The 72,089-nt window shown below is 32.0% G+C and overlaps 1 protein-coding gene across 1 annotated transcript; it reads right to left on the bottom strand.

Moving 5' to 3' along the window:
* Positions 1–18,140: 18,140 nt before the first annotated feature.
* Positions 18,141–63,997, bottom strand: LOC129226511 (ribosomal protein S6 kinase 2 beta-like). The gene is made up of 20 exons (XM_054861123.1): positions 63,822–63,997; positions 62,272–62,332; positions 48,778–48,831; positions 47,850–47,992; positions 47,013–47,092; positions 45,443–45,523; positions 45,261–45,340; positions 42,304–42,410; positions 40,116–40,293; positions 29,912–29,982; positions 29,672–29,760; positions 28,053–28,220; positions 27,683–27,801; positions 26,147–26,281; positions 24,065–24,154; positions 21,137–21,295; positions 20,077–20,315; positions 19,867–19,984; positions 19,222–19,362; positions 18,141–18,266 (listed from the first exon to the last, which is right to left on the bottom strand). The coding sequence occupies exons 1-20, from the start codon at positions 63,995–63,997 to the stop codon at positions 18,141–18,143; spliced, it is 2,415 nt and encodes an 804-aa protein (XP_054717098.1).
* Positions 63,998–72,089: the final 8,092 nt, after the last annotated feature.

The following is a 72,089-nucleotide window of genomic DNA, read 5'->3' as shown; positions in this document are numbered from 1 at the left end:
CTCGTCTGTGAACAAACAGGAAACATGTTCTCTTGCCCAGCATAAGCGGATCCTTTGCTGCGGTCCGTTGAGGGGAACAAACACAACTGGTCGTCTTGCACAGTGACCTGCATTGTGAACACGATTTCACACCATAGTAACAGAGTCTTCCTGATGCTCATGGGGGCAAGACCTTCCGTCTCAGGACGGATTTCCGTCTTGGACAAAATTTCCAAGACGGAAAGAAATTCGATGACTTTCCTTCAGTTTTTACTTAAAAAAGAAAAATTGAGTGTTTGAAAAATATGCTTTAATTACTGGATAGTTCCATAACCATGAATTTACATCTACATTCTCTCAATTTTCCGCCATGGGTATGTTTTGTTTGCAACGTGCTTTTGCAGGAGTGGCTTTTAGACTCGTGCCGGTCTGACTTTTTTTTAGGTTGCTCTGTTATTTCCAACTCACTGCATTGCAGACCGCGGAGTTGCTCCCTATTCTCCCTGATTTATCGAATTAATCGTCTCTATTTGAAAATTTAGCCTTTACTCTTTCTGTTTTCGATCATACTTTGTTTCCCCCCCCCCCCCATTTGCGTTTTTTTTTTTTTTTTTTTTTGCAAACTTTATTTACAAGCGTTAATGAAAATTATGTGCGCTTTTAAAATGTCTTAGAGTTGAATTTGAATCACCGATTGTGAGAGGGATAGCTGACGGGATGAAATGTTTACGCCACAGCAAAGGGCGTCCACAGGCGGCACCAGGCAAAACGAGAACTATCAGGGGGACTTGAAAATTTTTAGGAAAAATGGGAATTTTGGGAAAAATCGGGGGAAATTTTCAAGTTGGTTTGAAACATCGATGGGCAACTGTTAATGCATTCTTGACATGTTTCTGGTAAAATATTCTAAGATTTGAGGAATCACTATAGTATTTCAATGTCTTTCAATCACTCGCCATAATGGAAATATGGGAGGGGGGAGAACGAGAAAAACAACGGCAGCACGAATTTGCGAAAAAACGCTGCTCTTGCAAAGAGGGAAAGTCCGCAAATTACCCCACGATACTGAGGTCTTAAAACGTTTGTATCTTGGACAATATAAGGGGGGGGGGGCTACTCAAGGGTTCCAGAATAAAATATTGAAAAACTGAACTGAAAGTCATTTTTGAAGCTAGGAGTGGTTTGGGATGTTTCCTCTGAAACCTATGTAAAATTTAGAAGTCAAAATTTTTAGGTTGTCTCTAATGATGTAAAAGTAGGGAAGGGAGGTTTTGAAAAAAAAAAAAAAGTTGGAAACTGGAGTCTTAAAAACACTAATTTTGGCAATCTTTGGTGAATGGATGAGAGCTGGTTTTGGTTTTCTAACCTGAAAATGTTTTGTAGCTGATGTATTAAAAACTATTTGAGGCTATACTTAAATTTCTTAAGAGAAAGGGAATTTGGGACCCTCTCCCGAAAAGTGTTTGAAATTGAAGTCTTAAAACCTTTAGGCTGTCTTTGGCAATATGAAGAGGGGGGAGGGGGCTTTCTTTAGGCAAAATTTTGAAAGTGGAGTGTTAAAAGCGCAACTTTAAAACGTCTTGGGGTTCGGGGTCCCCCTTCCCCGAAAAATATTCAAAGCTGAAGTATTCAGAACTCAGTTTTAGGTAATCTTTGAGGGATTTAAGAAGAGGAAATTAGAGGGAGAGAGGGATTTCTCTCAATAAATTTTAGAACTTAAATTCTTAAAACTTCGGTGATGAAAAGGGGGAACCGCAAATTTAAGTCAAATTGAGTGAACTTAGGAGAAAGGGTTCGGTGGGGGAGGGGGGTCTCTCCCTCGAAAATTTCTCCATGTCGAAGTACTGAAATGCTACTTAGGCTATCTTTGAGTCAGTTAAGAGTTGGGAATTCGGGGGTCTTTCTCGGAACATTTTCGAAACTGAAGTCTTAAAACTTTGGGTTGTCTTTGGCGATGTGGGGAGGGGAGTTGCTCTTTCAATAGAAAAATTAATTCGCAACACAAACTTACACTGCTATTATTAAACACGAAGAGAATGGGGGGGGGGGGTGTATTCCGCCGCCCAGCCCGAAATATTTCCGTTTCTGAATTTTTAAGAGCTCTGTTTTGGGATATCTTTGGATGACTTAAGGGGGAAGGGAGTTGGAAGATTCTTTCAAAAAGTTTCCGAAATTAAAGTATTAAAACTTTTAAGCGGTCATAAATCATGTATATAGGTAAGGGGAGAACTGTTCCTAGAAAAAAAATTAGAAACTGAATCCTAAAAACTCAAATTTAGGATATTTGTAGTGAACTCAGAGGAAGGGGTTCAGGAGTTCTCTTCCAAAAATTTTTCGATGCTGAAATATTTAAAACGCCACTTTAGGCTGTATTTGAGTGCTTTAAGATCCCCTTCTGTTTTTTTTTTTTTTTTTTTTTTTTTTTAATTAATGAATATTGGAAAGTGTACCTCGTTTAAAAAATGTATCCACTTCACTGAATTTTTTTTAATTTTATTTATTTTTTATGACTAATTTTACCACCTGCATTTTCTAAACTATATTGACTATTGTCACCGAAACTGACAACAACAGTTGAAAATCAACACAACTTACACACAAAAGTACAAAAACTTGATATATGCATATTTTTTTCTCACTCATAAAGTTATGTTCTTTTCTATAAAATAAAAGTAGTAACTATTGTTTTTTCATAAATGGTATTAATGTTCGTTATGCAAATTATGCATTTCATTGTTACAGCCATTTTTTATGGTGAGCTTCGAAAAATATGTTATACCTCAGCTTTTTGAGGTCAGTGTATTTTGACTTACATAGAGATGAATATTTTTTCGCAAAACAAGTTAAACAAAACAGAAAAAAAAGAAGAAAAATGAAATAGTTAAAAAAACTAAAAAAAACACCCTTTTGCAGCAAAATGAACTAAAAATTAAAAAAATAATCTTTGGATGATAATTACATAAAGTAATTGACCAAACACTTAATTTTAATGTAATACAAAAAAGCATAGGGGGGTTTCTTATCAGTTGTATTGAATTTCTTCCATTTGTTGTCCATGCAAAAATGTAAATAAACAGAACCCCACTGTTTTTTTTTATTACATTAAAATTAAGTGTTTGGACAATTACTTTATACTTATCATCCAAAGATTACACTAGTCAACACCAAAAATGCATCCGTCTAAAAAAATTCCGAAGTATTTTGCCTCGCTAAACACAAAAATAACCATAAAAGGTTGAAATTAGCTCAATTTTTCAAGAAACAGCCAACCAGGGTAGTGAAATCTCACTAATGCTCTTTTTTCCTTGCAGATAGAAGCCCCCCCCCCCCCATGGGACTGATTGCTTACTAAATTCAACCCCAGGTCGGGATAAAAATTTCATTTCATGAAAACCGAAATGCACTTCAAGAAATTTAATTTCTTGGAAGAGATATGTCCAAACTCAGCTTCAATTAGCCCCACCCATTTCTGCTTCCACTCATGCTCATTCTGCTGCGAATAATGAAGGACTTCGTGAAAGCTGTGACCAAAGATGGTTTTCTAATATCTTAGAGAAAAATTTCCACAATATTTTGTTTTAAAACTAAAGCTATGAGCAGTGAGCATGAGGAAAGGTTTCACTAAGATATCTTTACAATGGAACTCAGTTATCAGGGTCATTAGGCTGAGTTAATGCTCACCAAATGCTGCAGAACAATTACAAGAGATGGTCCTTCTTTGACATACAAGAAGCAATCGAAAATGAGGCGTTTACAGCAATAAGCCAAAAGCAACCACTGCCATGGGTGCAAGTTTGGTGATGTGTTCAAGGCGGAAAATATTTTCAGCCGCCCCCCCCCCCCCCAGCCCGCATGCGGTTTTAAGGAAAAATTTGTATGTATAAATGTTGCAGATCTTAACAATGCCAGTTTTGGAATCTGTTTTATTTAAATTTTAAGCCTTAAAATTGTAATATTTAAGTGTTTTGACATCATAATTCTAAAAAATCTAAAATCCGGCAATAAAGGGGGGGGGGTCTGGGGGCTCTCCCCCATAAATTTTTTCAAATTGAAGTCCAAAAAACGCTGTGGTAGGCCATTTTGGTAAAGTTCAGGGAAAGGAGGGGTTCAGGGACTCTTACATCAATTATTTCAAACTGATAGTCCCAAAATAAGAATATTGGGCAACCTTCGAAAAATATTAAAGAAAGAGGGGGGGGGGAGACGCTATGGGCTTTCCCGAAATCGAAGATTTAAAAACGAAATTGTAATTTAAATTTCATAACGTTTATACTCTTTTTGAATGCACTATTGAAGGGATGGAGTTCAGCAACCCTCCTTCGGCAATATTTCGAAATTGAAGTTTCAAAAACGCAATTTTAGACGATGTTGGATAATGTAAGGGATAAAAGCGTTTGCAGCACCCCACCATTAGTTTTTTGGCGAGCCTAACCTTTTTTGTTGTAACAATAAAATCGCTTAGCACATAAGATTTTCACTTTTGCATCATAAATCAGTTCTGATTCGAAAGTCTACCCAAGGTAGCGCCAACAAACTAGAAAAGAAGGAAAGGTGAGGGAAGGGTAAGACCGACTAATGATAATAAACTGTCATTATTCCCCCACAGTCTTCATTTGAAAAAAATTCTTTTATAGGATAACAGGTGGTGAAATTAGCAATAAAAAATCGCTTCAGTGAAGTAGATGTATTTTTTAAACAAGGTACCCTTTCCAACATTCATTAATTAAAAAAAGAAATAGGGGAACTGAATCCTAACTCCAGGCAGGGTTCCCGAATCACATCCCTCTTAAGGCACTCAAATATAGCCTAAAGTGACGCTTTAAATATTTCAGCATCAAAGAATTTTCGGAAGAGAACTCCCGAACCCCTTCCTCTGAGTTCAACACAAATGTCCTAAATTTCAATTTTTAAGGCTTCAGTTTCTAAATTGTTTTGTAGGAATAGTACCCCTCTTACCTATAAACATGATTTATGACCGCCTAAATATTTTAATACTTTAATTTTGGAAACTTTTTGAAAAAATCTTCCTGCACCCTTCCCCCTTAAGTCATCCAAAGATAGCCCAAACCAAAGCTCTTAAAATTTCAGAAACTAAAATATTTCGGGCTGGGGATGCGGAATAACCCCCCCCCTCTCATTGTGTTTACTAAAAAACGCAGTGTAAGTTTTTGTTTAAGATTTATTTTTCTATTGAGAGAGCAACTCCCTTCCACACATCGCCAAAGACAACCCAAAGTTTTAAGACTTCAATTTCGGAAATGTTTCGAGAAAGACCCCTGAATTCCCTAACTCTTAACTCACTCAAAAATAGCCAAAATAGCATTTCAATACTTCGGGGAGACAGACCCCCCCCCCCCCCCGAACTCTTTCCTCTAAGTTCACTAAATTTTACTTAAATTTGCGGTTTCCCCTTTTCATCACCGAAGATTTTAGAATTTAAATTCTAAAACGTATTGAGAGAAAGCCTTCGAATTCCCTCTTCTTAAGTCTTCCAAAGATTACCTAAAGCCGAGTTCTGAATACTTAAGCTTTGAATATTTTTTGGGAAAGGAGAACCCCGAACCCCAAGACGGTCCAAAGTTGCGCTTTTAAGACTCCAGCTTCGGAATTCCGCCTAAAGAGAGGCCTCCCTCTTAACATTGCCAAAGACAGCCTAAAAGATTTAAGACTTCAATTACAAACTTTTCGGGAGAGGGTCGCAAATGCCCTTTAACTTAAGTCATTTAAGTATAGCCTCAAATAGTTTTTAATACATCAGCTACAAAACATTTTCATGTTAAAACACCAAAACCATCTCTCATAAATTCAAAAAAGATTGCCTAAATTAGTGTTTTTAAAACTCCAATCTTCGATTCTTTTTTAAAAAAACCCACTTTTACATCATCAGAGACAGCCTAAAACTTTTTGACTTTTAAATTTTTAAGAGTTTGCAGTGGAGAAATATCGAACCACTCCTAGCTTCAAAAATATTTTCAATTCAGTTTTTCGATATTTTATACTGTAACCCGTGAGTTACCCCCCCCCCCCCCCTTAGATTGTCCAAGATATCAACGTTTTAAGACCTCAGTATCGTGGGTTAATTTGCGGACAGATTACCCTCTTTGCAAGAGCAGCGTTTTTTCGCAAACTCGTGCTGCCGTTATTTTTCTCCTTTCCTTTCTCTCTCCCCCCCTTCCCCCACCCGTATTTCCATTCTAGAGAGTGTTCGATTCAATGACATTAGAATTTAGTGATTCCTCAAGTCTGTCAAAAATGCAGGAACGGTTTGCCCATCGGTGTTTCCAACCAGCTTGAAATCCCCCCCCCCCCCGATTATTTCCAAAATTCCCATTTTCATTAAAATCTTCAAAATCCTTGATTGTGGACGCCCTTTGCTGTGGCGAAAATATTTCATCTTGTCAGCAATCACTTTCAATCGGTGATGCAGATTCAACTTTTAAGACATTTTAAGAGCGTACATAATTTTCCTTTATGCGTGTAAAGTTTGCAAAAAAAAAAAAAAAAAACACAAATGAAAAGAAAAAAAAAACGAAAGGATGATCGAAAATAGCATGAGAAAAGGCTAAATTTTCAATTAGAGCCGATTGCTTCGAAAAATCAGGGAGAATAGCGAGCAACTCCTCGGTTTGCAATGCAGTGAGTTGGAAATAACAAAGCTATACCTAAAAAAAGTCAAACGGCGCGAGCCGAAAAGCCACTCCTTCAAAAGCACGTTGCAAACAAAACAAACACATGGCGGAAAACCGAGAGAATGTCGATGTAAATTCGTGGTTATGGAACGGTCCAGTAATATTAAAGCATATTTTTCAAACACTCAATTTTTATTTTTTCATTAAAAATTAAAAGAAAGTCATTGAATTTCTTTCCGTCCCGACCTCCGTCTCGGAAATTTTGTCAAGACGGAAATCCGTCCTGAGACGGAAGGTCTTGCACCCATGACCACTGCTTTCCGAAAGATAAGCATTGATTAATAAAACAGGACATATTTAATAACATTTATTGTACAGGATGTTTTTTTCCTTTATAACATTACCTTTAAATCAATGTGTGGTTGCTGTGCATCCCTCTCCAGTAGGCTTTTATTTATCTTGAAAATACGAGCTAATAAAAAAAATTCACCACCATATTCGTTTTTCTCGCCCCAAAATTAATAGGAATTGACTATTTAAAACCAGGATGCAGACAAAAAGTTCTTTTTTGTTGACTGGTGTTATTTTTCACTTTCTAGTTCATTTTGCTACAAAAGCATGTTTTGTTTAGATTTTTAAACTATTATGTAAAAATTCCCCCTATTGATTATTTTTTGGCGTTTTATCCTTTTTTATTTTATTTTATTTTATTTATTTATTTATTTATTTTTTTTTTTTTTTTGTACTGGCAGCAGAAGATAATCAAAGATTTTAGTTGCATCAATAGAGAAGTGTATTTAATTTATTTGGAACTTTCCGATTTGCCGTTAACGAAAGTTAAGAATCATTAGACAGGAAATTTTAGTTTTTTTTTTTTCAATTTTTTTTTTTTTCAATTTTTTTTTAAAGCCTAATTGTTGAACACACTTCACTTGATATCCCTTTTATTTTTGAGTTAGACTGTGGAAAGATATTCAACGCTGTTAATACTAGAACAAAACAAGCAAGAAGTTCAAACTGATATTTTATTTATATATTTTAATATCACTAAAATTTTCATAATATTGTATACCTTCATTGATAGCATAAATATACAGATTCAAAAGATAAGGATGAAGTATGAACACATATTACATAATTCATTATGGCCTAAATTGTTCTTATAGATACAAATCACAAAAAAGGAACAAACATCCATTTATAACACAGTTTAATGAAAATAAGAAGTTTTCAATAAGCACATTTGTTTCAACCTAACTTACATTTGCTTCACTTAAGAACTATTCTATTTTTTAAAGATTTTAGAAGTAGTTAAAGACATGAAATGTTCCTGTTTTATTTTATTATTGCTAAGACGTAAATTATTTTCCAAAATTATTATTTTTTTTATCTCCATTCACAAGTTTTATGCATAATTTCAGATGAGATGTTTTAGAAAATATTTACAGCTTTTTAAAATTTATACTTCATTGAAAAATGGCTGGTGGAATTCTTTCAATTTCATTGTTACAAAAAAACATCAATTTTTTTGAAAAAAAAATTTCAATATCCTTGAAGCCTTGTAAAGTGATTTTCAAAGCTGGAAACATTTTCTAGCATGAAAAATAATTTAGTGATAAAAATGAACGCATTATTTACAGAATTGTTTGAAGATATTTTTCCAAAATATAAAAATTAGTAGAATTAAGGAATTTTATTTGATTAAGATATTTGCAGGTGCGTATAAAAATAAAATAAATTCAATTGAAACATTTACAGCATTGCAAATGCAGAATTCAAAAAGTGGTTGCAAATAAAAGTTGTCAACTAAATTTGAATTGAATAATTATAAATAAATGCAGCGATCTAAATGAAAAACAAGATACGTATAAATAAGCAAATTTAATTAAACTTTTCAAGTGGTAAAAATAAAAACACAAAATCACAAAAGAAAAAAGCAGTTCAAAGCGAAAAATCTTTTTTTATCTGAATTATCGCACCCTCTGAAATTTATGTCTTAAAGCACAACAATCCGCACTACACATAAATAAATAAATAAAATCAAGCCACGCATAGGGTTCTTCATACTCTACAAAGACAGACATTTAAAAGCTTAGTTGACGTCAGAGAGCGAATTTGCTGAATAAAAGACCACTGAAAAATTCAGTACATATTCATATTAGAATATTCAAATGGATTTGCAGTAAATGCGAGTAAATGCAGTATATACATCATGAAGTCTTTGTGGTATGTTAATGGTGGATAGTTGATGCACAGAAGAAAAATATTTTTTAAAATTATCACATCGAGATACTGAAAGTTCAGTTTGGCTTTCTACTGCATCATAACAGTCATGAAAAATAACTACTTAACCTACAGTGAATAGAATATATTTGCAAACCTGGGTCCAGATTGATTTCAAAAATTATGTACATTATTTATACATAATGCAATTCTTTCAAAGAAGTTTAGGCACTGCAGACCATGCTTTTTTGCTTACTATTGAATCAAGGTTGTTTGGATAAAACAATGCAGCCTACTCTAGTCTGTTGCAAGTTGGGGAAAGACAGTTAGGGGAAAAATAATTGCACATTCAACAGATACGCAAACTGTAAAACCAATATCAGTACCAGTTTTCAAGAATAAATTTGTTCAAAAGTAATAAAAATAACAGCAAGTGTTAATGTATAGCCAAACATTCCAGCTATACATAGTTTTAGAGCAAAAACAATTCATGCTAATTTTCAACTATTTCTATTGAGCTTTGTAAGTTCTCTGCCTTGAAAAAAAATGCAAGAATATATTATACATCAGCCACATAAAAGATAAAAGAAGGCAGTTGAACTATGGTTTAGGATATTCAAGACACTGAGGAAGCAAAGCAGTTCTCGCCTACAAAATGTTTCAAGCAGCCAAAACCAGTCATATTAGTTACATTCTTTTTTTTAAAATTTGCACTAAGCCCTCCCTATACAAAAAAAATCTCAAAGATAAAACAAATCAGATAAAGCCAAGATTTTGGACTCTAACACAACTATGATTTAAAATAATGTGATAACAACAGAAATGCCTAAGGGAAGAATCCTGATAATAGAAACTAACTCTGTGACATGTGTCACAGATTATAGAGAAAGTCTGCCGACTATATTTAATTTAGGGGAGAAAAACCTTTAAATTTTTAACAAAAAAAAACTTGAATATCGGTGAACAAGATAGTATTTTCTGGGATATAATTTACAGGTAGCCCTGTTAGCAGAAACAGCAAGACACTGCAACAAGAATCACAGATTCTTGAGAAAGTTTAAGGAATATTTCTTAGTTCAAAAAGGAAAAAAAACCTAAAATTTTCAAAGAAAAAAATTTTTTAATTTCAACAAATGAAGATTTGTATCATATTTTCAAGGATCAACCACAAGTTGCATATACTTGTACTGGAATCTTATTTTTAAGCATTTTTTAGCACTGATTTAGGTTTTGCAATTGATCTAATGTCAGTCTATCCTGCAGGCCATTATTTTTAATCTGTGTCGCAGAGTGTTGAAAAAAATTCTGCTACTGGGCGGGTAGCCTGAACTTGTAGTTTTTTAGTGTAGCATCTTATTTAAGTATTTCTCAAAACCAACTTAGATTTTATAATTACTCTATCTTGCAGACTTTTGAGATCAATCTGCGTTGCAGACTGCAAAAAAAAATTCTGCAGCTGGCAAAAGAATATTGCAAAATATAATCCAGATTTTATTTTGCAGCTTAAAAGCTTTTCTTTTTTTCCTTTTGAAAGTGAAATGAATTGACGCAAATTCTTGAAATGCTTTTCTATAAGATAATTGTTTCCTCATGAGTTATAACAAAGTGTAGACCAATAGCAATCTCAACATACCCAAAACTTTGCCTCATAATTTCAATGATTTTTTTTTTTTTTTTTCGCATAATTGTAATTTTTACTTTTTAAGTTGTAATAAAAACAAAGCACATTACTGGTGATTTCGTTTCCAACACATAGATTAAACAACAAAAATTTTTACGGACTTAAAATGACAAAACTAAACTTCATCCTAGGATACTTGTGTGACTGAAATACGCTTCAGTTCCATTTTATAATTTGGATAATATCTTTGGATTTAACGGGAGAAAAACTTTTTTCAAAAAATAGCCTTTAAAGGATTAAAGATTTGTGAAAAAATGAAAAAACTTAAAAGCTACTTCCCCATTCAGATGCATTATTTTTGCTGAAAAGTGCCAAGGATTTGTAAACCGTATTCCAAACATGCAAACTGCACAGTATTTCCGAGCTACTCACTCACTCCGGAAATGTCAGAATTTTGTTTCAGACCGGCAAAGTTCTGACATCCATATTAATTTTCAAAAATTGAATGATAAGGAAACAGCTGTTCTTTCAGACAGATACTAAAATATGCTTTCAATTTTGCTAAAAGGTTTTGTTTAGATTTATCTGCTAGGGTCAAAACTTGGGCTTTTAAAAATTTACTTCCAACAGTGGAAATAAAATAAAAACTACACCATGAGCCACAGAAAATACATATTTTCTAATGAGCAGGGACTTGCATAAAAAGTTTTGTCTAGTCTTCTTTAACAATATAAATTATCATTATTTTATTCCAACAGTTAAAGGCAATCATTTGGCTTTTTACTTTTTTCTAAATGCTATCATTATATTTGCATACAGTTGATGACACATTTAATAGACATAGGTTGATTAATTGAGGACCTCAGAATAAAAAAGGAAGATCCTATCTGATCTAGAAATTTAATATAAATATATGGCATACACTACTGTCATGTATGCTTCATTTGCTGTAGTATCGAAAAAGTTAAGGTATGCAAAAAAAAAGTCCCCTATTCCATATTCAAAATTTCTCAGAAGTAAAAAAATTTTTTAAAAAAATTGACAATTTCATTTTCTTAAAATGGAATTTGGTTGGAATGTACCACTCTTATTCCGAGAGCCTCAATTGAATACCCAACACTTGTATAAATATCCTTCATGCACATTTTTATTGCTTCAATTGCATTGACTGTTGGAGCTAGAACAAATAGCAAAAATGTACAATACTACTTAACTTTGCTTAAAGGAGAATGGGAAATGAGCCACAAATATTCTTTTACTTTCAGCAATCGAACTTCAAATGCACCAAATTGATGTAATAAAACAGAGTTTGACTCAATTTAATACTTTTGGGCTCAGGAGGAGATAATTATAAATAAATAAAACTTTCAACTGAATTTAATGTAATTTTTTTCTCAAGCTCATTTTAAGACATTTTTACAATTTGAACAAATATATACGGTAAATTTACCAAACAATATTATTTTAGAAAAGCAAATCAATACAGAAATAAACTTCAATTTAAATTGCACATGCATAAATTTTGTACTAATACAAAAAATGATAACTCTTATAATGATTAGTTTTTAATTACTTGGGTAGAAAATCACAGATAGCATTACAGAGAGAAATGGCGAAAACATTAAAAGTATTTTACATGGCATTTTACGTAACTAGAATTTTATCACATCCATACTGAGATCTATAGGTTTTTTCTTTCTTTCAGTACAAAAAAATCAAAAGTAGTCTCCAAAAATCAGTTTTACAGATGCAAAATAACAGCATGAATTATAATAATTGAATTGCATGAATTAAACTAGTATGTTGTGGCCATCACGAAACTTTCTTCTATATTTTTCCTTTTTCTGATCCCTCCCCATGCTTGACGAGGAAGCAATATTCCTACCAAAAACAAAATTACACATGCAAAAACTTGACGACCATCCCAATGTCTGAATTATTGTAAAAACAAAACAAAGAGCAAAAATTGAAAGTTACTTTAAAAGCCTTACTTGAATTAATTACAAATATTTTATTTATTAGCAAACATAAGATAGCAACAGTTAAAAATTTTAAATCATTGAGATAATATTTCCGATCATTTCCATACAATTAAAATCACGAGAAATAGGCAGACGACAATCTATTACGATTTATCTTTCTTATTGTTGCATTAATAAAACTATTTTTATTCGCAAAAAAAAAAAAAAAATCAACACCTCTTGGAGCGATTGGAGTCAAAATTGAACCAAAGCCTGTTTACGTATGGATTCACATATATTCCAAATTTCCACCAGAACGTAGCATTACTTCTTGAGATAGGGCACTCACAATAGAAAAAAAGAACGGGTGATTGCGCTACCCCCTTTTTAGCTGTTGACACCAAAATAAAATCAGCTCTTATACCCACTAAGGGCTACTTGTCAAAAAATTTTTGTTTGATTCCGTTCGTTATTTCTTGAGATACAGCAGTCACAATCGACGACAAAAAACATTCTATAACTCAACCCCCGTTTGAGCTATTGACACCAAAATTGAATCAGCACCTGCTCCTGTTAAGGGCAACATATGGACCAAATTTTGTTTGATTCCGCCAGTTACTTCCTGAGGAATAGCAATCACGCGTAACTCAAAAAACGTCCCATTGCTCCACCCCCCTTGGAGGAATTCGCGCCAAAAACCAATGGGCACAAGTTCACATAGGGGCACATATGTGTACCAAATTTCGTTCAATTTCATGCGGTAGTTTTTGCTGTAGAGCGGTCACAAAAAACTGGTCACACACAGACGTGACACACACACACACACATACATACACACACACAGACAGACAGACAGACATTTTCCAAAAATAGTTGAAATGGACTCAGCACACCTCAAAACGTTCGAATCCGTCAAAATTCGAAATTCGAAAATTTGCACGAATCCAATACTTTCTTCTATGTATTAGATATAGAAGAAAGTAAAAATAGAGCATAGTTTTCATCCTGAAAACACAGTCCCAGGGGCCCTATTGACAGTAACGCCTTAAAGATTAGGGGTTGTCCACAAATGATGTCGGGCTTTAAGGGGGTATGAAATTGCGAGTTTCAGACGATGGCAGCAGGTAACAAGAAATGTAACATCACTTTTTTATAACAAAATGTTTATGAAAAATAGTGTGACATATGACAGGGGGGGGGAGATATAGGGAAAGTGTAACATTATTTCTGAACAGACCCTGACTATATTTTTTGCACAACTAATTTCATTAGTGACCAGTGATGGGCAGTTTATCAGTGATTGGAAACTTTGAAGCAGTGGATATCCCATGAAATTCTTGTTTCATGACGTTAATTGTGCTGAGTGATAAAATAATCGTTCTTAACTAAAACTTTAAATACTAGTACATACTTGAAACACCAAATTCTCCTCACATTATTTTAAAAAATAACAAGAGGAATAAAAATAATAAAAAATATGGTTAGGTTTTACTAAAACAGAGTCAATTAAAGATTGGGACAATAAAATTAAATGATAGATTTAGAAAAAATAAATTTCTAAATTAGTACATTTCATTTTCTTCAGAGCAAGAACACATTTACTAAACTTTGAAAATGAAACAAAAGTAACATGAGTTTCCTCATAAAACATGTGATTTTCATACCCATATCCAAGTTTTGTATATGAAAGTCACATGTATGTTAATAAATTTAATGCCTCTCAAAATATATCAACAGAGAATCAAACGTTGTTCAGCTACCATTCATGTAAAACATAAATTGTTTTAACAAACGAAATTCCTGCAGCCATCAAGTAAACAAAACATCTAAAGTTTCCAAGTTTCTAAATAATCCCTCTGGTAGGGATTTCTAGATTTAAGCCTCAGTGACTGGATATGATCTGAGGGCCACCTGTTGCCCAACCTTGGTACACAAAATGTAGCTAGGCATGTAATGATTTGCAGTAATAACACAAGAAGGCAGCAATATGAAGCATACTATATCAAACGATTACAAATAAACAAAACGTATACATACTGCATACTATCATACTATACATTTGCCGAATCTGGTATTTGAATTTATCATCATAGAACAGATAAGCTTACCTAAAATAACAAGGTTTAGAAGTGAATTCATAAATTTTTGAGTACTGGAACAGCAATACAAAAATAACTGAATTCTCAGCTGTGTTTTTTTTTTTTTTTTTTTTTTTCAGAAAAGCCGTATAGTCTGACCATAAACAAATGACCTTTGTCAATCATTTCAGAAACAGTACATTCAATGTACATACAATAACTGCATTGAGTTGGAGAAAAAAAAATGACTGCTGTGCAATCTTTAAAAATTCTTTATTGCAACCCTAATCTCGCCAATTTTCAATTGAAATTCACCATAGGAGACGTTATCACTGACCAATGGCTGCTGAAGGAAGCAGGGCCGGATTTAAGGGAGGGCAGGTGGGGCTACTGACCTGGGGCCTCCACAAGAAAGAGGCCCCAACAATAAAATTTTTACAAAATATCCTAACTTTCAAGGGTCAAAAATATCGGATATATACATATATCAAAGCATTCGGATATATATATCAAAGTATCGGATATTTTTGAAAATATGATCTTTTCGAACCCTGATTAGGGGTCTCCACTCCTTCGTTGCCCCAGGGCCTCCACACTTCCATATCCGGCCCTGGAAGGAAGTAAAACCAAAACCCACCCTATTTACGTAGGATGTGACCAGTCCAATGAGACATCCGCCCAAGGGCGCCCATATAGAGGAGCAAGAAAGGGCTCAAGTCCCCCCCCCCCTTAAAAATGAGAACTTCCTTGCTTTTAGTGCTTTTTTCTTTGAAAAAATGTATAAAAACTTCTTTTCCAGCCATTAAGGAATAAGTTATTAAAAATGTCAAATTTTAATATTTCTAATCTGTACTGAAATCGGTTTCCATAGGGAAAATATTCTGCTAAACCATGGGAAAAACTTTTGAGCCCCCCCCCCCCCTTAAAATTTTGCGTATGGGCGCCCTTGCATCTGTCTTGATTGCACAAAATTAAAATATTTTACCTCTTAGAATAATTTCTTAAATTCCAAGGTGACGTATTTAAGCTGCAGAACCAATGATGCCATTGCAAACTTTGTTCTTCAACTTTCCGCTCAATATCGCCCCTTCAAGAAAATGGGCACTTCTGAAACAAGGCGGAGCCAAGGGTCATGCAATCAGACTTTACCTGAATGGCATTCCGGCACCAAATCACCTCTGGAAAAATCTTTGATACATTTTAAAAAATCATAGAAAAGCAACAAATTGTTGAATGGATATGTGGTTTTAATACTTCACAGGTTCACGAATATTCTATGGCATTGTTTAAAGAAAAAAAAAAAATACCAAATTGTGTTTAAAGGGACCGACACAGTAAGAAAAGCAAATGTAACGTGAGGTGTTTAATCAGTGTTAAACAGCAAGCAATACCTTTCATTACTAGAATGTGCACTGTTTGTTGCTTAAACCAAATCTAAACGGTACTCAAGTTCATTCCATGTTCTACCCAGCATGGAATGCAAACCATTTAGTACTATTTGTTGCTTTTCTATGAATTTTTTAAATGTGTTCAAGATTTTCTGAACACCTTGTTAACTGCTGAATCTATTTGCATGGGTTTGGCATTTTTACGCATATATTTACACTTTATTCTCGGAATTTTAAAGCTTTTAATTGTGATTTATTCAAATATAAGGAGCTATTATGTATAATAATATGAAACATCAACTATCTAAAAAGATCTTGAAAAATGACGATTTGCCAGAGACGTGTGGTTTGCCCAAGAAAACCAAGCAGTACTTGGGCACTCCAGAAGTAAAATAATTTTTATACTCATAAAAAAACCAGGAAGTATGAATTATATGTTTTTTCTTATCGTTCCTTAAACTGGAAATAAGTTTAACAAAAATATATAAGTTGCTCAAACAGCAATTTCTCCGGAACATATGTTCCCAGGAAAAGGAAAGAGAAAAATCACACTACAACAACTCAAACCAAAGCACAAGGAGGAATGAAGGGGTGTTACCATGACAACAGGCTCCAATCCAATGATAGGAGACCACTGTAGGCCCTTCTTCAGATTCGAAACCAAGCAGGCAGTTCCAAGCTTGGAAAGATTTCAAAAAGTAAGCATTTCGTAGGAACGAAGAATGGAATTCATTTATAAATGAACTGTTGAATTAAGTGCATTATTTGCTTCTAAAAATTCTAAGTTTGGTGGTATTTTAGCAGTATTTAATAACACTGCATATTTTTGCAACCAGTTTCAGTTATTATTTATTTTATTTTAGCATTGCTAATTTGCGTTTCTATTTAATTTTTGTAATTAATCAGTACTATGTATGAAGTATTTGTGTTTGCTGCATAAAAAATGTTCCATTCAACATGACAGTTATTAGAACTAACATGCTTTACTCAGAAAACAGATAAACTACAGACAAATATCATAAAGTGAAAATAACAGTATGAAAACTATTTGATATCACATCTGCTTAAGCACTCTCTTGGGCCATTGCACATGCCTGCAATTTGCACATTTTACAGGCATGACCATATGGTTATGCAACACATATGAATCATTATTTTTTGAGCGAAGGAAGTTTTTTAAAAAGTTGATACTTCATATTATGACACATAATGGCCCCATATATTCAAATATATAAAAATGAAAAATCAAAGTTTGAAAATACAGGAATAAAGTGCAATTCTATGAGTAAAACTGTCTCATTTGTGCAAATGAATTGAGCAATAAATATATATATATGTAAATATTTTAAAATTAAATACACAAGCCTACTTAAGAATGGCACAAAATTATTTACAAAAAAGGGACTAAATGCACAGAAAAAAGACACCTTTTTAAAAATGTGTTCTTTTTTCCATTTAACTTGACTAGCTTATCTAAAAATGCTCAAATACTTCAATAATATAAGACAATAACAAATCGATATATGCATCAGTCAATTTAAAAAATAATGTTTTACATATGAGAAGAGTTCTCAAATTCTGTTTAACTCAGTAGAAAAGTGCTGATATTAAATATTATAATTGTTTACAGCTCAAAATTTAGATAATAGGAAACGGCCAATTTTTTCTTAAAACACACAAGGAAACAAAAAACATTAGAGTAACAATGGCATTAAAAGCTTCCTCAATATCCAACCACTTCAGAGGTTTTATCTTCATGGATGGCCAAAAATATATCAATATAAATGATCTTATATGTAATATTATGTAACTAATTTTAGAAATAACAGTCTTGACATGATTTCTGATAACGTACAACAACCCTTAAATTATTGATAAGGTTGATTGTTATGATAATTTTTTATAACAATCTAGGTCAGTGAATCATATTAAAAATTTCAGTTGTTCTGGAATTTCATATATTCTTTAAAACTATGAAAATAAAAAAATAAACAAATTTACTTAAAAAAATAAATAAAACAATACTGATAAATAACATTCAGAACAAAGATCACAACACAATTACAAAATACTTGTTATTGATGAGTTTACCGATTCTTGATATGTAAAATATGTACAAAAAATTGTTTCAAAGGTCTGATGTACACAAAAAAAATATATTTTCCCCCTTTTAATGGCACCACAAAAGAGCTGCAAACCTCAATTTGTTTTCATTTACCCAGTATGAGTGCAAAATTCATCAGTTCCACACAAAGAATGTCTCAATCTGTGGAAGATTTGGGACGACTTCTTTGCCGACGACGAGCAAGTTTAGACGCTTCTACAGGTTGCAGGGTAGGAGAGCTTGGAATAGTATTAATGGCACGGAATGTAGCTGCCATGGCACCCTAGAAACATCAGAGACAATTACACCTCATACGTTTTTAAAATTAAAAACATAAACAAAGAAAGAAAATTTGAGAAAGCACATCAGAGCAGGGTTGTCAACTGTTGCGCATTTTGCAGAGTTGCTCCGCAAAAATGGCAAAACTCTGTGACTTCGCATTTCCCATCTGAAAGTTTTGAAGCTTAAATTTTGCTATTTTATAATAACAAACATGTAAATATGAGAAATTAAAGATGCTTATACTTAAAGATTGAAGTATTGTTTAAAGCTGTTTTATTAATTTAAAAATAATTATTTATATACTTGTGCTAAAAATCATTTATTAAAGTTATCAAACAATTTTAGATTTGTGGTTTTACTTATTTTTATTGATTTTCATACAAAATACCGAACTGTCCAGCAGAATTATAAATTGCTCTCCAAAATTACCACAGATGCTGCTCAAATTATTTCTCCAACATTGTCAGAGTAAACTAAGTTTTTAATAAAGAAAAAAATTATATGAGACAAAATAAATTATTTCTAACAATATTTACATTAACTGTACTATTGGAAACAACATTTTTGTAAACAGATGCTTTAATTGTTCTTCATTGCAAGCACTGCTTAACTTTTACATTACATCTAAAATAACAATTATATTTCTTAAAAGAAAAAAAATAGCAATAACGAATCAATAAATAATTGAGGGGGAGGGATACCAAAAAAACATACATATACATAGATGTACCTTTTCATGCATATTTTTGTTATTTTGGTGGTATACCAAGTAATATTTGGTAGTAGATGGCAATATATTTGTTACATTAGAAAAACTTCTCTATTAAAAGTGTGTTATCACAGTTCAAATGTTCAGAAATAGAATGTGAACTGTTATTATTATAACAGTTGCAGTAACAGTTATAGCAAAGACTACATAATATCTCCAACAACATTAAAAATACTCAAATTAAAACTACCTTCACAATTGCAGGTTCTTGCAGTACCAATTGACAGCTAGGCAACTGTTCCTTACTGATTATCCATGCATGGTTTAACACATCTGCAGCCCTATACCTCTGCTTGGGATCAACATGCAGCATTTTTTGTACTAAATGCTGCAAAGAAGTTCCATCATATCAAAAACATTTCTTTCACTTTTTTCATAAGAATCAAGAACAAAGAATCAAGCAAAGAATTGTGTCAGAAGCATTTTGAAGATTTTTTTAAAATTTTCTTTTTATTGGCATGCACTGCTAATAAGCACAAGACTTTACACTTTATATCATACAAATCATTCAAGCAACATTATTTTTAAATGTCTCTTGAATGATAACTAAAAAGCTGAACTTTACTAAAAAGCCAAAATAGGTTACGTTGGCTACACTGCATGTCTCTTTGAAAGAGACATGCAGCAAGAAAGACTTTCAAGACATTTTCAACAAGAAAGACTTTTTTATGAAACAGGGAGTGGCACATTTGAACACCACTAAGAACGAGATATTAAAACTAAAAGGATTGCTTCTGTTTATATTACAGATATAAATATGACTAGTTATTCAGAAATTTGATTAATAAAAGCATGAAAGTTCAACACAAGTATAATATTTAAAAAAACAAACCTTTGCAGCAGATGTAATATTAGTCCAATTTCCAGACGTTAAATCAAAACGCCCTTCTCCTATCCTGGATAAAATTTCTTTTGTCTTGTCAGTTGGCCCATAAGCAAATGGAGTATGGCTAACAAAAAAATATTAATTTCATTTTAAAATAAACTATACGGAAAAGGAAACATACTCAGGTGAAGAATTAGAATACAAAATCCACCATACCCGGCAAGCATTGTGTATAGCAAAACACCCATACTCCATATGTCACAAGCTTCATCATAACCTTGTTTCTTCAGTACTTCTGGAGCAACAAAGTTAGCTGTATAACAAGGAGTCATTAGCAAACCATTCTCAGCTCGAATTTGCTTCGCAAAACCAAAGTCACATATCCTTAAGGATTCTGGACTACCAGACTGATCAGCAAACATTATATTAGAGGGCTTCAAATCTCTATGAACAACCTGTAGCAGAATGATTAACTTAAAATTCATAGAAGTTTAAAAATAAGTATGGGGAAAAGTAAAATCAAGAAAATCAAATGAGGCAACAAGAAGCAAAAGGATGTGTGGCAAAATTAAAAATTTCACGATAAGCGGTACAACTGGTAGGTGAACCTCTCCTCTGTCTTTGGGCTAGAAATAGTACTAGTAGCCATGGTAGGTACTGCTATATAACATGATTTAGGGGGGAAAATTCAATGAAAACCAAAACTTTAAACGCATTTTACTCAAAACTTGAAAATGTCCACTTACATTCCTTTGCTTCTCACTGTCTCAAATGTTCAATGTAAAACACTAGGTATATTTTGATTTTTTGCACTAGGGGACATTCACAAATGATGTTATGTTTTGAGGGTGAGGGAGGTTTGAAATTGTGACAAAGAGGAAGGAGGGAGTAAGAAGAAGTGTGACATCACACATTTTTTATAACAATATGCTTATGATCAACATCGTAACATATGGGTTGAGGAAGTAGGATGAACTGTGACATCATTTATGGACAGCCCTTAGTGATAACAATACTGCCGTCCTAAGCGCAAAAGTCTTATCTGCATCCGAGTTCGAAATGAGAAATTGCTGTTTAAAGTAATGTTCCTTAATGTACTTGATACGTATACATTTTTTTTTTCAGATTTTTTTTTTAAAGATTTCATTCACAAAAGACCATAAACATGGTATTTAGGTAAAATATGTTATAAAGAATCACTAGGAATTTTGATAAAATGTGCAGAAACGACTTGTGCTTAGCACGGCAGAATAGGATAAGAGAACAGTCTGCTTACACCATTGTCATGAAGATACTTAATGGTTCTTGCAATAATCCCCAATATAGCACTAGCTTCTTTTTCACTAAAATTCTTTTTACTCAGAATCTTATCTAAGAGTTCTCCCCCATGTAGTAGTTCCATGATGAGATAAACAGAAGATGAATCTTCGTAAACCTAAATGAAAAATTGATTAGTAACAAACTGTACTACGACATTTGTGTAGAAACAAAGAAAAAAAACATCGTTATATTATAAAGATAATCCTAGCTTAGTTCAAAAATTAACACAATCTAAAATGCTTAAAAAAGCATGCCAACTAAATGAAAGACAATTTTTAGAGAGAAAGTGGAAGAAACACATAAAAAAAAGCTTGTAAGAAATTATTAACTCATAAATAAAGGATAGAATAATAACCTATTAGAACTGAAATTTGTAATAATTTTTGAACACTAAATTATTGCAAATATATTCTTGGCTATACTTAGAGCCAAAGAAGTTCAGAGGAACTAGTCTATTAAGTTACATAAAAAAAACTCTCCACATAATTTTTACAATTAAATTAAATGGAGACATTGATTTTACTTATTCAATAAATATTACCATAGCATGATTTACTAATACATTTAAAATACAGAGCAAAAATTTCAAGAGGTATAATAATTCATAAAACAACATTCTGAAAAATTAATATACAAAATGTATGAGCATTAATTTCAATGTAGCATCATCAAAAGCAAACGAACATATAGCAATTAAAAAGTTACAAGTAAGTTGTTACAGCACTACTAAAGAACTTACAAGATTGGCAAGCAGTAGCTGGACTAAAATGATATAAAAATAAAAAACTAATGATGCTGTTTTTTTTTTTCAAATAGATCATACAAAATTGCACATTTATTTTGGTCTTAAACAAAAAAAAGAAACAAAATCTGGCACATTAAAAAAAAGTTGAAATGGTGGCAATGATTCAATTTATTTCAATGCATCAGATATAAAAGGGCTAAATAAAAGAATGTTAGCAGTGCCCATTTCCTTTCGAACAATATTTATAAAAAGCTTGTATTTAGACATTTTTTCACTTAGAAAGCTTTAAAAAAACATCAGATAATTTATTAACTTTGTGGAAAACTTAAAATATAATACAAGGCAATTCCATCTCAACAGACGTATCACTGCAGCACAAAACATCTTACTAAACTCCCAAATATGTTAGAGATTCTTGATTCATTGCACGAGTTTGATGAAGAGCATGGACTTAACTTCTATGTATGAAGTTAAACTTAGAAGATTTCCAAAAGCAATATTTTTAAAAAATAATTTAGCTCAGAAACTCATACATAAGATACCTCCATTACTGAGTCAAAAAATATCATGTAAATATTGTTTTTGGAACTCAGACAAAATCCCGGTGTTTCGGCCAATTTACTTCAGGGCGGTCATTCCAAGCTCGTCAGCTTGCGAGATCGAGATTTTCGCTCACGTGATCGGTTGTGACGTAGAAATGTCGCAAAGTTGTATTCTAATCTATTCGAACCTAGCCGCAAGCTAAGTTTGAGTAGATTAGAATACTACTTTGCGACATTTCTACATCACAACCGATCACATGAGCGAAAATCTCGATCTCCCAAGCTGACGAGCTTGGAATGACCGCCCTGGTCCCGGTAAAAGATAAATTTGACTGTAGATGTAAAAAACAGTCTGAAAATAATTAACTGTGAAGGATTATTTGAGACAATTGTCATTTGTAACATTGACATGTAAAATTAATATTGAGTTAGCTTGTGAAAATTTTTGCAACAAGATTAAAAGTAAAGAAGACTTTCTGAGAAATAAAAAAGACTTTGTGTAAACTTCGTTCGAATTTTTAATCCTTATATATAGTTTCTTCTTATTTCAGTAACTTATAAATATTAATATGTAAGAAATAAAATGCTAAAATTTATCTGCTGGCGTCACTTATTATTACCCCTGAATTTAAGTTCATAATTAGTAAACATTCACAGCATTGAGAATGAACAATCCTCTAAAACACTTTAAAAATCAGCCAAGGGTGTGTGCTCCTCTGAATGCCCACAATGCTAAAGAGGGGGGGGGGGGATTCCAGTGTCCTTTTTAAACATTTTATAAATCTGGGAAACCTAATTATATAGATGTAGAACCCATGTTCGTCATAAAGCTCATGCAATGAAACAAGAATCGAACATATTCGGAGATTTTATAGGTTATTTTGTGAAACAATTGATAAATCATTAAAATAGAATTGCCAACGATAAAATTATGAATTAGTTCATTACATATTACTTTATAATTAGAAATAAAATCTTGCAACTCAATACAAGAATGAGCAAAATCAATGTATTACTTGACGTCAATTTTGAGTATGGCTTAGGGGACATGAAAACTTCAGATGCAACCTTGAATAAGAATTTCAATGTCAATAGCTAGTATTCATACCCGGAATAATTTCTAAGCTAACATTTTGCAGATTACTTTTACATGGAAAGAAAATTAATTAAGAATGTATAGCCTGATTATATTTTACTAACTTAAATTACTTTAGCAGATTTTTGGAAATAAGTTTGGTCCAAAAGTTAGTTCCTTTATTTGGTAAAGTTAGTTCCAAAAATCTGCATTCATTTTTCACATGTGGTACGTTAGTCTAATGTATTCCTGAATGCTAGCTTTTTCGGAACAGGACATTCTACATTTAATTTTAGTATAATTTTTTGATCTTTGGACCAAGTGATTTCAACATTACACTGATCTTAAAAACAGTTGGAAATTTGAAGTATACAAGTCAACAAGTATAGGCACAAAATTTAACATTGGATAATTCATATTAGTTTTATGCAGCTTTAACATAAAAATCTTTCAGAAATATTTGAAACATTTAAATTTATTATTGAAAAAAAAATTGAGGGAAAATGGAAAAAGAATACATACATCATATAAAGTGACAATATTTGGATGTTGGCCATAACGTAAGAGAATTTCCACTTCTTCATCACAATCTCTTTTACTTTTATCTATAATCTGGAGAAAAAAAGGGAAATTCAACAACCAATGTTTAAAACAAAATAATTATATAGGCATGTACATGTGACATTTCCTTTTTTTCAAAACATATGTTAAGCTTTAACCAAATCCTTACTAATATTATAAATGCAAAAGTGACTGATTGTTTGTTACCTTTTCACGCCTTAACTACTCAACTAATCATCACGAAATTTTGTATGTATGTTGTCGTGAGTGCTGGGGTGAACATGGGATAACCTTTGTTTAGAATGAAAGTATTCCATGAATTTTATTATAATTTAAAGGAAAAACATAAATTTGCTATATCTCATCAAAAAAGGTCATTTTTGTTCGATTTTTTTTACTTTGTCAAAGCCCTTAAATAGCTGCACAATGTGAACTTTACCCAAAGTTCAAGGGATCATTACAACACCCCCAAATTCTTCATTTTAACATAATTCTATGTTCTAAAATGATCTTATCTTCATTTTTGAAGTATTGTCTGTGGTTTCCGGTCACAGTATTGTAGTTAAATAAAGTTGAATTTCTGATTCATAGCAGACGATATTTTAGCGAAGAAAAGTAATTGGTTTAGTTTTTTTTTTTTTTAATATATCGTCTGCACTGTCTGCCATTTTTAATAGCTTTTGTAGAACATAGTAGATAGGCTAAATTATGATAAGCTTATATATGCTAGTTTGAGAATTACTTTTAGTCTAAGTTTTGAAAGATTTTCAGATTCATTAATACATGCTGCTGTCAACGTGGAAAGATTGTGCTTATGCTGTTTGATGTATCAATGTCTCAGTTGCCAAATCTATTAACTCCAATTTTTAAAAAAATCCTCATTTCTGCTTTCATAGTGCTTAATGCTTAGAATGTGAATTTATATTAAACTTTTGGTTCAGTACATTTCTGATCCTGCGATGGCAGAAACTGTAACATGAGGGCCCATTCCCTCCTATGGATAACGCTATCTTTTTCATCCATAGACTAATAATAAGAATAGACCGAGCTATGGCAACCCTTTGCTGCTCATGAACCAAACCATGTGACTAGTGGATATCCTAGCAACAGCGGGCGTTGATCGTAGCAGACGATCAACTACCGCGAGGAATAAAATAAATAGAATTGATGGAATGCGGAATATTTTTGGAGTCTGATTTGTAAATTTGTTATTCGAAGTTGTAAATATTTTGTTAATATAAGTGAGTTTTTCGTTTAGATAGTATTGTGCATTTTCTTTAGTCAATTTCAATAACTCTATAAGCAATTAAAGATGCAAGCGCCTAAATAGAATCGGCAAACGGTAACATTTTTACCTACAATTTCAATTTAAGATTCTGATTAGTACATTTTTGCGTTAACGCAAAACGTTTCCTCCATTACGTTCACACCAACGCTGAAGTAGCAGTTCCAAATGAAATAAAAGTTACTGAAAACTGATCAAAAACTAATTACTAATGTCAAAATAATTCATAACTAAAAGAAAAACAGTTCAATCTCTGCACCTGGAAAGAAATTATAATGAAAACACATTACTTAAAATACATGTCGAGTGCCAAACTATAGATAATGTTGCCATCTAGCAACCATGCTGCCAAAGTTTTCGCCAAGCCTTCCACCAGTCACATGATGTATCCATGAACCAATGTTTTCATCAGCAAGTCTGGGAAAGCTCGGTCTACTCTTATTATTAGTCTATGTTTTCATCACTTTTCTCCACTTTTTTTTTATGGAGTTAATCGATTTGGCAAGTGAAGCATCCATATAAAGATGACTTAAGTTTTGGGATTTTAAGAAAGCCAAAGAGGTCTAAATTTAACTTTTGAGTCATTAAATTGTCATTTCCTAAAAACTGATGGAAAATTTTTAGAAAAGTCTGATTGTTGAACATGGGGCAATGGACACCATTTATTTTTGAGGTAAACCATGCATCGCCGGACACTGCAGCTAGTAAATAAATACAAATAAAAACATTCTTAAACATGTTTATATAAGAAGACTTACTTTAACAGCATACTCTTTTCCATTTTCCTTATATATGCATCTTCTACATAATGAATAAGATCCTTTACCAAGTTCTTCTTTAAACTCGTATTCTTTTTGAATAAATTCTTTAACAGCAAAACTTCTTTCAGCTTTCTGTAAATATTGAAAATTAGCAGAACAATAGCGATATATATCAGATAATTTTTGCCAAACAAATGAACTATTTATTCGTATGTGCCATGAATGCAATCCTTAAGTCAGAAGAAACCCTCACATAAGTTCAATTTTCTTTGAATTTTTTCATTTTGTTATTTTAAAGCTATTATTAAGCAGTTCAAAAATATTTAATTTTAATTTCTGTAAGCAAAATTCAAAACTTTTTACCAATAACACAAAGTTACCTAGACCAAAACTTTTAAAGCACTGAAAAATTCAAATACATTTTCTGCATTTTACCCCATAAAGTAAAAATCAAAAAAGAAAAATATATCCAGATTATATTAAGCAATTATTATAGTTTACATCTTCTTGAAGTAAATTAATGCTAATTCTTCATTTATGCTTCCAAAACATATAGTGGTAAATATTAATTGTATACTTATTCATTTTTATTTTATTTTCTCAAAAGCTATTCATTTTTGAGATTTTATAATGCAGACTTTTGTGACAATTTAGTTTAGTAGTTAGTTTATTTACTTCTTTGATTATTTTAATGAACAAATTTTTACACATTAAAAACGTTTAGTATGACACATTTTCTTATTAAAAATCATTGATATTTAAAAATTATAAAACAACAACGCCTGTTGAAAAAGAACACCTACCTATTTAAGCAATGGAATTTGATATCATTTTTACAACAATTACTAAACCTTAAATGTCCCTTTTTTTTTCTTTTTCTTTAAGGTAAAGATTTATTTTTACATCATTTAAGGTGAACATCATGTTTCAATTTTAAAAAGATCTTCTATGAAATTATGCTTACAGGATTAACTTATATGATTGTAACTAGGTGTAATTTATAATATATGCCGATGAAATACATTTGAAAAAAAAATCTTTAATTTCTTCTCTTTTGTTTATTTTATGCATATTAATGGACTCATATAATAAACACTAAAAACGAAATGCAAGTTGCACAGAAAAATCATACATGATAAATACTTTATTGGTGAAAAGGAATTACATTTGGACATTTAGGCAAACTTAAAGTAAAATAGTCATGGAAATTTTTTCTTATGCATTTTGTGTAGTTTTGTGAACCTTCATTTGATGCATTCTAAATTTGGCATTAAAATTACATAATTAGTATTATGCTATTGTTTTCTTTCATTGCACAGGAGCTAGAGTCAAAATTTTAAGAAAATAAATACACAGAACACTTTGTGAAAGAAGTTTGATTATGTTTATCTCATTTTCACAGAATATAAGCTATTTTTACATGATTTTATACTGATTTGAAGAAGACTGATCTAATTAACTTAACAATAGTGAAGCAAGGGAAAAAAAACAGATATTAAAGCATTTGGTTTTAAAGTTAAAATTGCATCCTACCTGACTTTTCTGATTATTTTCACTATTCTTGGCACTATTTTCATCAAGACTAGGAGCAATGAAACTAAAACCACGAAACAGTTCATGGGCGGTGGCACTTGGTGGACATCCAGGAGAATCTAAAAAGTTAAATAACATTGCATCTCATCACCTCACATAAATAAATATTTCACGAAGAAACAAAATATGTCTTATTTAAAAACATTCAGGGAGCTACATAAAAAAAAATCGCCTAATTTGCTTGATAAATTTAGGAAAGCATTTAAAATAAAGAATAAATGTATATTACACATAATTTGAGATTAAATTTCTTGTAAAAGTAACAAAGACCTTGATATGTTATTTTCATAATTTAAACAACAATACATACCTTCGGGAGTTCGCGTGGTGAATTCTTTGTCAAAATAAGCTGTGTGATCAGACCTGGAAACTGCTGGAATAAATGGCGGCTTTATTTCACGGTCATATAATTTCTGCCAATCTATTGTCCCAAAGAATGGATGAACTTTCATGTCTTCAATTCCATTTGGGCCAGAAGCTAAAGAAGTTTAAACAAAACAAAATGAGAAATCAAATTCACTGTGTCATTTTGGAGTGTTTTACCCAAAATAATTCTGATTAAGTTTTTTTCTGTCACATGAAATAATGGTTGAGCTGAACAGTGTGAAGTTATATCTAAAATAATAGCTACTAACGGTTTTCTTTTAATAGCATAAAGCAGAGGTTACCAAACTTCAGAACTCCACAGACCCCCTCTGGAAAAATTACGAACTTCACGGACCTCCCCTCCCCCCCCCCCCGCCCCCCTTGTGAAGCAAAAAAAATTACTTGACACAGTTAAGTTGATTTTTTCTAATACATTCCTCACTTTTTTTTTTCCTTTGAATTTGTTTATTCATTGTTCTGCATATTTTTCAGAGCTTTTGTCTTTTTTTCATTTTTTACATTATTGTTTTGAGTTATGGAAGTAAAATTCTTTTGAAATTCAATTAGAAATAAAAATGTTATCACCAAATTTCTACAAACAGTTTACTAATAAAATTGAACTTATGAAGTTAGTGAACAAAACACTATCAGCCTAGTTGAAAATCAACAAAGAAAAGAACAGTGTATTTTATAATAAAGTATTCACAGAAATATTTTTAATTTTTAGCTATAAATTTGAAAACCAAACCAAAAAAAAAAAGAAATCACGCTTTTTTTTCCCCTCCCTGCGGCAAATAAAACATTTTTCTAAAAAATTTTAAATTAAAATTATTTTTAGTAGTCAAATAGAAAATATTTCTATTTGACTACTAAAAATATTTTTAATGCAAGTAATGAGCAAATAAAAGTGAATGAATAAACGAATAGTGAAACAATGAATAAAAATAATTAATTAATACACAAGAAAAAATAAATAAGTGAACAAATGAAGGAATATACAACAGTTAATTCATGAATTGTGCTTAACAGATTAAATAAATGAATGAATAAATAAACAAAATGAACTATTTCACTTGGCCCAGCATGCCACTTGACAAAGTGTATTAAATACTTAAAATCAAAAGAATCCTAATATTAACTAAATAAGTACTGCACTGAAAACCAGTAGACCTCAATTAATACTTAAATGTTAATTAAAAAAAAATTAGCATATTATAATGACAAACTTACTTTTTATTTTCTACAAAATATTGCAATATATGCATCAAATTTTGAAAACGACTTATGATATTTTTCCCTGCTCTCTTAAGCTATTTATTTTTTGACTGAAACCAATTATATGTTTAAGAAATTAATTGTTACAATACTGTTAGACAGGTGGCATGGGAAACTGGAAATATTTTATCATTTCATTTTGTTCTTCTATTTCACTTAGCCCCACATTCCTTCTATCTAGCTTCTAGTCTGGATTCATTACATTTGTCTTCACTTTTACAAATGAGAAACAAAGAATATGCACAAATTTCTATACAATGATGAAAATGCACTTCAGGCATAACTTACCTAATCTGTTGGCAGGGTTTCGCTTAAACAATGCACGTAAGAGACTTTGAGCTTCCGGACTTAAAAATTGGGGCATTCCCAATTTTGCCCTGAAACACATAACATGTCTTACTCTAAACAAATATATAGGATTTATTTCTTAAAATCATTATACAGTTATAGAAACATTAATGAAAAACAAGAGACCACTTTTTTCAAAGGATTTTAACTTTTTAACATAGTTTTAAGAAATTTATTTACTTTAAAATTTGCATCATAGTTTCTTTCCTATTTGCTCCTTGAAATGGTAAGGCCCCGGTCAGCATTTCAAACTAAAGCAAGAAAAAAACAATTATTAATTCCTTTAATAGCAAATTAAGCTAAAAGTTAAAATTAAATGAAAAAAACGTAGCATTTTCAATACTAACACTACTTTTAACAAGTAATTTCATTTTTCATTTTGAATCAATTCTGTAAGATAATATTACATGATAAAATGAATTGTTTATGTTAAATGTGAATAATATTTAAAGCTTTTATTTTCATTAACTTCTACAATAAACACAGACTTTCACAAAACTCAAGTATCATTGAATTGAGAATGTTATCAAGGAAAAAGAAATAGCACCTTGTAAAAGATCCTTTAATTTTATTTTAAGAAATCATGTGGAATTTTAAATAAAAAATATTATTCCTAATTTGTGTAAGTGTTTGATTCAATAAGTTATAAGTTCTATGGTCAAAGCTGCTTTTAAGCTATATGAAACACATATGCTCCCCCCTACAGAGGACATTACAAAATTCACCAAAATATACTTGGCATTAGTCCAAATGGAATCTTTAGTAGTCTATACATGCAAATGTAAGAACTTAATCATGTACAGACACATAGGCGGATTTAGAACGGAGTTCCTGGGGGGGAGGATTCTTTTTAACAACATATTCAAATTGCCCCCCCCCCCCATGTTTTTGTTTGTTTTCCCGTGATGCATAAGGCCATGCTTTACTTTTTTCGTGTGTCGTTTTCATTACTGTCTGTTTTCATACTGTCCTTTTTGAATTGACCTTAAGAGAGCTGACTAGTATGAAGAGAGTGACGCAAGGCTCCCTTTTAAGTGGGATATAGAATATCTCCAATTTTAGGGGGTCCGGGGGTTTCTCCCCCGAAGGAAATTTTGTAAAATGGATATGAAATTCTGCATTTTGAAGCCTTATAAGAAATAATTGGATAGACAAAATCTCGGGAAAAAATAGACAAATATTTTTTTAAAAAATAGTTTTATGATTTAAATGTGCTTTATGATGTAAGTTAATACTTTAAAAGAAATGCTGTACAGATTTACAAAATATGTAACATGAGAGTAACATACTACTTATTAGAACAATTCATAATTTATACACTTGATAAGAAATAAAATAGAAATACACTTTGCTTTGGAGTTTCAAACACTTGTCTAATTATTTTCAAGGTTTGGTTGGTTAGATTAGGTGTTTTACCACAAGAGCCCTAGTAGGTTATACTGCGCCAATTCTTTTCAAGGATTTTAGAACATTTAATTATTTAAGGCACCTCATTTGCACTTTCCAGTCTCTGAAATTGAATACTAGATTATACAGTTGTACTGTACAGTAATATTCAAGCTTTGTAAAAAAACAGCTATTTTAAGTTTAAAAGAAAAAACAAACGATAGAATTCTCTCATTACAACAACCTTTTTTTTTAATTATAAGCAGTGCAGAAAACGAAAAGGAATAGAGGTAGTGTATCATTTTTTCCGGGCTAAACTGATTAACAATATGCAGTAGAAGCAAGATAAAAGCAATCAATACAAAAGAATTTCCAAAATACTGCATTCGGGATTAAATAAATAGCAAGATATGAAATATGTGAGTCACAAAAATGTATTTCAAGTAATATGTTACAAACTTATATATATATATATATACATATATATATATATATCAGTGGTTGGAAGTAGCGCGCTACAAGTAGCGACCCTACTGTAGTAGCTACATTTTTTAGTAGTTTGTAGTGTAGCGCACTACTTTTGAAAAAAAGTAGAGTAGCGAGTAGTTCGATACAAAAAAATGTAGTTTGTAACGATTTCAAAAAACTACTTTTAAATAAAGTTTCAAAAAAAAGAAAGAAACGAGGTTTCAAACAAATCTGACTGGCGGAAGTCTTTAGCGAGTAAAAGTTACACCAATCAGATTCGCATAAGACTTTGAAAAATGCGAGCTGACCTCAGGCATATGATACCGTACCTTCTTAGTTTGACGCCAGTGGCGCAGCGAAGGAGGGGTTTTGGGGGTGAAAACACCCCCCAGAACCATTGGCTTTAACATAAATGCAAAATCTTGCACACTAGTTTATGCATAGGAAAGGACTGTTTTGATCAAAAAAAAAACTTTAGAAGGTATTTTTTATTAAAAAAAACCCTCTTCTGTAGGAATTTTCGATCAAAAAACCCACTCCAGTAGGTATATTTGTTCAAAAAATCTCTCCAGGAGGTATTTTTGATCACCCCTCCCCACCGGAAGGTATTTTTTACCAAAAAAAACCCCTCCAGAAGGTATTCCTGGCTGCGCTAGTGTTTGGCGCCATTAATTTGTTTAGCATTGAGATGTTCAAATTTCCCCATTATTCGCCTTGAATAGAGCATGCATAGAAAGAAAAGAATAAGCGATAATTGCCAATTTAGTGCAACGTTTGTGCTTTCTGGCAGCAGAAAATGTCCTGTGGATGAACATTTTAAAATGTTTTAGGCCTTGATTGGTTAACATTAAATATTAGTCTTATAGAAATTTATGATAACGGAATTTTTTCCGTTTCATGCAAACTTTTCCTGTCCAGCAAAAAGCTTTGGTATCAATGTCATCAGCATCTTACGTGAGGGATGCGTTCCTCGTACAGGTGAGAAAGCTGTGTTATTGAATAAAAATACTGTTAGGATGCACATAATCAATGAGAGTGAATGGCGTAAAATGAAACAGTACGGTACGTATAGTATGTAGCAATAATAAAATGCAGCACAACCACAACAATAGTACTGTACAACAGATGCAGTAATTATATTCGACGCATTTTTAGTTGTTCAAGCATTTCAAAAATCTTTAAAATTCTTTAGTTGTCAGAAACTTTCTATTCTTCCTTTCATTTTCAAACTTCAGCTAAACAGTCCACTTATGTCTTATGTGAAATTATGTTTCATCAACGTCATATTTTGAATGAAAAATATACGGAGTGGTGAGTTATACATCAACAAAGCGATGTTTCGACTAGTACGGTGTGAGAACTTCCGCTTTCAGTGATGCTAAAGAAAAAATCCATTCACGGCACCGAAAAAAAAAAAAAAGTACCCAATTAAAAAAGACAATACTTAAGCCCATCGATTCAGTTCCGAAAATTTTCACGTTGCGGGGGAGGATTTTGCGCTAGCTCCAAAATTCGTTCTTCGAGAAGAACTCGCTATACAGCCGTTTCGCGTTTTTCGAATTGCGTTGCTGTGCGAATCCACGGCAATTTAAAATTACACATAGAAGAAAAGTAAACATTCTTAGTTCTTTTTCATATTTCGGATATTTATTAATATTTGATTTTTTTAATACTAGGACCGTTTGGGATTTCTTTTTCTATTTCTTATTTTTTTTCTTTTTTACTGATTGAGTTTTGACGTGTTAACATAATAAAGGTCAATTATTAAATATTGTAAGTTTTTCAGGTTATTCGGTAGAATTGAATAACGTTTTTATTCATTTTATCAGTGGCGTAAGAAAGGAGATGGTGTCCATGTCCAGACCCGTAACTTGAAGCTGAAAATCAATTACTTATCTTCTACAAAATATAAGTTCCTATAAAATCAACTCCTATAATGAAAATTAAAATGTTTCTCTTTTGTTTAAAATATGTTTTCTTCTCTGCAATCAATTTTATGTATATATATACCTATGTAAAATTTAAATTAAATTACACCTGCATTTATTTACATTTTCAAGTAGCCGAGTAGTACTTCTTGAATTAAAAATTCACTTTCAGGAAAGAATTAAAAATTTGAAGGTTGAATTCTTTCACATTTTAAATCCAACGCTTTTCATTAATTTATTTTTTAAAAAGTAGCGAAGTAGCGACTACCTTTCAAAAGTAGTTTGTAGTTGCTACATTTTGAAAAAAGTAGTTGTAGTTCGCTACAAAAACCTGTAGTTTTTCCAACCACTGATATATATATATATATATATATATATATATATATATATATATATATATATATATATATATATATATATATATATATATATATATATATTTATTTATTTATTTCATATATATATATATATATATATGAAATAAATATATTTTCCTCTTGCGAGACAGAAAGGGCCTTGTGAATTTAGGATCAATCCCACCCCCACCCCCCTTGATAAAGTGTTGGTCCTGGGTTCACCTTTTTCATTTTCCATTTTGATGTTCTCGCTTTTTTCATTTGTATTTTGACTGTTTGTGTGAATATGAATATATATATATATGTATATATATATATATATATATATATATATATATATATATATATATATATATATATATATATATATATATATATTAATTTGAATTTTTGGCATCTTGAATTCAAATTATGTTTTTCGCAATCACAAGCGTGTGTGTGTATGAATGCGCATGTGTATTTGTGTAGGCACGTGTGTGTATGTATGCATGTGTGTGCGTGTTGTGTATTTAGTGCTGGGTCATTCCATACGAAATGAGCAAAATTCGCAAAAAAGTGGTGGCCGCATGGTAACAGATTTTTATGAAATTTGGTATACAGGTTCCTTTTGTGCCTATATAAAAATATCTAAAATATTTTTGCTTAAAAATTTTTATTTGAATAGTTACATGTGATTGAAAATTGGTTAAATTGAACAGCATTCTCATAAATGCTAAATGTTGAACTTTTGAAGGCTTGTATCTTATTAACTATTTAATAAAAACATAAAAGTTATATGTTGTTGTAATCTATGGAGTGGGATAATTAATCTGATATCAGTAAAATTTTCAAAGTTATTATAGTTAACTTTTAACCGAGTTTCCAAAACTGAAAATATTTCAATTTTCTCATAATTAAGCATTCTATTTTTTAATCTCAATCTTTAAGGAATGCATTAGCTTTGATGAAATTAATGCCCAATAATGTGCTAAGTATCATAAAAGAAATACCTTACTTTTGAAGTTGTATTTTAACTCCTTTGTCTTCAAAATCAGTTTAAAACTTAGTGACATTTTGTAAAATGATGATTTTCTCCTTCTCATACATACAAAAATTCAAATGAGGGAAAAATCAGACAACTTTAAAATTTTACAAGAATATAGAGCTGTGTTTCTACTATTTGCTTAAAGAAACTCGAAATTGGTTTTTGATTTCCAAACGTAAAATAAAATTCAGAAAAATAGCTTTTTTCTTTGTTTTATGGGTCAATCCATCCAGGTTTGACGGATGGGTGCGCTCAACCATTTTTAATTATTTTTTGAAATTCATATTCCTAAAAGCTGCATATGAAAGATGTTTAAAACCACTTTTATTTTTTCTCTCAACTGGACCTTTGATTTTTTAGAAGTCATCAAAAGTGATTTTTGTAGTCAAAAATGGGACTTTTAGACCTTTGTATTTTGGCCAAAATCTATTTGAATTACATTTTAAACAGTTAATTTAACGCTTTGATGTTAAAGTGCATAAGTTGATAGTCTTACACGCTGAGTGACGTAGCAGTAAGTTAATAATTGAAATAATGGCAACAGGTTAAAATTCAAGGCCAAATGTAAAAATTTTACTCATTTCAAAGGGGGATAACTCACGTAGGGGACGGAAACACAAAATGAAATACGACAAAAACTAATTACTGGAACCATGCTAAAAAGAATATTTAACTGTTGCTGTGTGTTTCAGCACCCTTTACAGATTACAGCCCCTCAAAAATCGGAAAAATGACGAAAATGACATTTTTAGACCCCTATAAACCAAAAGGGGATGGAATTAAAAAATAAAATTTCCTGACCAATTGAATAATCCGTTCAAGTACTATACATGTTATACATATTGGTTTTTGTTTTTGATTTGTAAAATAGATACAGGTCTTTGAAATTAAGCAATTTTGCTAGTCAATTCATACACTAAAACCGAAATAAAAAATTCCATCCGAGGACTGCAGTTTCGTGCTTTTTAGCACTCATGAGCCCGGAATAAGAATCACATGAGCTGGTTTTCGCCTCCAGCTTGTGTGATTCCTATTCTGGGCTGATGGGTGCTAAAAAGCACGAAACTGCAGTCCTTGGATGGAATAACTGAGCTGGTGGTGTATTTTAAGTATTTCTGCCTTAGCCCTGGCTTAGGGCGGTAACTTACTACAAAATGAATGAGTAGTTTATACTGCATGGAACCTGTATGGATTGACCCTTATGTGAAATTACGAGAACTCAAAGAATTAGATAAACGACTAAATGGTGCAAAAGCAAGTAAAACTAACATTTATTTCAATTTAAAAAAATGTACATTTCAGACTGTACTTCATAAACATGCTTTTGAGAAAATGAAACACGAAAGAAATGACTAAAGTTTTGCTAAACTTACAAAATAAAAAGAAGTAACTAATGAAATTTTACCTTAGTTTAAGTTACTCTAGTAACAAAAATACGCTGATACCAATGATTAAAATTTAGTAGCATCTAAAAGACACTTCAATATGTTACATTAAAAAAATCGAGTAAATTTAGAGCATTCCCTCATCTTCAAAAAACATCTGAAACAGAGGAAAAAATGAAATTTTTGGAAATTTTCGATTTTCTAAAGTACAATTTCGTCATTAAGAAATTCATAAACAGTTACTAAATTAGAGCAGATAGTTAGTTATAGATAGTTTTTTCAATCTGAATCATTTTTACTGTTATTTTTTCATTAAAAGAGCTGGAAGAGTGATTTCAAATCTGAAGTAAATTGCCAAAATTTCAATCTTTGTTAATATCTCAGATTCAAAAAAAGATCTGAATAAATTTTACTTTGCTCTTTCTCAGTAGAGAATTGTTTATAGAATGCGGAAATATTTATTTTTTAAGTGTACGTTTATAACTTATGGAGTTATTGAGTCACAAACTGGTAGCAATGGATTCTGAAAATTTAGGCTTAGCGTAAGCATCAATTTCTAATTTCAATAACAAAGCAACAAACAGTTTTTAAACTTCCATACTTTGCATTTCCTTATAAATATGTATGGTTTACATAAATTAAAATTTTCACTGAAATCTGTGACATGTCAGCCACAGCTGATTTGTTCATTTTGCATGGAATGACCCTGCTGTGTATGTAGGCGTTCGTGTGTGTGTGTGTGTGTGTGTATGTAGGCATAAGTGTTTGTGTTTGTGCGCAGGCATGAGTGTGTGTGTAGGAGTGCGTGTTTGTGTCTGTGCGCAGGCATGAGTGCGTGTATGTGTGTAGGCATGTGTGTAGGATATGGATGCAACCTGGAGACGGTTTTCGCAAGAGGAGCAGCATCGTGAGGTCGGTCGACGCGGCGGCGGTGGTGCTGGCAGAGGGTGCTGGTGGGAAAATAAAATGATAGGAATTCAAAACCGTCAAGTAAAAACAATGAGCAATCCTGATTGCTTAATGAATGAAGTGAAAAAAATAGCTATTTTAAGTTTAAAAGAAAAAATAAACTATAGAATTCTCTCATTACAACAACCCCTTTTTTTTTAATTTTAAGCAGTGCAGAAAACGAAAAGGAACAGAGGTAGTGTAGTACACTTTTGATGCAGGATGTAGCAAGGAGCTGAATTTGACATATTTTGGCATTCCTCCCCCTACCATTTGTTAGAAATTTTAAAATTTAAGGTTTGTTGCCACACGTTTCCATATATTCAAGGTTTTCAAGCACTTGAAAATTAAATTAGTTTTTTTAAGCACTTTCTATTTTTTAAGGAACAAATCATGCAATTTTTTACGAGTTACGGACCCACTTCAAAGCCATGGCCCAAAGCTATAGCTTGTTTATCTTATAGGCAAATCCGGCCCTATATGTAATTCACTCTTACCTGCAGATTTTTGTAATTTTTACGAAAATACGTCAGTTTTACGGTTAAAGGATTTTTACAATTTTACCAATCTGAACGTGTGAATCCCAGAAGGCTCTTCAAAATCTTTCTTCTGTAACAACACAAAATATCTAGTTTTTGAAATCACGCAAATTGAAAATAAACATTCTGAAAAGAAAGAAAACAAATCATAACAAGTAGATCGTTCTGTTAGCTCAAATGGGGGAGGGGGGGTTCCCTTTTTTTTAGGTTCTAATTTTGAAATATTTGTCAATTATTATAAGTTGCAGCTGAATGCATAGCTCGTTTAGCCTATATTTTCATTCGTATACTTGCCCAAATGGTTTTCAGTCCAAAATAGTGAATTTAGACACGTTTTTAGCACCCCAGTGACAGCTGTTTTATTTGTATTTAATGTTCGTTTTTTTCCCTTTTCTTTTCTCCCATCAGAAAAGGACATTCGCTTTTCTCTTCATTTTCATTAAACTATTCAAAAAAGAAAAAAAAAAAATCATTTTGTTTTAAGATTTTGGAAGATGTATTGTTACTTTTTTAAAGTCCTCCCAAAACTGGGGGGCATTGTCCCCTATGCAACCCCTCCTATAAATCCATCCATGTTCTTCTGAACTAGTCAAAAAAGAAAAAAATAATGATTCTTTTAAAAATTTTTGGAAGATATGTAGTTACTGCATAAAGTCCTCCCAAAACTGGGGGGGGGTCATTGTCCCCCTCTGCCCCCCCATAAATCCGCCCATGTACAGACAGCAAGAAGAAACTAGTCAAAATCGATTCAAGGATGATTAAATGGAATAAGTTAAAATTCAAGGCAAATAATTTTGATTGAAAACAGTACTTAATTTATTTTTCATACAAAAGTGAAAAAATATTTACTGATAAGAGAACTGAATCGATTGTTACAGAAAGGGCATAAGTCACATTTTTTTTTCAAAATTGAGTTAGCGGTGATTTTCCCACATTTGTATGTAGAGACATCGACTAGTGTAACAGGGAAGTCAGTGCTTGTACAACATAGCACTTTATTTAAGGGTCACATTTTTCGTTTAGTGCAGAAAGGGCTTAAATCCCAGACATATGCCCTTTTTGCACTAAACGCGAAGGAAGAAATAGTAAGACGCAATGGCAAGATCATAAAGTAACTAGATTTTTTGGCGTAATGAAGTAAAAACAAATAACTCCTTTGATCTAGCATAATTTCAGTAATGGTAGGTTTGTCAGTTCGGGGGGTTAGGGGGATTCGAAGTCACGGAATCGGAATGAAATTCCCCAAATTTCTCAGGGGTTTTATTAGCATCACTGTAGAAACTGCGATAAATCTATATGCTTTCAGTGAGATATGCGCTTGTCAAAATAAGAACAACACTGCAGGAGACTTTTTCTAGAAATAACACTGAAGAAATTTCACAACTGATGACTTTCCTTTGAGAGGACATTCATTTGACCTTTGGGACCGGGATCTTGGGACAGTAAAGCAAATGTTCACAAGATATAACAGATTATAACCATGTGAAATCCAATTTCTTACAAGTAAAATCTTAAAATTAAATCAAGATTCACTGTCAAATTTGTTGAAAACAATGAAATCTGTAACTGCTAAAACAGGTGCCCTTCATTTTTCAGGAGGACTTATTTCCCAAATCGAGATTTTGGAATAAGATTCTACTGGGCGACAAATGATTTCAATTATCAACATTTGGATAATGTATTTGATCAATATGAATATAAATATAGTTTTATACACATGTAAATTTTTTCCTTTTTATCTCAGATTGTCAGTTTTAGTTTTTTTTTTTTTTTTTTTTTTTTTTTTTTTTTTTTTTTTTTTACACCAGACGTCATTTACTATTCAAAAAATCAGTAATCCAACGTCAGAAAACACAAATATTGCAAGATATTGCAAAATGTGCATTTACTATGTTATTTTACTGAAACGAGACGAAAGAAAGAGGAAAAAAAATGATGTATTTTCTTAAGATAATGAATTTATGAATATGGACTTCACTAATTATTTTTGTCACTTTTTATGTTATTTTTTTATTATCAAAAATCAGTTTGAAACAAATCTGTTTCACTTGATTTACATTTTCATCACTCTAAACTAGTCTTTCAGGATATTAATTGCAGAAAAGGCATAAGTCCAAATTAAAAAAAAAATTTTCTTGATTTCAGTGACGCAAATGAAAAGTAATTTAAGGTAAGGTAATGATCCTACTTGTGGCTAGATTAGTCATAAAAATTTTCATAGAATTTAGTTCATTTCTGAATCAAAAAATCACTTTTTATTGATTACTGAAAAGTTGTATTAGTTGGACTTATTCCCGTCTGAAATAATCAATTCAACTATGAAATAGAAAAAACAAGAAAACAAAAATACCATTAATACACCAAACGACCACCAGTCTGCAGCAGTAGTATGCCCTTTTCGATTTATAACTTCTGGCGCCATGTATTCAACAGTCCCACAAAATGAGTATGCTTTTTGATCACTAAGAGCTTCTTTACATAAACCAAAATCAGTGAGACTAATGTGCCCATCAGCATCAAGGAGTATACTGTAAAGAGAATATGCTTGAAAGTGTCCAAGGTTTATAAAATATTACTGCAAATATAATTACAACATTTCAATGAGATGAGGAATTTCATTTTTCATTTTGAATAATTTCTATTTATTAATATTTAACGATACAATGAATTTTCAACGTTAAATATTTAAAGCTTTCTCTTTCATAAACCTCTGCAATAAATAAACTTTTAAAAAAGAGTTCATTTGCTACACTCACAAAGCGATGGATGAAATTGATTCGTCTTTTCTTCTTTTTTTGTAACCAAAGAAAACTGATGCAAAGAAAAACCAATGCAGACACAAGTTTTGTGTTTAGGTGAATTTCAGATGGCAAACTATATCAGTCATTCTACCATACGAAATATTGTAATTGCAAATGTATAGTTTGTACAATACACCACTGATAGAGAGACTGGATTCAACTATGCACAGCCATTCTGCACAATACCTTTTATGAAACATTTGTTTACCATGTTACCAATCAGCCACTTTTGAAAAAATACATTACATTAAAAGTATTTTTTATAAATTGAAAAACAATAAAACAAATAATAATAAAGGCAAACAAAAAATCTCAAACCAAATTAACTATGGCAAAACTATGAGCGACTCAATCCGAGAACATGACTTATGAACAAACAATCAGTCTGGATTGATACCAAGCTGGTTACTGATGCACTATGCCATTATAAGAAAAATCTATTGGCTTAAGTGGTACTTAGGAAGAACAAAATATGATTCTATAGGTAATGAATTCACTACAGCACACATCATTTTGTAAAGAAATATAAACAAAAATGGACTGTCCTGGCTTTTTGACATTAAAATACAAACATATCCGTCACAGAGTCAATACTATTGCAGTATACTAAATCATGTTCCTTAGAATAAAATCTATGAATTCATTATGTTTGCATTCAAATATTAAATTATAGAAATGATTCTATTCAAGTAGCGTATATCACGAAAATGGGGTGCCATTAAGACTGACTACCATGTTACCACTGCAGTACCAACAAACCTGACTATCTTAATATTTTTTGCCTTTATGACAAGATTTTAATTGTTAGTTATAAGTTTTTATCATTATGTGATGTAGGAAAACACGGGTAAAATAAATCACTTAAAACCTATAATTACACAAAACTGCAGGTGACGGGAAAAACCTGATTGAATATTTGAAATCAGCATCAAAAATTACCCTAGAAAAATCATAAATGTTTCATTAAACAAAGTCTTTGTTTACCAGTCTATTAGTTTTTATCATTAAGTGGTACAGGAAATCATGGGAAAAAACAAATAAGTTAAAACCTATGATTACACAAAAACTGTGGGTGATGAAAAAATTCCAAGTGAATATTTGAAATCAGCGTCAAAAATTACCCTTAGGTCAATATAAATGTTTCATGTAACAAAATCTTTGTTTACCAGTGTAATCCCCCGCAGTGAAGAATAACCAAATGTGATTACTTTTTAGATAAGACAACCACTCAAACATGCATTCTTGGCCAAACTTAAGATGATGCGCCGACTGGTAAATATATAGAGGCCTTAAGATGATCTGTTGAAAATTTTCTTTACTTATCATTGGTATTTTAATTTCTGATACACATTAAATTGCAATAATTAAACCTAAATCCCCACCTTTTTTTTTTTCACAATTTGTAGAAATGATCAAATATTTTGGCAGAAAGTGGTAGTTGTGTACTGAAAAAGTGCTCATTTTCGCAAACTGTAACTTTTGCGGAAATGAAAATATTGGTGATGTTATAAGATTAATTTTGCAATATTAAATAAAATTTCGCAAATTTCATACATACAAAACTGGAAGTAGGTTGTGTATGTAAAGATGAAATATTTTGCAAGGCTTAACTTTTTGCAATTTCGACGAGCTCGCAAAAATCACAAAAATTAAAGCCTAGCAAAAACAAGTGCTTTTACATTATATATTACTAAATGATTAAATAATCAAATTACTTCAATTTCACATTACACTTACTTTTCTGGCTTCAGATCCCTATAAATAATTCCTAAACTATGCAGGTGATCTAATGCAAGGGCTAATTCTGCAAGGTAAAACTTAACATCTTCTTCAGTAAACATAACCTAATATCAAAATTGTAAGTGAATATTATTGACAGCAGTTATCAAAAGAACACAAAACATTCACTAAAATTCTTTCAAAAATATAGCAATAACTAAATCAACAAGGAATGATTGGTAATCAAATAGAAAATGTTTCAAAAGAGTTAAAATGAGTTGAAACAATAAAGTTAAAGAACATATAAAGGTATGAAGTACAAAAAAAGCATCAAACATGTAGCTAAAATGTACATGCAATTGGAAAGCATATTTTAGCAAGGCATTAAGTAGAGCATGATTAATTACTAGGGACATAATCAAGGAGGATATTAGAATAATGCACCTTGGTATGCAAAGAAAATTATAAATAATCTACAACTTGAAGCTAAATTCAAACTTTTTTCCTCAAAACAAAAACAAATTTGCATAATGTGTCAACTGAAAGTGTGAACTGAAAATTAAGTCTAAAAGCAGAAACAGGAAACAATTACATCATATGTTAGGAGCATAAAACATTCTCCGATACAATGGCAACAGAGAAAAAATATCCATTTCAGCACTTTGCACACACACTTCAAATCAGTCTTCTATGGAAAAATATACTAGTGGTGAACATTAACATATGAAACCAAGAGCAAATTATTTTAACACTTTACATAAATTGATGCTTTTCTTCACATATGTTCTTAGTTTTTATATGTTCTTAGTTAGTAGGTGCACACAAAATGATATTTAATTCAGAAAAAAAAAGCAGCTACCATATGAGGCAGTAAGAAGCAAAGGGATGTCAGTGGACTTTTTAAAGTTTCGAGGTAAACAAGTTTAAAGATCAGATCCTGACTTTCAGTGATTTTTTTCTCTTCTAATTCATGCTGTATAGCAGCACCCACCAGAGCTATTAGTACCATTTAATGCCCTAAAACAGAAGATAGGCTCTTCTACCATTTGTACTGATTATCTCCAAACTTTTAACTTTGGCACTTACCATCCTTTAGCTTCTTACTGCATCACATGTGAAAACAAATTAAAATAAGTGAAATTCCTCTTTCAGATGTGTATTCAATGGAGACTTGTAATTACATTTTAAATATTAGTATGAAAGGAATAACATAAAACTACAGAAATTGGAAACAATGAAGGAATAAGTCATGTGCTTGTTAAAGAGAAATTGGATTGGAATTTTTAAACAAAAATAATTTTTTGCAACTAAAATGCTTTTGACTACTATGGAGAAAATTGCATGAAAAACTCTCCTTTATTACTAGTTATAATATTTCACAGGTATTATTGAATACTTGGGAAAGAGCAAAAGCGGTATTAGCAGATTAAAAATGTCATTACAAGCACTAGCAGCTTGTGGGTCATTTAAATAGACTCACAAAAAAAGGAAAATTAAAAATACAAACAAGATGAACTTTAACGATATTTTTAATATTAATTTTTGTAACTTATTTTGAATCCCTCTTCCCAAAATAAAAAAACAAATCAATAATGTTTTCATTCAATTTAAATTAAATTTTCATCCGGACTAACTGGGACCAAAGGCAATCAGGAAGATGAAAAATTCAGGTAATCCGGATTGTATAGGTAATAAACTACTCAAAACCCTAAATAAGCAGACTTCACAAGCATTACAACACAAAACCGCTACAAAGGTTGCAACAAAATAGTATAGAACTGCTTTAACAGTTTTTTTAAAAATCAACACAATTTTTCACATAATTTCTTAACAAAGAATTTGGCCCCTGTCTTATGATTTAAACGTGTGTTTGTTTGAATAAAGAATGGTCAATGTAACGCTTTATCATCACAGATTAGATAATGTGGTGCTTGATATTTTAACATAATTTATTGCATAATCTATGCAAAAAGAGGCTGTACACTTAACCTAAATTAAAAAGCAAATGTTCAGCATACTTATTTTAATGTTTATGCTATAATAATTTAAAACTATTTATGTGGACCTAAAATTTTTAAAACCACTAGATTTGATCCGGATAACACGGAGATCTGGATAAACGAGGATCCCAAAAACAGAGTTCTACTGTATAATGCAAAAAACTCAAAACTTTCTTAATGTTTAATAAATTTTGTGCTTTAAAGTTGAATGTAAAAGTTGACATCATTTGAGATGACTCAAAACTTATTTTTTAAATGAAAAAAAAAATTGAGTGGGTACTGATTTGTCTTGAGTTTAATTAAATTAAGAATTGGTGACCTGACGCAAAAAGTTTTGTGCAAACAAACAGTACTTAAAATTCAGTAACTGACTTTGAGAAGGCACTGAAAAATGTTATATAATTTTGAAGAAGTAATACAGACGTCAATTCCAACATTGTTAAAATACATTATATTTAACACTAAAGAAAGAAAAATTTATATTTCTGTGAATTTCTAAGATATCAACTCGTCACAAACATTGTTGCAAAATTTCTCAAGCATACACTGTTATAATTTTGAAGTTATGTAACACAAGGGCGGATCCAGTTTCCTTTCTGGTTTTGGAGTAGTTAGTATCGGAAAGGGGGTTAAAGTGCAATTTTTGGGGCACAATTAGATGAAACGGGGTCAAATTTTTGAAACATAAATCTCCAAAACTCAGATTTAGGCTGCATTTGGTTGCTTGGGGGGGGGGGGGGGGTAGGGAGTCAGGACCCCATGATTCCCTCTCTTTTTTTGGAACCATGCTTGATGTTACACACTTTGTACTCATAATACCACTTTTGTATGATATGGCTATTCAACAGCACATCAGAAAAATACAATAATTTAACAACTTTAATAATAAACCATTGGTTTAAAATTATTGTAAAACGAAAAAAGTTAGAACATCAGAAAATTCAGTAATTTAGAAAAGAAAAACTTATAAATTACTTCTTTACTAAGTCTGGTAAATAGATCTCCTCCTTTTAAGAAGTCCAGGATTAAATATAATTTCCCTTCTGTTTGAAAGGCTGAAAATAAATAGTATTTGTATTAAAAATGCTTTCCCAACTTGATGTATACAGCATAACCTAAACAGTCACATATCAGAACAGTAATCCATTTACACTTACCGTAATGCAATTTGACAATAAATGGATGTCGAATATCAGCTAGGATGTCTCTTTCCATTTTTGTTCGCATTCTGTCTCTAACTACAAAATAAAAATTGTTTATTTTGTTATTATTCTAAAGTTTTAAAATGTTTTGTAACAAAGTCATCAAAAGGAAAAACAAAAAATACATTTAAACATACATGTTGAATTTTAAATATAATTCTTGCAAAAAAGCCTAACTTAGTTTTTTCAACTCATCAGTAAAAAACATTAGCAATATTTTTCAGATTTTACAGCATTGCTTTAAAATTTAAAAAAAAAAAAAACCAACATAAAATTCTTTCTGTTCCTTTCATAGCAATGTGCAACAACTATGAGACAACAAAAAAAATTTTTTTTGCATAAAACACTCAAATTTTCATTCCAGGCATGCATTTCTGAAATGAATAACTACAGTATAACTTCGATTTAACGTTTCCTCAATTTAATGATACATTTCACTGGTCCGGATTTGATTGCATTGAATTTCTATGTTCCTTGAGTTAACGATATCCTTGATTTAACATTAACTTTTTCCAGTCCCTTGAAAATTGTTAAACTGGGGTTATACTGTATATGGTTTGTCAATCTACTAATATGATAGCATGATACCAAGTTTAAAGAAATAATCATATTTGTAACAACAACAAATTAACAAATTAAAATCATTTTATCGAGCAATTTACAAAAACAGAAACCAGAAAAATAACAAATTGTAAAAATACCCAATAACTAATGGGAAAATATAAGAAATCAATGACCACTTAAGACTTTTAAATATAATGAGAAATCTTGAAAGAAGAATTTTGAATGCAACTGATGTAGCAATGAGGTGGCACAAACAACTCCAGAGTCACTCTCATCAAGACTTTAAGCCTTTTTATGTTAACTTAAAGAATACAATAATAAGAGTTGGCTGTAAACAAATCCATAGGATAGAGTGAGTCTAAGATTGATACAAATTGTGATCAATTCAGGTTGAATGCGAATAAAACAAGGTACAGCAGGACCCACTACAGGCTGATTTTACTGATGTTTTGTGATACCTTAACAAAAATCTTATTTTAAAACCAGTACTTTCACAAAAACCAAGAAATAAAATCAGCAGCTTAACAAAACTAACTTTGAAAATTGGCAGTCACAAAACAATATTAAATAACAGAATTTCTTAAAAAATACCAAGCACTTTTCATAATGTACTCAAAAGGACAAAATAACTTTTCTGAGTCAGAAAGGACATTTTAAGTATTCCTGTAGTCTTCAACTATTCCAAGAAAATGACCCCGCAAGCGAAGAAAAGTGCGGTTCAAGTCATGAAGAGAATTTCTTATCATTATCTAGCTTTCAATCATAAATTTGAGTGTTGAAACATGCATATTTTTCTGGGAAAGTTTTGTTTGAAAAAAAGTCAGTGCCAACAAATACACAGGAAACAATTTTCAAATGTCAGAAATCATGGTACAGCTCAAATTCTGAAGGTTAGTGTTGTAAAAATAAATATATATTCAAAAAAAAAAGATGCAGATAATACCTAAACTAGAAATAATACCTTTTAATGTAGCTTTCTTTAAGACTTTCATAGCATATAAACTACCAGAATCTGGACCAACAGTCTTTTTGACTAAAAAATACCTAAAATAATACATTTTTTGGAACATGTTAATTACTAATGAAATATAGTTTAGTACAAAATATGTAACTGCTTTTTTATCACATGATATGATATTCATAGTAATAAATAAAAATAAAAATAAACGAAAAAAAATCTATAAGCTAATCACTTGCATTTAAAAACTACGTTAAGCATTTAAAAGTATTTTGTTAATAAGACTCAGCAACGCTAAGCCCATCTCTTTTGCTGTAAGTATTCCCACTTCTGTTCGAGTATGTCCCAGACTAGCATGTTCCATATACAACAGACTCAAGCTATTCAACTATGTAATTATAGTACCAGAAAATAGTTGATAAGCTTGATGTCTAACCTACCTGGTTTCACAAAGAATCTCTCTTACTGCAACTACTTCTTGAAATCAGATACTTGCACTAATTTGATTTCAGAGTCAATTAGCCATTGATATTATGTATTTTAAAAAATGCCCCCCCCCCCCTGTTCCCTGTTGGGGATATATCAACAGAAATAGAACATAAAACATGATATACACTGAAAAGGAATTCTCAAAGCACCATCTCTTCTTCCTAGCATGTAATATTTGGTACGTTATGATACTACTAAATATTGTACAGTCAAATAATTTTAAAAATCATATATACATAATGAGTCAAGTATTTAAATTTTATTTTTCTTTAAATGTTTGAAATCATTTTAAGATAATAGCCATTATAAGAAAAGGTCTATTAATGCAATTAAATTAATTTTCATGAAAATACCTTTCCGAATGAGCCTTGGCCAAGAACTTGAAGAAGTTTAAACTGATCTGGAGCCCCTTTAGGGTAGCCTTCTTTTGTAATGTTGGTCAGTTCAATTTCATGTAGGCCTTCCACTACCTCATTTGTATCCATATCTTCAGCCTAGATAGAATTTCAATACGTAAATAGCCTTTTATTTACAAATTAACTAAATTAAAAAGGAGTTTTTGACCCTATATTTGTATAAAAATATCATTTATTACAAGACCCCAAAAGTAAGGATGATTTTTACAATACCAAATATTTTCAAATTATTTTTTTAAGCCGAGTGGTGTTCAAACTATGACCTGCAAAGCTGATCCGTGTAGTCCATTGTTCCGTTTGAATGTTACAAATTAAAAAGCATGAGAAATGACAATGTTACAAATTTTCAGAAATTGTTTTCTGAAAAACAATTGCAATTAATAAAAGAAGCATTAGGTGCTGATAACAACAATTATTGGTTTTTAATTTTCTTTCCTTTTCAATATTTTCCCATTTTATTTAAAAAATTTTATTTTAAATTTTTTTGTGTTTGCTATCTTAATACACTCACTTTAATATGAGGTGTGACCCTTGGGTAGAAAAATGTTGGGCATCCCTGTTCTAAGCTATACATAGCTTCTCACATTTAATGAAAAAATCTAACTTTTTTTAAACTTATTATTTATAGATATTTGCAGTACAAACAATACATTTGAAATAAATCAAGGTATGCAACGAATTCGCAAAGAAATAAAAAGATAAATGGATGATTTTTGGGGGGGGGGGGGGGGGGAGGGAATGTTTATCAATTAAATTCTTATTTATTTTTTAGTCATTTCATATTCTTAATCATTTGACCCATCTAGCCATTCTATTGTTTAGTGGAACCAGCAAAAGAGTATTTTTTTTTTTTAATTACTTACTTGAGGAACATCATCAAAAGTTTCATCTGCTGCCATATTATCAACTTGGGGAGTCTGAAAAATAGCAGTGAAATAGTAGGTTAAAACAATAAGATAGCAAGTAGTAGGGATTAAGATACAAACATATAAAATTGTCCTTAGGAAAATTGCAATAAAATTTCAACAGAAAAACAATACATGAAAAATTCATGTGGAAAATAAGATATACTGCTGTGCTAAGCACAAACATCATATCAGCACTTTTTATCAAAATTGAGTAATATTCATGAGGTGGTTCTTTAACGTATTTTACACACACTATATCACCAAAAGTATTGGGACCTTTTTAAAAATTCACATTTTTACAGATTTCTTGAAAAATAAGAGACCAATTGAATGGATCAGTGGATAAAGGTGTTAACTGAAACTTTCTTGAAAAAGAGTTTTGTTGATGGAAGCAGACATTAAATGATTATTTTTCATATTAGCTAACATTGGAAGTCCTATTATGCGTATTTCCAGAGATCCTGGATGATAAACAGGCCCCCATATAAGGGGGAAAGTAGGGGCTCAAGCCCCCTTTAAAATTAGACTTCCTTGCTTTTGGTACTTTCTTCTTTGCAAAAATGAAAAAAACATTTCTTTTCCAGCTTATAGTGAATAAGTTATTAAAAATATCAAATTTTAATAACTCTAATCTGTACTGAAATCGTGTTCTATGGGGAAAATATCCTGCTAAACCATGGGGAAAATATCTGAGCCCCCCCCCCCCTTAAAATTTTCCATATGGGCACCCATGAGAAAACCGCAAGTTTTTTAGAGTGGTTAAAAGTGTTTACGTACATTTCAACATATGATTTGGTGAGTTAACACCTTTATCCACTGACCCTTTCAATTGTTCTGTAGCCTTTGTAGTACAGTGCAATTAGACATGAACCTCAACATCCAAAGTAAAAGTTTCCCGTCAACTCCAAATTGTTGTATACTGTCCACATATTGTTTGGTAAAAAGTTACACCGTTTTCAGCGTCGGGTTTTGGGGGGAGGGGGGGGGGAGAAGTTGGTAAATTAGTAGTTTTTATCAGTTTTTTCGAAATATTTAGAAAACTATGGTGTTTAGCGTGAAAAGTGCAATATACAAAATAATCTACACTAAATTACGAACAAAATGGTCCTAAACATTATTTTGTTATGTGAACGGTTCCAGAGTTACGGCTGGTGTAAAAGTAGAAAATTTTCGCATTTTTAAGATTTTTTGGAAAATGCAATTTTAACTACTACGTAAACAGAAATAACTAAGCAATTTTATTAAAAAGTAATATTGTACAATCGTATTCTAGTCTAAAAGAAACTAAGAGGCACCACATGGGGTTTGAAACGTAGAAATACTGGGAACGAGAACCGGTTTTCTGCAATTTGCGTGAACTGTGATAAAGCACTTGAAGTTAGTTTCAAGAAAGATTGAGAACAAAAGATTCACAGATACACTTGAAAAGAAAGTTAGCTGTTCAGTCTCTAGCCTCTATTACCAAGTCTATGACAATTAACAACACCACTGTATGTGAACCCTAATACCAGGGGTTTTGTGATTCGAAATTTTAGAAAATTCCAAAACTTTTGGGTTGACAACACATTCTTAAACTGAAAAATTATTTTTAAAAAAAAACTTTAAAAATAATTTTCATCCATGATTTAAATGATTTTTGTATGCATATTTGAAAAGTTTTTACTGGGGAAGGAGAAGGATTTAGCTTCCTCATACTTTCAGAAAATTTCACACTGCCTTCAAAAAAATTTTACTGGAGTCCACGTGCACTCTTGCCTAATACTCTATCACATCGGATGGTGTGCACGGTAAGAAAATATGAGAGACTAAGAAATACTGTCGAACACGCTTAAGTGAATAGCCATTTTGCCACGAAAAAATATTCTAATAAGCGGGATATTCCAAAAACCGAGATAAAAATAACCACATTACATTGGTTTGGTACACTGAAAATGTATTATATTAAGCGGGATATTCTTTTAGCCGATATTCTAATAAGCGGGTTCGACTTTATTTTAATTCGAATTACGTGCATATCCTCCACCCTTGTTCGACAAATCAGGTTTGATAAGGAAGGGGAGCAAATCTCCTAGTGGTGTCTGTTTTTATTCCAGATTCAAATGAATCATCGGTCACCCCTTATTTAGAAAAAGCATCCTATATCATTGATGAAGATCACCTTCTTCATCGTGTTTTCTGACGTTTCGCAGCTACCTTCAGACAGATTTGCGAGCAATACATAAATTCCGTAATTGCTCATTATAGGCCAGCAACTTGTTTTTGATGAATACGAGCAAGGAACCACAAAAGATGAAGAACAATTATGTAGATCACGTGCTACTACTAACATTTAAGACAAAGTTGAAGACTCAATCGATGTAACTATCAACCAAAGTGAATTTCTAGCTAACACTAAGAACAAAATGGGCCTAATTTCTCTCCTGACAATGTACTTGCAAAGAAGCAGTTGCACAGTTTATCAAGCATCGGGTGACGATGACTTATTTATAGTTTTAACAGCGATCGATAAAGCTAAGAATGGAGTTGAAGCTTGTGTGATCGGTGATGACATGGACTTATTAGTCTTGTTGAATGTTCACACACCATCAGAAAACAAATTGAAAATGGTGGTACCAAAGAATGGCAATCAGCAGGAGAAGGTGTGCACTGTTTTGGACATTCAGCGAAGAATTGGAGATATGAAGGGTGTACTCTTTGCAATATACCCCTTCACAGGATGTGACAATGTACCATCTTTCTACAAGAAGGGAAACATTTCACCGTATAGGAAAGTGTAAGCCAACAACGCTCTTCGTACGAAGCTTCTAAATCTTTAACGATTCCAAAGCTGATCCCAGTGTGGTGGCTGACGCAGGAAAGTATTTCTTTCTTGCGATGTTTGGAGCAAAGAATACTGAAGATCTAGATAACTTTCGCTACCAGTGGTACTTGCAGGCTATTGCAAAGCAGCCCATACATTCATTGTTCACAAGTTGGCTTACCACCCTCACTTCAACAGCTACCAGGCAGCCTTCATATAGAACCTACCACCAGGTTCAGCAGCGGCTGGATGAGGAAAGGAATTTACCTCCAGTGGGGGTGGAAGAAGATTGGTGAATGGCTGAGACCAATTATAACAATGCCTTTTGCAACTCCCTAGGAATTACTTTCCCTCATAGTGCGCATTTAAAAAGCCGAATGCGTCCATAACTGCGAGTGCAGAAGTAGTGGTCTAAACTGCTCAAGTATGTGCAGTAATTGCTCAGGTCTAGGAAGTAATAACAGGGGCACTAATATCATAGACGAAAATCTAGAAAAGGACGGTGGTACGCTTGAAGAAGACTGAATCCTGGTGAATACTTTACATCACAATATGGCGCATTCAACGTTCTACATTTTTATTAAATATTAGTATTAAACTCAGTTTACGAACGTCAAAAAGTTTGATAAAATATGGTTGCAATATACAGGCAACTATGCCTATTTTCTAAAGAAAAATCTTCCAAAGCTGCACTTATAAAAATGTTATTATTAAAAATGATATAACTATAAATCATAATTGTTTTGAATTTTTATAATTTTAAATCATCTATGTTTAAAATATATTCATTCTTTTTGCGGCATTGTCTAAAGAAAGTTTGGGTTTCTACGTGCCGCAGATTTATATAACCATGGTCCATGAATGCTTCTTTTCCCTTAAAAGTAGAGCCCCTTGAGTAGGTGGTGAGGTTGTCGTTCCTTCAAGGGCTAATCACAAACATACCACCGGCCCCATAAATCGCAATTTGCTTTTACAAAACACTCCTCATACAAAAAATTAGTTTCCAGAGTGATAATGAATTTTTTTTCCGAAAAATCTAAAAAAATACGAAAAATTTCTACTTTTCACCTAGGGTAGCTCTGCAACCGTTCACTTAACAAAATAATGTTTAGGACCATTTTGTTCGTAATTTAGTGTAGATTATTTTGTATATTTAACTTTTCGCGCTAAATACCATAGTTTTCTAAATATTTCGGAAAAACTGATAAAAAGTACTAATTTACCAACTTCTCCCCCCCTCCCCCCAAAACCCGACGCTGAAAACGGTGTAACTTTTTACCAAACAATATGTGGACAGTATACAACAGTTTGGAGTTGACGGGAAACTTTTACTTTGGATGTTGAGGTTAGGCCTTTTTTCGGCCTATTTGCACCGTACTATTGTCACATAAAAGGTATGCACTGGATGTTAGTTTCCAATAAAAATTAAATCACCCATGCATTTAGGGGTTCAACAAATTGAGGAAAACAAAAATGTTTTTTGGTCATCCCTCATCGTAAAAAACTTGGATTAAGCTGTAAATTTCAGAAATTAGTTAGCTTACTACTAGAGATGCAACGAATATTCGGCCGCGGCCGAATATTCGGCCTATTCGGCCTGTCAGCCGAATATTCGGCTTCGGCCGAATACCTAGTTTACTATTCGGCCTTGGCCGAATACTTGAAAAAAAGCTTGTTTGTCACTTTTTCGTTGAAAATTTTACATCTTTAAATTTGTATTCATCATGTTTGTTGAATATTTTCAATGAAGTCAGCCTCTAGCACATTGTCAGGTTCATTATCCAGTGCATTGTCATATTTAATGGTGGACATTAATGAATGGTTACTAAGATATATCTACAAAATTACCTCTGAAAAAACCACACAAAATAGTTTTCCCCTGACATATTAGGAAGGGTTGATACTTCTTATTAAAGTAATTATAATGTACTGATAAACCATACTTTAAGAATAACTTAAATAAAAAGACTCAAAAAACTTTTATTTTTCTTATTCTTTAAAATACAAAATTTCGTCCAGACATAAACTATTAAGATTCCTTTTACAACATTTTGAAAACCACCTTTGTAATGTCTGCAGTAGTATGATATGTCCAGGTTCAAACCAGATTTTTAATTAGCCGCAAGGGAAAAAAGGGACCTGAAGTCTAAAACTACTAGTACTTTGTATAATAGCTAAACTTAATACATAAAAATTAAAAAAGTCTTTTAATCCACTTTTATATACTAATCCAACTAAAACATTAAAAATATATATACAGTGTGACAATGCTATTTTTCAAGTAATAGATTATGAATGAGAAAAAAAAAGTAATTGTAAATAATAAATTTTCATTTTGAATAACATAGAGCAATTGGTTCATTAGCAGTAAATATTGCATATGCATAATCCTGATCCTGACACTGCAATAAGTTTTTTTTTTTTTTTTTTCAAAGATAATGAAGTTCTGTTTCATATTAAAATAGGATATGATTGTTTAAAAATTAGATTCAATTGTTTTAACCAAATAATGAACATTTTTATAAAGCCTTCACAAGGGAAAAAGAAACATTGCATGATTATAGAGGGACAAAATCATTATTTTAAAAATAAAAATTTAAATCAAGGGACCAAGAATAGGTGTAATGGTCAATTGTGAATGTGATATTTACAAAATAAAGGAAATAAGACTTATCAAGTTTTAAAATACAACTAACTAAAGGATTCAGAAATTTTGGTATAAACATATTTTGTAAAAAAATATCAATACAAAAACAGAAGTACACTGATTTATAAACACCATATGAAAAATTACATTTCAGCTAAATAAAAAAAAATTATGATTGCAAAAGTGGAACTGTTTTCTTTGGATGTTTTAGAACAAACGAAAATAAAAAATTAAAAAATATTGCAAAAATATTCAGTGTCGTGAAACTTTACGAAATCTCAAAATGCATCATTATTTTAATTAGAAAGGCAGAGAGAAAAATAAAAATCATTTAGAGTACAAGTATTTCTAATCTAACCTAGTATTCTATCACTTAAAAATGGAATTTTTTGCACTAAACAAAAAAAAAAAAAGGGGGGGGGGGTGAAAACTGCCCCTCTTGGCATTAAGCAATAACTATTAGTGTAGATTGGCTTCTTCAAAAATAATTGAATGGACACAACAACTAGAGATAGAGAAGTGGTTAAAATGATAAACATAAATATTACACAATTACTTAGAAAAAAGAAATGCGGGAAAAAATGAATTGAAACTTGAAAAAAATAATTTTGGGGACTTGGGAACATATCATAATTTTATCATATGTTATCATAAAACAGTTACTTATTTTTATACGCACGCAAATTATGATGTAAGAACAATAATTTTTCAGCATTTTCAGGAGAAAGTCTATTTCTCTTTTTCTCATAAATGTTTCCAGCTTCTGAGAACAATCGTTCAGTATAAACAGTGCTTCCTGGTGCTGAAAGGTATTTCCTGGTTAACTGAGATAGATTAGGATAAGCTTCAGTGTTTTGCGCCCACCATTTTAAGGGACAGTCAGTTCTTCGCAAAAGTGGTTGGGAAAGATATCGGTCAATTTCATTTTGAGTGGAGGTTTCTTCCGGGGCTTCACTTAGTGGTTGCGTTGCAATTTCATTGAAACACGCCCACAAAGAATTTTGTGCTTCAGATGTTGGAAGGAATGAACTTGAAATATTTTTCTCCAGTAATTCAGCTGGTTTAGTGCTGGTACTTTTCATAATAGCTATAAGTTTTGACTTAACTTCAGTGTCTTTTGCTTCAATTTTGTTGAAAAAAAATAATTTAAATCTCGGATCTAACACTGTAGCAATGCAGTAGTGTTCATTGTTTTGAATTGATGAAAATCTCTTCTCTAAACTTTGGCTAAGAGTATCCTTCATTGTACCAACTCCAGAAAAGTCGCTTAATTTATCCAAATATAATTTTAATGTTGTAAGTATTGGGATGACTTCAGAAATAAATGATTTTGATAGTGAAATTTGTTTTGTTATTTCTTCGAATGGTTTCAGAAGATGGAGCACCTTTTCCAAAACTGTCCACTGATTTGAACTTAAGTTGCTTATATCCCCAAATTTAGAGGCATATAGAGAAACTGCGTTTTTTTGATCTAATAATCTTTCCAGCATGTAATATGTGCTGTTCCATCGAGTAGACACGCTTTGTATTAGTTTTTTCTCAGGAACTTTTAACTCATTCGCTTGAATGCTTCTCAATCTTGAACATGCTAAGGGAGGATGACTGAAATGTTTAACAATCTTTTTTCCTTGAGCAATTAAATCGCTTATTGATCTTTGTGATGCTAAACCATCGCATACAGTCAAATGCAAGGAGTGTAAAAAGCAGGATTCATTTTTCAAGTTTGAAATACGTACTCCTTTCTTGATATTTGATCCTTCATCACGTAATACTATGTGGATTTTGTCATTCATTTTCCAATCGTCAACCACTGTTTTGACCATATCACAGATAGCTTCACCAGTATGGCTTCCCGGAAAATGCTTCGCTTCCAGGGCAGCGTGATGATAAATAAAATCCTTTGATATCCAGTGGGCAGTAAAGCTCATGAAACTTTCATTGCTGACAGAACTAGTCCAAATATCCAATGTTAGTGATATGAATTCTGCATCTGATATTAATGTTACAATTTTTTTTTTTTTGCAATCTTCATAAAGAGAAGGAATAACTTTCTGTTTAAAATATTCCCGGCTGGGAATTTTATACTGTGGCTGAGCTTTTTTCATTAAATTAATGAAGCCTTCATCTTCGACAAAACTAAATGGTTGATTGTCGCATGCTATCATTTCCGCAATTAAAGTGTGCAGTTCTACTGATCGGTTGTCATTAATGTCCCTTTTTTTTTCTTTTCAAAAAGTGAATCAATGGTTTCTTGCTTCCTTTTTACGCCTTGACTTGTACTGGGTGTAGATGTAGATGGTATATTTGCTTCCACAACTGCATCACAAGTTTGGTTTTTGCTTTTTTCATTATATTCTTCTGGATGCTTTTTAGCCAAATGGTTCATCAGTGAGCTTGTAGTTGCTTTTTTTCCAACTCCTCCTCTTGACAGAATACTTTTGCACAATTTACATCTTGCTTTTGTGCAATCATTTGGTATAGGTTCAAAAATGCTCCAAACAATACTTCTTTTATTGACAGAAAAATCCATTTTGCTTTCTTTGAACTCAGAACAGAATAAAATACTTGCTTAGAGCAACTAATATTACTGACCCTTATCAGTTAGAGCTATTCCACTCTTTTGAAAGGGGTTCTTATCAGTTAGAACTAGTCCACTCTTTTGAAAGGGGTTAGGGTAGTGACAGAACAACTATTGAGCCTATTGAAAGAACAGGTTTGTAAAGTAAAAAAAAATGTAATACCAGATTAAACCAAAACCTGGATCTGCACAGAGCTACTGCCTTCTTGCCATTTACAACCCTTATCAGTTAGAACCAGTCCATTAGTTAGAAGGAGTTAAGGGGGAAAGGATACAGAACAAGCTTTGGTAGGGAGTCAAAAGAACAGATTTTGAAAGTAAAAGAGGAATGTTGAAAAAGGAAGTTCTTATGAAAGGGAGGTAAAAAAGAAGCTTATTTGAATAGATTCTTTATTTTTTAGATTACCAGTTTAAAAAGAAAATTAAATAGGTTTACATAAGATGAATAGGATTGCTCTTAGTGCCTGCTATTAGTAATTATTCGGCCGAATATTGTTAAAGATAATACTAATGCTTTCAAAAAATAATTAATTCACTCCAAAACATTTTTTTTCTAGTGTAATATAGTATTTTAAGCTGTTTAATGCACACAAATGTGCTTTCAATACAAACTATGCTTTGTTTTTAGACAAAAACAAGTTAACTATTCGGCGGCCGAATAGCCGAATATTCGGCCTTGACTATGGCCGAATATTCGGTATTCGGTATTCGGCCAAATTACTATTCGTTGCATCCCTACTTACTACATGGACATTTATTTTACTTTCAAGAAAATATAACTGATATTCACATAGATATAAGTTCAAAACTATGAACATTATTTGAAGGTTTTTTTGTTCATGATATGGAAAGTTTTCCATGGAATCTTAAGAAAACTTGACAGCATACAAGAAGTAAAAAACTAAAATTTGAAATCAAAATAATGAACATTTGATGAAAGCTGTACATTTAAAGCCATTAATTTTACATTGTGCATGCATGAACGATAGCTATCATAATTAAAAAACCAAGTAGATCCCACAACTCATAATAAAATTCCAGTTTTACATCTTAAAAATTCAGAAAGATGTCGGCGATGTAATGGGCCAAATTTCAATAATTCTTGAACAAGAGATGAACTGTGAGAGGTCATTCCCAAAATGTAAAATTGCAGTTCCACTGTACCTTTTTATTTGTAACCTTTTTCCTTGAGATTTGTAAAAACAATTTCTAAAAAAACATAATGTAGAGCAATCCTTTTGAACAAATTATTACTTATAGTTACCTGAAGTATTTAAATATGTGGAAAATATCATCTTTATTTCACAGATTCAGTTGGGGAATTAAAACAATATGGGCAAAAGTTTTGCAGCTTTCAATTTAAAAAAAATCAAAAACAAAATTCAACTCCCAAGTTTTAATATTTAAGGAAATTTACTTGCATGTTAGCTCTGAAAGTACTATGAGTTTAAGCCATAAATTAACTATTAGCAGCTCTGATAGCAGTAAAAGCAATGCCATCTCCAAGACTTGTTTTTAATTAGCATGATTCTTTCCCCCCTCATTTTATAGCACAATGGCTTTTTAAAAAAAATATTTTATGATGTACCTGCACTACAATGTACTAGGAGGAGCAAGCCATTGGCCCTTCTCCTGGGTAGCAAAATCATCCCATTTCTGTTTTTTCAGTTGATACTTCATGTAAAAACTTGAAAGAAAATGAGAAAGGGCGGCAGATTCAAGTTTTTGACCCAGCTTAAAAAAAATTGGAAACAAGTGAACAGAAAACGGAATGTTATCACAATAAAACTACGTAAGCAGAAAAGTCTTTTTTTTTTCTTTTGAACTACTTTTTATGATCACTGATATTTTTTACGAGGTCCTATTTTTGTGACTCAGAATTTTTTTTTTTAAATTGTAAAATTTTTGATTTAAAATAATGGATAAATAAATGCCTGAATTTGAATTTTGCCAATAGCTTTGATAACACTAGTCAACACAAAAAATGCATCCGGTTCAAAAATAGCTATTTACGAAGTATTTTGCCTCGCTAAACAGGAAAATCAGCATAAAAAGTTGACATTAGCTCTGGATTTTAAGATACAGAGCCAACTAGGATAGTGAATTCTCACTAATGCTCTTTTTTCCTGGCAGATAGAAACAATCCATGTGGGACTGACTGGCTTTCAGGGCCGCCGAGAGCTCAACCCGGGTCCCAGGGCAAAATAATGACTTGCGGGCCCTCCTTCAACCATTAAAAAAAAAAATCCTGTTTACTGTCCTCACCTCTTATTTACATTTCAGTAAGCTCAAGTGCACCTTCTATACTGCAACATCTGCTTTATAGTAATCTTAGGCATCATACCATGAGTCAGTGCACAATGGGGAAACAGAATCGTATTTGGTAGTTTTTCTTCGTAAAAAATATCAAAATAGCTGTTAGATAAAAAAACAAAGCTAACCACTCTAATGTTAAACAAACATCTTGATCTTGACACTTTCAAAATTCTTGAACTCATTCAATTTGTTTTCAAACGTATATATAACAAGAGAGAGAGAGGGTCAACATTTTTGTACGGAAAGAGGGGGGGCTGTCATTACTAGTATCACACAACCAAATTTAGAGAATTGCATTGAGCAGAGAAAAAGAAATAACCATATGAACCAACAGTCATAAGTGTAACATTCCCAAAGGAACTCCTTCCCCGGAAAAAGTTCGAAACTATAGTTTTAAAATTGCAGTTTTCACTAACACAGTTAATGTTAAGAGAAGGAGAGGTTCAGGGACTTTTATGATGGGAGAAAGCTTGTAGGCTCTGCCTTTGAAATTTCTCAAAATTGAAGTTTTGATAGAAATTAATTTAGTTATATAGGACAAATTACTTAATATTTTGACGGAAGCTTTTACTATTTAGCTAGCGGAGTATTTTATTTGAACTTTTCATACTATTTAATGGTTTTCTTTTAGATTTTTTACTGTCACAATTATTTCTACATAATTTTTACAAAACATAACTGAAATGAATTCAGTGAAAAATAATCTCTAAGATTTAAAATGTGCCTAGAGATATACCTATAATAGAAAAGTACCATTAAACTTATCTATAGAAGCAATGCTGTAAGTCAAACATTTTTTTTTTCCAGATACTCAGAATGACAAAGTATTATGTATAATGCTAGTGGCTAAGATCAAAGACTGCCATATAATGATCGAGTTAAGGGTGGATCAAGCTTCTGCCTTTGGAGAGTGCCATTCCTGGAAAGGGGGGGGGGAGGCACGAGGAGATTTGTTTTATAAAGCACTTTTGGCCATAGGGCCATTTTACGATTTTTTGTCCAAATGTAGAGTTCGCAACATGACATTTTTTGCCATAACTATTTAATTCACTGTTTGATTTGCATATCATTTTATTCTGAGTTATTCCTACCAACAGATAAACTCAAAATAAAACAATGTGTTAATCAAACAGTAAAACAAATAGTAGGGTCAGGTGGGGTGAAATGGGTCATGGGGTGAAATGGGTCATGCTGTGTATTTTTATTAATAAAAATTTTTGGTCTGGCTGAATTTTTCTCAAACTTTACACATGTTATGAGGGGCTTTTTGGCTACAATTCTGATTTTGAAAAAGTTTCTGTGTAAATTGCTGGGACCACTACACTGACATTTTGTTTCTCAAGTCACATGTGAATTTTTAGGAAGCCTGACAAACTTCTTAAAATTTTGCTATAAATTTTTTTTCTCTTGAAATTCTCAAGTGTTATCAGTTAGAATAGACTTTCATCTACAATTTGCAAAAAACAGGTAGGAAAAATATCAATTATTTCTTCTTTTGTTGCTATTTTCATGTGGTGGGGTGAAATGGGGCATAGTTAGGCTTAGCGAATTTTAATTCATAATGAGAGTAAATTGACTTTTAAAATCCATAAATAGGTCTCAAATGGAAATTTAGAAGATTTTTGAATGTAACAAAAATAAAGTATGTATTATTAATGTGTAGAACTCAAAAGCTAAACTTGCCATCCATATTTACAACCTATTACCTACCTACTCTTTCCCAATTCAAATTTTTATTTATTCAATGAAAATGCCTGGGGTGTATGTAAGAAAAAGGGAAAAGAAATATTCAGACTCTGATTTAAAGGCTGGACTAATAGAAGTTGTAAGTGGTTTAGCAATTCCTGCAGCTGCGAGGAAATATAATATGCCAAGAGAAACACTGAAGAGATGGGTTTCCGACACACAAAGTCGTAAAGGTTCGGGTGGATATACAACGTTAAGTGAAGAAGAAAAAAGATGTATTGCTTCAACTCTACAAAGTGTGGTTTCCCATTTGATAGAAAAATATAACCATTGTTGCTAAGGATTTTAAAGACCAATTCTGAAAAATGCAATTTTGGCACTCTTGGCATTGAGTGGGCCAGGAATTTTGAAAAAAGGTCGGCATGCCACTTATGTAAGAGGAAGCCAGAACTGCTCACGAAAGCAAGAGCCAGGACATCTTTTAAGAAGCAGCAACCGAATGAAACACAACTCTTGGTGAAGAAATGTCTGAGTTACTTATGCAGGAACCAACACCTGGGAAATGGGCTCTTGTCTAATACAAGGGCAAGAAATCATCAAGAGAATTTGTTGATCATTTGACAGAAGTCAATGACCAGGATTACAACAGCATACATTTTCTACGAAAAGCCAACTCAGGCAAATACTACATCTTCCCTGAGTAAGAAGACACAGACATTGTTTCTAGATTTCAAATTCTGACGACATTGAACGAGCAGAATTCGATTGTTGTGGACATTATATTTTTGAGTTTTAGTTAAAAATATTTTGGTGTTGAATAAGTTAAAATAAATAAGTGGTTTATTGGGAAACAATTTCTTTCAGCTATTGTACGTGTCTTGGTAATAATTTCTTAGTTATTGTATGTTTCTATTGCTATGACCCATTTCACCCCATTAAAACCCATTTCACCCCACCGTGGGGTGAAATGGGTCAGATACTTTAATTGCAATTTTCAGATTGTCAATGACAACAAATTTCAATGAGAAGCAACTTAAATTAAAGGGGAAGAATCAAATGTAAAAAAGAAATTTTTAAAAAAGTACAAAAAAAAATTTATTTGTTTACAAATGGCATCATTTAAAAAAATAGACAAAATCCGCCCCGTTTCACCCCACCTGACCCTAGTTATGGCATAAGAAGTGTCATGTTGCGGACTTTACATTTGGACAAAATACTGTGAAATGGCCCCACAGCTTTAGGCTATTTATGATCGCTTATATCCAATATCACAATTCTCCCCCCCCCCCTTCCCTCTGTTTTCATGCCTGAGATTTGTATAGCCCATGAAAAATGTGCGGATGAGCAAGCATGTAAGTGAACTCACCTCAATGTTCAAAAAAAGTTTTAAAAAGTTCAACGAGAAGGAATAAAACTTCTTACGTATATTTTGTCATCAAAGGTAGTTGGACTGGTAATGGCAGAGTTCTGGCTACTCAAATAACTGAAATTATAGGCACTACTTTAAGTAAGCAAATAACATGCAAAACAAAAACAATAAAACTTCAAAACCAGCAAAATATATATAAAAATGCTAACAAAAAATAATATAGCTACATGCAAAAAAAAAAAACATAACAAAATAAAAATTTAGCTTAGAAATAAGAAAAATCAGGTTTAAAGCCCATTACTTTGGTTAATACTAATCTAAGCAATTTGTAAATAATTATACAGCTTCATTTAAATCCATGTAATAAAGAAATACACTAAAGGAATGAAAAATACATTTTTGAAATGGGTTTTTCTTCTTTATAGTCTTAAAAATAAGTTAAATTTTAAATTGTATTTTATTAAGACAAATTTCCAATGTTAGAACAAATTTGAAATTTTCTATTCATGAATATGTAAATTACTTTTAAAGAAGAAAAAAATTTTCTATATATAATCAAGATTCTATAAACAAAAACCAAAATCACTTTTTAGCATTAAAATTTAGAAATTTAACTGAAATTTAAAAAAAATGCTCTAGCATTATACATACAACAAAGGAAATGTAAGTACATAAGCTTGAAGAAACACTGGAACTTTTCCTTTATTCTTCAGTTTCTTAGAATAGAAAATACATTCAAAATAACTACATTAAAATAATATCGGAAAATATTTTACACAAATAAATTATTTACGTACGAAAAAAAGAAAAACTTTCCACAACTAGTTTAGATCATGATTTTAAGATATAAATGTTCATTACATATTGTAAATATGATACTGAATTTTTTAAATTTTAACTACCCATATTTCTTTTGCATTTTTATAAAAGTTTAGGTATTTTTTCAATAGATTTCGAATTACTCTTAAATCATAAACTCAGAATGAAGAAGGGAAGCAATACTATATTCCAATTTCTTAATTCTCAAAGTTGTTAAGTTAGAAAAATTGATTTAGAAGACATTTGAACTGTCATTTTTTTTAAACTTGTTTAAGTATACAACTCTGATAGGTTTAACAATTATTTAAAAAAAAAATTGATGAAATTTTCATTCCTAAACATATTGTTAAAGAAGCTTAATTCACTGAACAAGACGATCAAGTTGAAATAGATACATTTGAGGATTCAATTAACATGATGAAATTAATTTGGTAATAATTTCCTGACCCTTCAAGAAAAAGACTTTTTTAGACAAAAGTCTTGGAAAATACATTTTCTGATTTTGTACGAAAGGGTTTCCGAACATCAATTCTCAACTGAAAAAAGGCAATAATTTTTTTAAAAAAAACTAAAATACCTCAGCTCCGTCATCAGCATCCTGAATCTTGATTTATATTCAATAATTCAAATAGGATGGTGAAATTAATGGTAATCATTTCTCGATCCTTCAGAAAAAGCAATTTATTTTGTATACAAATCTTAGTAAATGAGATTTTCTGTAACTGGAAGAGGAAAATTTGGAAAATCAATTTTCAACAGAGTAGGCACATAATAACTAAAAAACTAAAATACCTCAGCTCCGACATCAGCATCCTGAATCTGCATGCGCTGCCAAGGATCTGATATCAGTGCAAGAGGCATATTACGCTTTTCTGAATTTTTTGTACTGGATCTTCTGCCCCTTGAAATAATTCTATGCCCATATTCTGGGCGATGTTTTTCTTTTTTCCAAACTTTCATAAAATATTATCCTACTTTAGGTAACTCCCAGTATTTCCCAATAACACTGAAGTCCTTGAAACTCCGAAATCATACAATATGCTGACAGGCACAGTGTCTTTCATTGAGAAAATCAAATTCTACACACTCCATTCAAGAATCTTTACTTTTCTGAGAAAAAAAAATCAAGCACGATTACGATGCATATCACTGAAATTAACCTTTCTTTTTTTTCATTGAAATGAATCGAAGTTTTTAGTGAAGTGCTCATCTCATTTTCAAGAAAAAATTAATGCCCTATTCATCGAATTGTATTTAAATTAGTATTGATAGAAAATTAAAAAATAATTATAAAATTCCTGTAGTCCAGTGGAGAATGGATTATATGGAGCGGGGTTTTCAACTGGGTGTTTGACTAAAGAAAAAGAACAACAGTGGCAACAGCTAAAATTGCCAAGCGGCGGAGAGCGCCTGGTTTGACAGCTGCTTGAGCACAGAAACGGAGGTCGTGGCGGAGGGACTCTACCCTGTTGGCACTCCGCCAGTGCGACCACCCCCTAGGTTGTGGCGTCTATGCCCTAAACACACACGTTAACAAACACATGTCTGCACCTGGGCTTTTCTCAGATGTCTTTTCATCCATAAGTTCATTTCTTCTGCATTGAAACGTGCATTCCTTGTAACGCCGAAACATATGTCAGCAGTTATCTGATGTGCTATTTGACGTTATTTCAAATGATACAAAGTGCAGTATGCATATAGATATTTTACCCTACCTCATGTGTTTTTGGCGAATTACGGGAGTTGCGGTTTTGACACACAGTAGACTTGCTTATTCTATTCAAATCATTCCGGGGGGTATGGTTCAAGCATCAGGTATCGAGAAAATGAAATTTTTTTGGGTATTGCTAGAAATGGAAATAAAGTGACGAACACAAGTAGTAATGTTAACAATTGTAATTTAGGAAATTTCAGGGTGTTAAATAAAAGCAACTTAGGCATGCTTAAAGTTTTCCATACCAATGCTCGCAGTATTAGGAACAAGATGGATGAATTGAAAAGCATAGTTATGGATGAGAAGTTGGATGTTATTGGAATTACAGAGACATGGGCTACCGAATCTGATGCAGAGTTATTACATATTGCTGGGTATAATTTGTTCAGACAGGATAGAGTAGGTAAAAGAGGTGGTGGGGTTTTATTTTATGTTAGAGACAATTTTATTTGCAATGAATTGGTCATAAATGTTAAGCCTACTGACATTGATATGGTTTGGCTGGAGTTGATGAGCAGCAAGGGCAAAAAGCTACGCTTTGGAAACATTTATAGGCCACCTAATTCAAACCAGGGACAAGATGAACAGATGTACCGTATTATTAGTGACATGTCCAGTAAGGGATCCGTTATCATAATGGGGGATTTCAATTTTCCGGGTATTGATTGGAATAATTTTTATCCTGGTAATGGCATCAAAGAAGAGGAATTTTTAAAAGTAATTGGTGACTGTTTCTTGGATCAAGTTGTAACTCAGGGAACTCGAGAGGAGGCCATTTTGGATCTAGTTTTTTGTGACATAGGTAGTTTTGTTCAGGGGTTGAGTGTAGGGGAGCATATTGGAGATAGTGATCATAACCAGGGAGGCTAAAAGAAGGAGCCTCATCTCCTTTGGCAGCGGGGCGAAAAGGTGACCGGATTATTCCATCGCCAGTGGTGGCGCTAGTGGTCCATCTCTCGCAGTTCGCTCGCCTGATTTAACCGATCCCGAGTATTCGACTGGGTGGATGCCGGCAGTTAGCTAGTTTGGGGCCATTGATACGAAAAATTTGTTGGAACTCAATAATATCGCGCGGTCAGCACGATGGACCTAAAATTACTTTCTTTCTTATATTTGTTCTAGAATTTAGACATTAATTCTGTGTGTCCTCGATCTTCTTTCTCCTTAGTTCTTTTACTCCAATTAATTTATGCAGTAACTTCGATCAACCCTCTCCCCCCCTCCCCCATAAATTTCGCATGATATAAGCTCATTTAAAATTAAATATTTCACAGTAATATGTGCAATAATATTTAGTTTCTTTTTTTGTTTACTTCTGCTGAAAAAGCCGTTTTCCCCCCCTTTTTTTTCTGGTGGATTAATCTTTAAAAACGATAAGAAAAAAAAATAATTAATACTTTGAACATTGAAAAAAAAACTGCTTTTTCGTTAGTTAATTGTGAACAATTAAAAAAGAATCTTAAAGAAAGTGCTATTTAATTCAAGCGTTAATCTAGTTTATTGCTTATATTTATCAAGCTAAGTTTCGTTTTCACTTACCATTGTTACTTTCTTTCTCCTCCTCCCATACATAAATTTCGTGTGATATAAGCTTACATAAAACTTTATGTATTACGTTTAGTTTGAAATTGTTGCTCTGCTCTGGATTTAAGTGAAATTTGAAGAAAAAAAAAGCAAAACATAAATATTTTGATGAAAATTATAAGTTAAACAGTTCAATCTTAATTTCAATTGAATTCTCTACATGAGTGCGTTATTGAGTTTTTCTACTACAGTGGAGTTTCTATTATTCAAGTTAAGCATATGTGAAATTTAATAAATAAGAAGAAAAAGGACATGGAAATATAACTAGAAGGAAACAAAATTAGTGATTTAAATTCCAAAACTTTAGTTGTTCATTGCTACTCTCTTTCTATTTTTTTAAATGAATAACTTTAAAATCAAGTCTTCTCGCTTACTCTTAAAATTAAATGCATAGTACTCAGAAAAATTATGAAAACCGGATCGTAATTTACGGGTTTTATTGGGAGAAAATGTTTTCAAAAGCCAGCTAAAATCATTTTTAGTTTCATGGCAAATGAGCAGAACAGCCATATCAAAAACAATATACAAAATAGAACACAAAATTGCACAACACATAACAAGAATGAATGCTCGCTAAAGTCGTAGCAGAAATACAAATTAAACACATCGAATGCAAAATATGCCAAAAACCTAGGGTGGAGTAAAGTATTCTATGCTTCTTTGAACAGCTTTCATGGCGAAAGTAGTTTAATACTTCCAAATATACAGGTGATAGTTTTTAAAACACACTTGTTTACAATGCTTCGCTACGAGCGAAAAGATATAAGTAGTGCGAGAGATGATACTCTAGCGGCCTCTGGCGGAAGTGGAATTTTGTTGCCAAACTGCTAACATGGAGATTCGTCTCCTTCCTTTTACTCCCTGATCATAACAGCATTAGGTTCCGGGTTAAATTTGAAGTGTGCAAAGATGATAATTTTAGGTTTGTGCCCAATTTCAGAAACACCGATTTTGTTGCACTTAGGCAGAGCTTGAAAGAGGTTTTTTCGTCAGGGTTGGAAAATAGCGACGTAGATCAGCAGTGGACGGAATTTAAGGATAAACTTGCTAAAACCGTTGGGGACTATGTTCCATTTAGGAGAAAAGGTGTTAGTACCAATATTTGGCCTATGTGGTTCTCCAGGAAGACTAAAGAAGCTCTTAGTAATAAGCAAGCCACTTTTCGTAAGTTTAAAGAAACTGGTCAGAGTGCGGAGAGGCTCCAGTATGGTAAGGCAAGGCGAAATTTTAAGTATTTGGTACGGATTCAGAAAAGGGAATTGGAGCAAAGGCTGGCAGATGACATTGATGGGAACCCTAAGAGGTTTTTTGCTTACGCTAATTCTGGGAAAGCTCGAAACAGTCAAATTGGGCCTTTGGTTGATGAGTATGGAAATTTAATCCAAAACGATAGGGATATTGCAAATGTTCTAAATAACTTTTTTTCCAGTGTGTTTAACGACAACTGTATCTCAACAGTTGACACTAACAAGACACAAGCTATTATACAGCTTGAGGATTTTGTATTTTCCAGGGAGGAGGTTTTATTTCATTTGAAAAAGATTAAAGCAACTAAAGCTCCGGGACCAGATAATATCTATCCAAAAATTTTAGTTGAATGTGCAGAGGAATTAGTGGATGTTATTTTGAATATTTTCAATGCTTCTTATAACTCGGGGACGGTGCCAGAGGACTGGAAGCTGGCTAACATAACGCCACTCTTCAAGAAGGGGTCTAAAGGTATTGCTGGGAATTATAGACCTGTAAGTTTGACTTCGGTGATTTGTAAGATTTTTGAAACTTTGATCAAAATTAAGATCATGATGTTCTTAGAGACTAATAGTCTGTTGACTAGTTTGCAGTATGGTTTCAGGAAAGGTAAATCCTGTACTACTAATTTATTGCATTTCTACGACAAGGTTACCTCAGCTTCAGATAACAAAAAATGTGTGGATGTTGTTTATATTGATTTTCAAAAAGCTTTGACAAGGTACCGCATGTTGCTCTTCTCAGCAAGTTAGCTGACATTGGAATAGGAGGAAAAACTTTACTTTGGGTTAGAAATTGGCTTACTGGTAGGAAGCAAAGAGTAGTTGTGGGAGGAAATCATTCTAATTGGAGTGATGTTTTAAGTGGGGTTCCTCAGGGATCAGTTTTAGGGCCTCTTTTGTTTATTATATTTATGAATGACATCAATGAAAATATTTCTGGAAGCATGAATTGTTTTGCTGACGATGTAAAAGTTATGGGGATTGTCGAAAATGAAGAACAAGTAAAACAGCTGCAAGAGGATTTAGATCATTTTACTAAGTGGGCAGATAAATGGGGTATGGCAGTTAATGTAGGGAAATGTCAAGTGCTACACTTAGGTCATGGAAATAAGCGTATGAGATATCGTTTACAGGGTTCAGTCATAAATCAGGCAGAAAATGTTATGGATCTGGGTGTCTTTATAAATCAGGACTTCAAATTTAGTCAACAGTGCAGTATTGCTAGTAACAAAGCCAACAAAATGCTTGGGTTCATCAATAGATCTATTTCAAACAAATCTAAGAAAGTTCTTCTGCCTTTATATAGGAGTTTAGTAAGACCTCATTTGGAGTATGCTGTTCAGTTTTGGTCGCCTTATCTGAAGAAAGATATTTTTGTATTGGAAAGGGTTCAAAGAAGGGTAACTAAATTAGTAAGGGGACTCTCAGATTTAGATTATGATACCAGACTTAATAGGCTTAACATGTATAGCCTGGAGCAAAGGAGAGTCAGAGGGGACATGATTCAGTTATTTAAATTTATCAAAATGAAAGATGTAAATGGATTAAATTTTTGCGGGGAAAGCAGGACAAGCGGTCATTGTTTTAAGCTATTTAAATCTCAGGCTAACTTGGAAATCAGGAAAAACTACTACTTTAGCAGGGTCGTGGGAACTTGGAATAGCTTACCGGAAGAGGCGGTAATGAGCAAGGGAGTGGATAGCTTTAAGAGGGCCATTGATCTTCATTGGGGACTAATTAATTGACTAGGACCAGCCTAGCTGGGCCTAGAGCCTGTTGCTGGTCGTCACATTTGTATTTGTATTTGTATTTGTATTTATTATCGAAGCATTTCGTGCGCATGTCAATTGTGGACTTGTAGTAATAACTATTTTAAAATGTTTTTTACATAATTTTATTTATTTAATTTAATTGCATTTACTTCATTTTAGTAATATAATCTTAAGAATTTCGTTTTTCTACTTAAGTTCAAAAAATTTATGTGCCAGTTTGTGTGTATAATGCATGTAGTGTAGTTACAATAAGACTGTGATCTACACTGATGTACACGGGTTGTACAAATAAAATATTTTAACGTTAAGTTAATAACTACTGACTAACTTTGAAAATGTAATGGAAGTATCAATTAGTTGAATTACCAAGTTTTTAATAGCAAAATTCGTTTCTCTCCCTTCCCTCTTATTTTGAAAATTTTTCTCTATACTTGAAACTCATAATATAGCTGTCATCTTATTACTTCTCCATTCGCCAAAAAAGCCTATGAATTTTGGGCCTCCCTGCAATTAGAGATGCAAAAAAAACCCTCTATTTTGGAGCTACGGTAATAAACCCGGGAAGTTTGGGGAATAAACCCTGAATTTTGGGAAATATTGAAAATTTTGGAAGTAAACAAACTCTATGTTTCTCCACGTTGAATCTGGGCTTAATATGTAATATTTTTCAAATCATATCATTGCTAAAAAATCTTTTATGTTCTCAATATAAAATGTGCAATTTAAAGTTCAAATCTAATCAAAACTAAAAATATGCTTCTTGATTTTTTTTTTTTTTTTTTTTTTTTTAAGAAATTCAAATTGTTGGTTGATGGCCAAAGATAATTACGAAAGCAACCCTTGTTTACGTGGAATGATATGTCTTATCTCAGTGAAAATATTAGAGAGTGTTAATTATACAAATAAATCATTTTATGGTTAATTACAGATTGGTAATTTTTAAAAAAATATTCAATATTCCATGGGTTAGATATCTTTGCGAACCAATTAAAAAAGTCAGTTCAGGGTAGGCAAACAGTTTATTTGGTATAATGTTTCTAGAAAAAAAAAATGTTAGGTAACTTGCATTTACAACAGTAACTAGTATGTTGTGGCCATCACGAAACTTTCTTCTATATTTTTCTTTTTTTTTTTCTGATCCCTCCCCATGCTTGACGAGGAAGCAATATTCCCAACAAAAATGAAATTACACATGCTAAAACTTGACGACCATTCCAATGTCTGAATTATTGCAAAAGCAAAGCAAAGAGCGAAAATTGAAAGTTATTTTAAAAGCCTTGCTTGAATTAATTACAAATATTTTATTTGTTAACAAATATAAGATGGAAACAGTTAAAAAATTTTAAATCATTGAGATAATATTTCCGATCATTTCCATACAATTAAAATCACGAGAAATACGCAGACGACAATCTATTACGATTTATCTTTCTTATTCGGAACTCCAGCGCTCAAATACGCTACCTTGCGGTGATTTACAAAACTGCAAATGAAACTAAAACATTGCCACGTTACGTTCCACGTGTCTGTTGACGTAAACACAGGCAGTTTGTTCTGAGTATTTATTAACGCAATCGATGTGTCTTAGTTTGCTTTCAGCTACAGAAATTAATTCGTCCCTTAGTAGTATTCTCGAGCTTCTCAAAATAATGTTAGTTTTCATTATTTCCTTAATAATTGGTGAAAGCGAAAATTCTGGATTAACAAACTTGGATAACGTTATACAAGGTAAAAAATTTTGTTTTGTATGAATTTGTAAGAATATGGGTTTTTTTTAAATCTTACTTTAATTAAACTTACCATATTTTACAGCAGCATTTAGTTGGAATGGACAGTATGCAAAATATTTTCTTGAATATATTATCGTAGAACAAAATGAATAACCGAGAAAGAATTTACTTTATTCCTTTTATTCTCAGCTGAAAGGTTTCGCCAAATTTGTTTAGGGTTACAGTTTTAGTATTGTGCGAGCAAAGTAGCCTTGGCGAGATTTCGCGTTTTTAGTTAAACCATTTTTAATCTTTATCATGAGTGGAATAAAATGATAATAAGATTACAGAATTCGATAAGTAAAAAGAAATAATGGTCAATCAACTGAAAAGAAAACTACCACCATATATCCGTGAGAATTTTGTTGATGATTTGCATAACATGACACAATTAAATCGTAACTCAGAAATTAGAAAAATCGAAACAGAAAAATTTTAAATTAACCGATTCGGGAATTCGAGAGAAATAACTCAGCAACAAATGCAAAACAAAAAGCGCTAGCCAAGCAAGGCAAAGAAGTATCATCTTCTTTCGATAATAATTTGTAATGTCATATTGAATTTTCTAGCATTAATTGTTGTTCTTGTCAGGCCACAATTATTAGTTTTATCAAGAATTGATAAATATCGAATTCAACATCGTGGAAATAGCTGCTTAGAACTACGAACTACGTAGTTTGCATTAATCTTTGACGTTTAGTAATGCTTCTTGAATTCTCATTTCTTTCTACGTGGGCCAGAATATCCACAAGACTTTGAAAATTAATTTAAAAAGAATAAAGCGAAAAAATCATACGTACGAACAAAAATCACAACACTTTTAGCATTTCTTCGTTACCATGTGCGTTTGTTTTAGTTTTTAAGTCCGCCATTAGACAGTGACTTTAGTGCCCCCTATAGTTCGTTGGAGTTGCGAATTGTTGCATTAATAAAACTATTTTTATTCGCTAAAAAATAATGATA

The sequence above is a fragment of the Uloborus diversus genome, chromosome 7 (assembly GCF_026930045.1).
Source record: "Uloborus diversus isolate 005 chromosome 7, Udiv.v.3.1, whole genome shotgun sequence".
Classification (NCBI taxonomy): domain Eukaryota; kingdom Metazoa; phylum Arthropoda; class Arachnida; order Araneae; family Uloboridae; genus Uloborus; species Uloborus diversus.
This window is presented reverse-complemented; position numbering and strand designations above follow the sequence as displayed.

Coding starts and splice junctions, on each gene's coding strand:
- LOC129226511 (XM_054861123.1), bottom strand. CDS start 63,997: ATGAAAGTTTGGAAAAAAGAAAAACATCGCCCAGAATATGGGCATAGA. Junction 28,221..29,671: donor AAACCCTGCCAACAGATTAG/GTAAGTTATGCC, acceptor AAACTTCTTTAG/CTTCTGGCCCAAATGGAATT. Junction 24,155..26,146: donor GAAAAGAGTATGCTGTTAAA/GTAAGTCTTCTT, acceptor TTTTTTCTCCAG/ATTATAGATAAAAGTAAAAG.